General features: G+C 45.1%; 1 protein-coding gene across 1 annotated transcript; it reads left to right on the top strand.

The window, feature by feature from the left end:
• Nucleotides 1-43,084: 43,084 nt before the first annotated feature.
• LOC138373249 (putative ammonium transporter 1) lies at nucleotides 43,085-66,691 on the top strand. The gene is made up of 8 exons (XM_069339290.1): nucleotides 43,085-43,211; nucleotides 49,444-49,533; nucleotides 50,603-50,830; nucleotides 58,572-58,771; nucleotides 59,304-59,540; nucleotides 64,973-65,084; nucleotides 65,338-65,574; nucleotides 66,423-66,691. The coding sequence occupies exons 1-8, from the start codon at nucleotides 43,085-43,087 to the stop codon at nucleotides 66,689-66,691; spliced, it is 1,500 nt and encodes a 499-aa protein (XP_069195391.1).
• The last annotated feature ends 5,398 nt before the right edge of the window (nucleotides 66,692-72,089 follow it).

Raw genomic sequence — 72,089 nt, 5'->3', positions numbered from 1 at the left:
AAGATGTCATAAAGGCCAAACAATAATCCATAAATCAACTGATCCTGACGCGGCCTGTAATTCCCACGGATATTATGTGATCATAAGATGGCAACATCTCCCTTCCTCATCAAGTGTCAAGAACAGCTGATCGCAATGGCCTCTCCGCGCGAACTTTGCTTGTTTTCTAGATTCACGCGCGCTGTTTCTTTAAATTCTCCAATATTACTAGAAACTCGCACACATTCGATATTGGCACAAATAAACCGTATTACTCAGTTACACTGTACTCAGGCTCAAACAGTCTTTTCTACAATCAATGCTATAATGATTCACTGTAATGGCTTTACATTGTTCTTCACTCAGCAATATACTAAGAACTATTAACACTGGAGTTTTCAATACTTTCTCTCGTGGGCGATAACGCAATAATTCACTATACTCACAAATGATTATTCACTGAATGAACATAGACATATATATGGTATGTAAATCAATCATCAATACATGGAAAATAAATAGTTTCTGGGCACATAGCCTTACCTCCAAATACTGGCATAATATTATATATAATTTACCACTATATGTTCATATCAAAATCTATAGAAAGATATACACAACACAGTAAATTTATCACTGGTTCCTGGTGCCTGTACACACCAATAATCAACATGAATATTACAAGTACTCTTGATAGTACTGTCTAACACACTGGTGCTTTACCGTGACATGGGTGAGACTTGCTCACGACATATAAAATCCTCAGGCTAGATAATATAGCCGAATTATATAGCTAACTAAAGGGGAATGGGGAGGGAACTAGAAACACCTACTTCACCCTATCCTCCGATGAGAGTCGAGATGTAGCTCCTGGTCCTCGTGTCGGGAACGCCCCCACACTACACGTCGTCGTGTCCTACCAGAGCCTCTCGTCGTCCCACCGTTTAGCGCGTCGTCTCCGTGCCTCCTCACTGCAGGTCCGTCCTCCTTCTTAACTTCTTGAAGGTTGGAGTCGGTCTCCTGGCCGTCGTCTTCTCCCAGCAACGGCTGTCGCCTACGTCTCAGCTACAATCGTCCGGTTTCCCCAAATAGTCCTCTTTTCCTCAGCTACCCAGTGGCTCTGTCTGCCACTACGCTGTCACGAACTGGTGAATTGGCACAGACGTCACTGCACGGCTTCACTGCTTCTTGCACAGCACCTGACTGGAGCACTTGTTGCTCAAATAACCGTCAATTCCCTCTTCTGGTTCAACACATGAACTAGGGAAGACTTCTCAGAGTACTGGCGGACTTCAGGTGACGCGTAAATCCACGGGAGCGGGAAAACTGTCCAACTGACAGTTTGGTCTGACAGGACCATCCGTCGCACGTCCGACCTCTATGACGTGTCGTGTCTGACTGCTGGCGCCAGCTCGGCGCGCGGGCTGGACCTCCTTCCTTCGTGACGTCACTTTCGCCACGGGAGGTTTTCATTGGCTCCCGGAGCCACATTGCTGTCGGTGACCAATCCGGTGCCACTGACGTCACACGGTTTTCGCGGGAAATCAGAGAGGCAAGCGCCATCTTGGCTCCCTAAAGGGCCTAAACCACAGGCCAAAATATTACTATTTCACAAATTTCTCGACTCTCCGAGAACACTTCACTCTCTCCCATATATCAAATTGCAGCCTGCAACGTAGAGAACGCTTGGGAAAAGTAGACATGACTCTTACTGCAGGCGTGGGAGAATTACAAGGGGGGGAACTCCGTCACATACCCCTCCCCTTAAAATAAGAGTCATGTCTGGTTAGTGGATGCGGGATAGGGCATCCGCTACTACGTTGTCCTTCCCCTTGATGTGTTTGATTTCCAGCCGGTATTCTTGCAGTAACAACGCCCACCTCGTTAGACGTTGGTTGGAATTCTTCATCTTGTATAAAAATGTGAGAGGGTTGTGATCGGTGAATACTAGGACAGGTCTCGCCCCTCCTCCCACGTACACATCAAAGTGCTTCAGGGCCATAACTAGCGCCAATGCCTCCTTCTCAACGGTGCTGTAGGCCCGCTGGTATTTTATGAACTTCTTCGAGTAGAAGGCTACTGGCCTACGTACTTCACTCCGTTCTTGAGCCAACATGGCCCCTATTCCAACGTCGCTGGCGTCCACGTACAGGATAAAACCGGCTGAAAAATCTGGAGATATCAATACTGGGGCCTCCGTCAACAATATCTTGGTTTTTTCAAAAGACTCTTGGCAGGCCTCTCCCCATCTCCATCTTACGTTCTTGGAGAGTAGCTCGGTTAGGGGATGCGCTACCGTGGAGAAATTCCGGCAGAACCCACGATAGTACCCTATCATTCCGAGGTACCTGAGCAACTCCTTGCGTGTCTTGGGCACGGGGTATTCCTTTATGGCTGCTACTTTGTTATCAACTGGAGTGACTTCACCTTGGCCGATGACAAAACCGAGGTACTCTAAGTGAGCTTTCCCGAACTCACTCTTGGCCAAATTTACAGTCAGGTTAGTCTCCTCTAACCTTCTGAATAATTCCCCAAGTCTCTCCAGATGCGTCCCCCAATCGTCGGCGTACACGACGATGTCATCGATGTAAACCGTGCATCCTGCTGCACCCCTTAACAGCTCGTTCATCATCCGCTGGAAGCAGCTGCCGCTATTTTTCATGCCGAAGGGCAACACCTTGTACTGGTACAGCCCATCAGGAGTCGCGAAAGCTGATATCTTCCTGGCCTCAGGAGTCAGGGAGATCTGGTAGTACCCCTTGAGAAGATCGACCTTGGATACATACCGTGCACTGCCCACCTGGTCAATGCAGTCACTCACTCTTGGCATGGGGTGAGAATCTGCCACTGTGATGGAGTTCACCCTCCTGTAATCGGTACAAAAGCGGTATGTTCCGTCGCTTTTCCTCACCAACAGGCATGGGGAACTCCACTCACTTTTACTGGGCTCCGCAAGGTCGTTCTCAAGGAGGTACTCCACCTCCTTTCTCATCAGCTCTCGCTTCTCTGGGCTCACCCTGTATGCGCTCTGTTTGACGGGCCTGGCGTCCCTCACCTCCACCTCGTGCGTCACACTCCTGTGTCGTCGGGGCACGTCGGTGAAGAGGGAGGCATTCTTTCTCAGTAGGTCCGTCAGGTCCGCTCTCTGTTGCCCTTCCAGATGTGACAGCTTGTCCTTGATGTTTGCCAGACTCTCAGTGTTGGTGAGACGGGTGCCATCCGCCCTGGACCACTTTCCTTCCTCCTCCGGGAGTTCTTGGTCCACCTGTACGCACAGAACTGTGTTCTGCTGGAGTTCCCGGGTCATCGTTCCTTCCTGCCTGGCGGTTCCTCCTTCCACAGTGAAGAAGGGCTTCAGGCGATCCACGTGACACACCTGTTTCTTTCGGGATCTGTCCGACTTCCCAATTTCGTACGACACCGGACCCAACCGTCGCAGCACTTGGTATGGTCCCTCGAACCGTGACTCGGTCACCCTACCTTTACCTGGAAGCAAGACCATTACTTGGGACCCGACCTGGAAATCCCTCTGTGTAGCTCTCTTGTCGTACCACTCCGATATCTTACGCTGCGCCTCCTTCAGGTGCTTCCCAGCCAGTTCCTTCGCTAGAGTGAGACGTTCATTAAACTTCTGGACATATTCGTTCACCGTTCCCACGGTCGCTGCCGGTGTCCATTGTTCCCTCAGCATGGACAGGGGACTTCTCACCTCGTGTCCATACACTAGCTGGAATGGTGAGAATCCTAGTGACTCTACCACCGCGTTGCGTATGGCAAATAACGCGGGGTATATAGCCTCATCCCACTCAGCCCCCTGTTCTGCGCAGAACACTCTCAGCACAGTCTTCAATGTGGAGTGGAATCTTTCGATCGCCCCCTGCGACTGCGGTCGGTAGGGCGACGATCGAATCTGAGTCACTCCCCATCCTGCCACCGTCTGTCGGAACCATTTCGACTGAAATATGCTTGCGCAGTCTGTCTGGATCTCTTTGGGCATCCCCACCCACGAGAAAAATCGCTGCAGTTGGCTGGCTACTCCTTGCGACGTTAAACGTCGCATCGGGACGGCTTCCGGAAACCTGGTGGATGTACACATTATTGTCATCAGGTAGGTGTTCCCTTTCTTCGTCCTTGGCAAAGGGCCCACTCCATCAACTAGCAGACGCTCGAAAGCAGGCCCAAACGCTGGAACAGGGATCAATGGGGCCTTCGGTATCGCGGACTGGCTCTTCCCTGCCCTCTGGCATGGTAAGCACGTCTTACAATAGCGCCTCACCTCGGCGTCCATACCTGGCCAGTAAAAGTAATCCCTGATCCTTCGCAGCGTCTTAGTCACTCCCAGGTGGTCTGCAGAGTCCACGGAGTGCGCTAGGTCCAACACGGCCGCTCTGCACTGGGCCGGCAACACTACCTGGTGCCTCGTGCTTAGGGACTCTTCCCCGGCCTCCACCCTCACAGGTCTCCACTGCCTCATCAGCATGCCGTCTCGAAGGTAAAAATGAGTAGCCTTCTCAGGGCCAACACGTCCTCCTTGGGCCTCACTAATCAAATCGGGGAACTCCTCCTGCTGCAACTGTTCAAGACGAGCGCGGTCTACCCCTAGAGAACTGGTGAGGGTCACCTGCAACTCACCACTTGGGCTGTCTCCGCCATCCGCTCGTTCTCCGGGCTCTACGAAGAGGTGATCTATTCCCAGGCTGTCAGTCGTCTCCTCAGCCCCATCAGATCCACAACCTCCTTGTTCTTCGCGTCGTCTTGGTATCACAGCACAAACTGGGAACGCCACCGGTGCGATTCCCTTCTCGCCCCCACAGGCGTTCCACTCTCCGCCTGTCTCCTTGTATTGTTCTAGGCATTCTTCGCCTTTCACAAGATTCGGAAGGACATATCCTCCACACGCGTCATTCCCCAAGATGACCTGCGCCTCCATCTTGGGCATTGATGTACAGACTCCCACCACTAGGGTCTGGCAGCCATAGTCGGAATTTAAAGTTACCTGGTGTAGGGGCATCCTCACTGGGCCTCCCACAGTGGTCACACTTGCCACCCCCACACTGGTACTTTCGTAACCCTCGGGGAACAGGGTTTCACTCACCAGGGTAAAATCGGCCCCGGTGTCTCTTAATATCTTCACGGGGATGGGGTCTGCGTCCCCCATCCTTACGGTTCCTTGACACACGAATGGGTGAACTTTCTCCTCCCCACTCAGCACGGGATCATCCCGCACTCTCTCGGCTCTCTGGTCCTCGAACATCACTAAAGCAATGTGTCCCCGCTGCTTAGGGCGTCTGCATTCCCGCGCGACGTGTCCGGGTATTCCGCAGTTGTAGCAGCGGCCCCTCGGCGGAGACCATCCGCCACTGCTCGCCTTAGCACTGCCTCCAGAGGCCGTCGCACCCTGTGTCTTTCCCGCACCGCTTGTTGACTCCTTGGTCGCAGCAACAGCTCCCGAGCTCTCCGCATGGTTCTTCTTGATCGGTTCTACAGCACCTTTTGATCCTCGGGTGTTCCAACTTGAGAGGTCGGATTTGGGAGAACTCGTTCCTGTCCTCCATCCATCCGTCCTTCTATAATTCCTATCGTTTCCGACGTATGCGGGTGGTCGGTTCTGTCCCTCTCGGCGTGGGCGTAGGGCTTCTTCTAACATGTCGGCCCGGTCGGCTGCGGCCCTCAGGTTCTTTATGTCCGCCTCCTTTACCCTCATCCTGATCTCAGGAGGGAGCACGGACATAAACTTTTCCATGACCATTAGTTCCTTGACCTCTTTGGCCGACCCCGCTTCTTCAGAGTTCAACCACTTAAGGAACTTTCTTTCCATGTCCCTCGCCGTCTCCGCATACGATTTTCCTGGCGACCGGGTACACTCTCTAAACCTCTTTCTGTAACACTCTGGCGTGAGCTTAAAGGAACGGAGCACAGCTCGTTTTACCACATCGTAGTTAGTGCATTCCTGGAAGTCGAGCATCGTGAAGGCTTCACGAGCTTCACCTGTGAGCCTCCCTTGGACCAACTCCGCCCACTCCGCCCTCGGCCACCTCTTCATAGCAGCAACTCTCTCAAAGTGATCGAAGAAACTTTCGGCTTCACTAGGCACAAAGACCGGCAGGTCTCGTTCCCTCACTCGTCGGTCTTCCATTTGCGGCGGGGCAGGGGCACCTAGTCCCAGTTCAGCTCGCTTCAGCTCCACCTCCTTGTTGGCCTCTATCTCCTGTTGTCTCATCCTAGCTTCTCGCTCCTCACGCACCGTCTGTGCTTCTCGCTCCTGTTCTTCTCGGCACAGTTGTGCTTCTCGCTCCTCACGCTTCATCTGTGCTTCTCGCTCTTGTTCTTCTCGGCGCAGTTGTGCTTCTCGCTCCTCACGCTTCATCTGTGCTTCTCGCTCTTGTTCTTCTCGGCGCAGTTGTGCTTCTCGCTCCTCACGCTTCATCTGCGCTTCTGCTTCTCGCTCTTCTTTGCGCTGCTGTGCTTCTTCTCTCCTCAGCTGCGCTTCTAGCTGCAGCTTCATTATTTCCAGCTTTATGCTATGCCTGCTGCCGCTGGATCCCCTGCTGCTTCCACCAATACTCAGGTGTTCACCCTCACTGGCAGGTGTTTGGGGCCGTTCCTCCCCCAAAGCTTCGTCTCGAGCCTTGAGCTGAGCCATTATCTCTAGTCTCCTTTCACCAACTCTGGCAGATTTCAGCTTTATTCCGAAATGATCCGCTATAGCCTGTAACTGTGCCTTGGTGCACTCTTCCAGCACCTGGTCGTCTCTAGAGTCAATAAACTTGGTTACTTTATCATCCTCCATCTTGTGCTATGAGTGATAACCTGCGCCTGATCTCTAACACCACTGCCAAGTACCACAACTGCAACCTTTACTTCGATCGAGATCCTGGCAAGGTCGCCAATGTCGGGGATTCACCTCTCTATTATTCTCTACCCTTACTCTGGGGTGAGCAATAGTTATGCTCAAGGTAACTCACCGTAGCCCTGCGGGTCTTCCCTCGATCCTCACGGTGCCACTGCGCGCCAGGAGAGTCTCCCAGTCAATCTTAACGGCCTCTTATTAAGAAAGAGTGAGAACACGACTCGCTCACATCGACTGTCGTGTGCCCTCCCCAACAATAGGGCTCTACAGTTATCCACAACATCGCCAACTGGTGTTTTAGGTGGCCAGTAACACCATCAGTGGACTGGTGTATTCAGTGGTAGCCTTGGCAAGGTCACACTCAAAAGATCAGGAATCTGGCAGGTACTTATTGTTATCACTCTATGCTTACAGGTATAGTATAGCCACAAGATCAATGGAGGGGATGAGATAAACACAAAGATAGTTTTGTATTTTACTTAAAATGTATGAAAGATGTCATAAAGGCCAAACAATAATCCATAAATCAACTGATCCTGACGCGGCCGGTAATTCCCACGGATATTATGTGATCATAAGATGGCAACATCTCCCTTCCTCATCAAGTGTCAAGAACAGCTGATCGCAATGGCCTCTCCGCGCGAACTTTGCTTGTTTTCTAGATTCACGCGCGCTGTTTCTTTAAATTCTCCAATATTACTAGAAACTCGCACACATTCGATATTGGCACAAATAAACCGTATTACTCAGTTACACTGTACTCAGGCTCAAACAGTCTTTTCTACAATCAATGCTATAATGATTCACTGTAATGGCTTTACATTGTTCTTCACTCAGCAATATACTAAGAACTATTAACACTGGAGTTTTCAATACTTTCTCTCGTGGGCGATAACGCAATAATTCACTATACTCACAAATGATTATTCACTGAATGAACATAGACATATATATGGTATGTAAATCAATCATCAATACATGGAAAATAAATAGTTTTTGGGCACATAGCCAAACCTCCAAATACTGGCATAATATTATATATAATTTACCACTATATGTTCATATCAAAATCTATAGAAAGATATACACAACACAGTAAATTTATCACTGGTTCCTGGTGCCTGTACACACCAATAATCAACATGAATATTACAAGTACTCTTGATAGTACTGTCTAACACACTGGTGCTTTACCGTGACATGGGTGAGACTTGCTCACGACATATAAAATCCTCAGGCTAGATAATATAGCCGAATTATATAGATAACTAAAGGGGAATGGGGAGGGAACTAGAAACACCTACTTCACCCTATCCTCCGATGAGAGTCGAGATGTAGCTCCTGGTCCTCGTGTCGGGAACGCCCCCACACTACACGTCGTCGTGTCCTACCAGAGCCTCTCGTCGTCCCACCGTTTAGCGCGTCGTCTCCGTGACTCCTCACTGCAGGTCCGTCCTCCTTCTTAACTTCTTGAAGGTTGGAGTCGGTCTCCTGGCCGTCGTCTTCTCCCAGCAACGGCTGTCGCCTACGTCTCAGCTACAGTCGTCCGGTTTCCCCAAATAGTCCTCTTTTCCTCAGCTACCCAGTGGCTCTGTCTGCCACTACGCTGTCACGAACTGGTGAATTGCCACAGACATCACTGCACGGCTTCACTGCTTCTTGCACAGCACCTGACTGGAGCACTTGTTGCTCAAATAACCATCAATTCCCTCTTCTGGTTCAACACATGAACTAGGGAAGACTTCTCAGAGTACTGGCGGACTTCAGGTGACGCGTAAATCCACGGGAGCGGGAAAACTGTCCAACTGACTGGACCATCCGTCGCACGTCCGACCTCTATGACGTGTCGTGTCTGACTGCTGGCGCCAGCTCGGCGCGCGGGCTGGACCCCCTTCCTTCGTGACGTCACTTTCGCCACGGGAGGTTTTCATTGGCTCCCGGTGCCACATTGCTGTCGGTGACCAATCCGGTGCCACTGACGTCACACGGTTTTTGCGGGAAATCAGAGAGGCAAGCGCCATCTTGGCTCCCTAAAGGGCCTAAACCACAGGCCAAAATATTACTATTCCACAAATTTCTCGGCTCTCCGAGAACACTTCACTCTCTCCCATATATCAAATTGCAGCCTGCAACGTAGAGATCGCTTGGGAAAAGTAGACATGACCTTACTGCAGGCGTGGGAGAATTACAAGGGGGGGAACTCCGTCACAGTACATGCCTCCGCAGGGATGTGTACATACTTCCCCAGTGGTTGTGTACATTACTCCCCTGGGGGTGTGTACATGCCTCCCCAGGGTGTGTGTTTACATACTTCCCCAGGGGGTGTGAACATACCTCCCCAGGGTGTGTATTCATGCCTCCTAAGGGGGTGTGTCCATACCTCCCCAGGGTTGTGTACATACTTCATCCAGGGGGTGTGTACATTACTCCCCTGGGGGTGTGTACATGCCTCCCCAGGGTGTGTGTTTATATACTTCCCCAGGGGGTGTGAACATACCTCCCCAGGGTGTGTGAACTTGCCTTCCCATGGGGAGTGTGTATATGCCTCCCCAGGGTGTGTATGTACATGCCTCCCCAAGAGGAGGCACAACTGCTGCACAATGTACAATGTACTGCTGCACAATGACAGCCCCTTTCAAAGCTGGAGAAATTGCTGACCTAGAGAGCGTGCAGAGATCCTTTACTGCTAGAATCCACTCAGTAAAACATCTAAATTACTGGGACCGACTAAAGAGCCTAAATCTGTACTCCCTTGAGCGCAGGCGGGAGAGATACATAATAATTTACACGTGGAAAAAAATTGAGAGGCGGGTCCCAAACCTGCACACAGAAATAACACCACATGAGACCAGAAGACATGGCAGGATGTGCAGAATACCCCCGTTGAAAAGCAGAGGTGCAACAGGTACTCTGAGAGAGAACTCTATCAACATCAGAGGCCCAAGACTGTTCAACACGCTTCCACTACACATAAGGGGCATAACTGGCAAACCCCTCACAGTGTTCAAGAGAGAACTGGATAAGCACCTCCAAAGGATACCTGATCAACCAGGCTGTGGCTCATACGTCAGGCTGCGAGCAGCCGCGTCTAACAGCCTGGTTGATCAGTCCAGCAACCAGGAGGCCTGGTCGACGACCGGGCCGCGGGGACACTAAGCCCCGGAAGCACCTCAAGGTAGCCTCAAGGTAGGGGTGTGTACATACCTCCCCAGGTGTGTGTTAATATATTGTGGGTTTGTGGTGTTAGCCTCGTTGTCACGTGCACACACCCACTCGAGCCACTGTGACTCCCCACTCTCTCCTTATGTGATATGATCTAGTCAATCCCCTTTGACTTATTAGTTTTCAGTCCCACCCTGTCCACGGCAGTGGTTCTTGGTTTTTTCTCTCTCTCTCCTTCCTTACTACTTCCTGGGAAGCCTTACTAGGACAAGGGCAAACAGCAGCAAATTTGAATACATTTACTGGACTAAGCACATACACAATACATACGCACATATAATAATAATGAATCCTACACTCTATACTATTTCAGTCAGGTTGCACTCCAACACCATCAGAACTCTATCATCTGCTTATCAAGTGGTATTTTATCTTCTGATTCACCACGTGATACTATCAACCTCCTCAAGTAGATCAAGTCTTATAACACAATGTTGCACTATCAGCAAGAGAATATACATCTGTAAACATGTGCAAGGAAATTGGCGTATGAATGCAATAACATAAATATCATTATAAATGTTCCTCGATATACAACAACGATCCATCGATCACCCTATCAGTCCTAGAACACATACAACTGCAGGTAATCCAGCCTATGACTGTAACTCTATACTTCAGTATAAACACTCCTCGGCACAAGAATGGCAAACAATCACTCACCTTTCACTGCGTCTTGCACGCTAATGAAAACCAAACACTCTATCACCTCCCTACAAGTAATCATTTAGAACTTCCCTTCCACATCTGGAAGTTCACTACCCTGATCTCTTCAGGTTATTCCGGGTTTAACTATCAGGATCCTCTGCAGCTCCTCCAGGCTGCTACACCATGAAGTTTTCCTTGAGCAACTATGGTGCTTCGCCACTTCTACTAGGGTCCTCCACAGCTCTCCTGGCTGCTACACCTTGAAGTTTCCTCGAACAGAACTGGAGTTTCGCTACTGGTATTACAGAAGCACGTGACACTCCCCTTCACTGCTTCTTCTCACAGCTCAAGGTCCTACTCTTCCACTGTGGGAGCTACTCTTCCTCGGAGTACACTACTCCTTCTACAGTCTTGGACTCTCTTCCACTAACTCACTCAACTGGCTCAAAGTTCACAGCAACTTCTTCCCCAAAGACAAACCTGCAACCCATTGACACGCCAATAAAAACGTTTCCTTATAAACACATAAACGAAATGATCCACACAATATGCTTGCATCCAACATCTATCTGCTCTCTACATGCAGTGAGTGTGGACTCCCCCATTTGGGCTGGTCCATGCTCCGCCTTGCACGGCGGGCGGCTCCTCAACTCTGGGAGGGTTCTCCGCCGCCAATCAGTTGGCTTCAGGCGGTCGACGGGAGAGGACGTGCTGCTCGTCCCTCCAGCTGTCTCTCTCATCTCCGTCCTCTTATTTAGGCTTCCTGCATTACCAAAACATGTCTAACTTATCAATAAACATACGCTACTGTCGCTGCGCACACGACCAACTACAAGTAATCACTATAGACAGGCTTAAATCGTGCTTACCACAGATTATCTAGTCGAGGGCGCTATCCCTCTGATGGCATCTGATCAGGGCACTCCCACAGCCCACGATAATGTCTCTGGGCGGCTTAATAAACACTCCTCGCCGTCCAGGACTTGAGACCACAAGACGTTCATAGCTCGATTCCACAGCTGGAACGTCTGCACACTTCCTTTCTCTTGGAGATATATCACTAAGGGTCCCTCTCTGACAGGAGCTCACACGGAGCGCAGCTTCCCCTCGCGATGTCTGGTGCTCAAGTGACTTAAGCTCCTCTCTAAGCGAGCCTCACGCCTCTAGCAAATTATCCACATCTCCTAACCAGTCATTTATCTATTTTCTTATTCACTGCCCATTATCTCAAATTGTTTATCAAATCCAACTAACTATTTTACACCTGTATCTTCACTTCTATATTTCCTAGACCTTCTAGTCAGGTCAGGCTTGATAAAATAATTCTCAAAGGGAAGACTCGTTTTTCGGCTGCCTGGGATCATAACAGTGTGTACATACTTTTCCAGGGGTGTGTGTACATGCCTCCCCAGGGTGTGTGTGTAGATGCTTCCCCAGTGGGTGTGTACATACCTCCCAATGGGTGTGTGTACATACCTCCCCAAAGGGTGTGTTTATACCTCGCCAGGCGGAATGTACATACCTCCCCGGAGAGTGTGTACATGCCTCCCCAGGGGGGGAGGTGCGTGAACATACCTCCCCAGGGGTGTGTGTTCATGCCTCCCCACGGTGTGTGTACATGCCTCCCCAGGGGTGTGTGTAAATGACTCTCCAGGGTGTGTGTATACTTCCCCAGGGGAGTGTGTACATGCCTCCCTATGAGGAGTGTGTACATACTTCGCCAGGGGTGTGTGTGTACATGCCACCCCAGGGAGTATGTGTATATACTTCCCAGGGGTGTGTGTACATGCCTCCCCAGGGTGTGTGTGTGTACATACCTACCCAGGAGGGGGGTGTACACGCCTCCCCAAGGGGTGTGTACATGCCTCCCCAGGAGTGTATTTACATGCCTCCCCAGTTAGTGTGTAGATGCCTCCCAGGGTGTGTGTGTACATGCCTCCCCAGGGGGCGTGTACATGCCTCCCCAAGAGAAGTGTGTAAATGCCTCCCTAGGGGTGGGGTGTGTGTTAATGCCTCCCCAGGGATGTATGTACATGCCTCTTCAGGGGGTGAGTACATACCTCTCCAGGGGGTGTACATGCCTCCCCAGGGATGTATGTACATGCCTCTTCAGGGGGTGAGTACATACCTCTACAGGGGGTGTACATGCCTCCCCAGGGAGTGTGTACATGCCTCCCCTGGAGGGTGTAAATGCCTCCCCAGGGGGTGTATGTACGTGCTTCCCCCGGGGGTGTATACATGCCTCCCCAGGGGTGTGTATAGATGCCTTCCGAGGGGGCGTGTACATGCCTCCCCGTGGTGTGTCTGTACATAACTCCCCAGGGGGTGTGTATATATCTCCCCAGGGGGTGTGTACATGCCTCCGCAGGGGTGTGTGAACATACCTCTCCAGGGGTGTGTGTACCTGCCTTCGCAGAGGGCGTGTACATGTCTCCCCAGGGGGTGTGTACATACCTCCCCAGGGGGTGTGTACATACATCCCCGGGGGGGTGTACATACCACCCAAAGGGGTGTATTCATGCCTCCCCAGGGTGTGTGTACATGCCTCCCAAGGGGGTGTGTACATGCCTCCCCAGGGGGTGTGTACATACCTCCCACGGTGGTGTATTCATGCCTCCCCAGGGGGTGTTTACATACCTCCCAGGGGTGTGTATATGCCTTCCCAAGGATGTGTGTACATGCCTCCCCAGGGGTGAGAACATATATAGAGAACATACTTGACAACCTAGCAAACCCAGCTCCAGATATTATCTTCCTTGGAGATTTCAATTTACCGAGTCTAAGATGGAGAATGGCAAACACAAATATCATAGCAGGGAATGACCCGGGAAATAACCAACCACAGGTCAGAGAACTTTTGAGATTCTGTGACAAATTCTCGCTCAATCAACAGATTACAGAACCAACTAGGAACGAAAACACACTAGACTTGTTATTCACAAACAATGATGAACTAATCAGAGACATCACAATCTCAGATACTTCATACTCAGACCATAAGCTCATTGAAGTGCGAACTAGCATAAATAACGGTAGTAGGTCTAAGAGACCCAACAAGCGAGAAGGAATATTCAATCAATTCAATTTCAACAATAAGAGGATTGACTGGGAAAAAATAAATGTAGACCTTGCAACCATTCAATGGGAGACGGTCTTAAGCGACAAAACTCCCACACAGGGAATAGCTCAACTGACAGCTGAAGCTTACAAGGTCTGCTTGAAGCACGTACCTGTGAGGAGGGGCAGAAAGAGGACCACTCTAGAAAGAGAACGCAGACGACTGTACAGGAGAAGGAAAAAAATAACGGAAATGCTTCGGCAGACACAACTATCACAAGCAAGGAAAACAAGCCTAAGCAGGGAGATTGAGGAAATAGAACAAACGTTGAAGCGATCATATGAGTCTGAGGAAATGGAATTGGAACAGAAAGCTATACAAGATATAAGGAAAAATCCGAAATATTTTTTCACATACGCAAAATCAAAATCCAAAACCTCGACCAGTATTGGACCGTTAATTACAAGTGAAGGTACGTACACAGAGGACAACAAAGAGATTAGTGAAATTCTAAGAAGCCAGCATGAGGCTATATTTAGCACACCAATAAACAACATGAAAGTTGATGACCCAGACAGCTTCTTCATGAATGACATTCAAGCTGCAGATAATATAACGGATATTACCACAAACTCGGATGACTTTGAAAGAGAAATTGACAATATGCCTATGCACTCAGCTCCAGGGCCTGACTCATGGAACTCAATATTCATAAAGAAATGTAAAGTACCAGAAGCGAGAGCACTCAGCGTAATATGGAGAAAGAGCCTGGATACAGGGGAGATACCAGCAGCACTTAAATCTGCAGGTATAGCTCCGTTGCACAAGGGGAGGAGTAAAGCCTTGGCAAAAAATTATAGGCCAGTTGCACTAACATCACACATAATAAAAGTGTTTGAAAGAGTGATTAGGAATCAAATTTCTAGTTTTATGGAAAACAATGAATTGCACAATCCAGGACAACATGGATTTAGAGCGGGAAGATCCTGTCTGTCACAGTTACTCAACCACTATGACAAAATCACAGAAGCCCTAGAAGAAAAGCAAAATGCAGATGTTGTACACACAGACTTTGCAAAGGCATTCGACAAATGTGACCATGGGGTGATAGCTCACAAAATGAGGTCAATGGGAATAACTGGAAAAGTAGGACGCTGGATACTCAATTTCCTGCCGAACAGAACACAAAGAGTAACAGTCAATCAGATAAAATCGAGTCCAAGCGATATTAGAAGCTCTGTACCTCAAGGTACAGTCCTTGCACCCCTACTCTTCCTTATTCTCATATCTGATATAGACAAAAATACACGTCACAGCTTCGTGTCGTCCTTTGCAGATGACACAAAAATCAGCATGAAAATTACCTCTGCTGAAGACATTGAAAAACTACAAGCAGATGTCAACAAAGATTTCGATTGGGCAGCAGAAAATAACATGATGTTTAACAGTGATAAATTTCAGGTACTCAGGTACGGCAAAAATGAGGATCTGAAACATAATACAGGGTACAAAACACAATCGAATCTTCACATAGTAGAAAAACAGCATGTCAAGGATTTGGGCAAAATGATGTCCGACGATCTAACGTTTAGGGAGCATAACCAAGCAAATATCGCGTCAGCCAGAAAAATGATCGGATGGATTACGAGAACTTTCAAATCCAGGGATCCCATCACAATGGTTGTACTCTTCAAGTCACTTGTGTTGTCCCGTCTCGAGTACTGCTCAGTACTCACTTCCCCTTTCAGAGCAGGAGAGATTGCTGAAATAGAGGGAATACAGAGAACATATACGGCACGCATAGACAAGATAAAACACCAAAATTATTGGGATCGTCTCAAAGCTCTCCAAATGTACTCTCTAGAAAGGAGACGAGAGAGATACCAAATAATATACACATGGAAAATACTGGAGGGTCAGGTCCCAAATCTACACAGTAAAATAACAACGTACTGGAGTGAACGATATGGAAGAAAATGCAAGATTGAACCAGTGAAGAGCAGAGGTGCCATAGGCACAATCAGAGAGCACTGTATAAACATCAGAGGTCCGCGGTTGTTCAACGTCCTCCCACCGACTATAAGAAATATTGCCGGAACAACCGTGGACATCTTCAAGAGAAAACTGGACAGTTTTCTAAGAGAAGTTCCGGATCAGCCGGGCTGTGGTGGGTACGTGGTACTGCGGGCCGCTCCAAGCAACAGCCTGGTGGACCAAACTCTCACAAGTCGAGCCTGGCCTCGGGCCGGGCTTAGGGGAGTAGAAGAACTCCCAGAACCCCATCAACCAGGTAACCAGGTATCAACCAGGGTGTGTGTACATGCCTCCCCATGGGGGGGTGTACATACTTCCCCAGGGTGTTTGTACATAACTCCCCAGGGGGTGTGTACCTGCCTCCCCAGGGGGGGGGGGGGTGTTTACATACTTCCCCAGGGGGCGTGTACATACCTCCCCAGGGTGTGTGTACATGCTTCTCCAGGGGGAGTGTGTACATGCCTCTCCAGGGTGTGTGTGTACATATCTCAACCGGGGGTGTGTGTACATGCCTCCCCGGGGTGTGTGTACATGCCTCCCCGGGGTGTGTGTACATACCTCTCCAGGTGTGTGTGTACATACTTTCCCGAGGATGTGTGTACATGTCTTCCCAGGGGGTGTGTGTACATGCCTCCGCAGCGGGTGTGTACATACCTCCCAAGGGGTGTGTGTACATGCCTCCCCAGTTGACGTGTACAAGCCTCCCCAGGGGATGTGTACGTGCCTCCCAAGGGGGTGTGTAAATGCCTCCCCAAGGGTGTGTGTACATACCTCCCCAGGGGTGTGTGTACATGCCTTCCAGGGGGCGTGTACATGCCACCCCAGGTTGTGTGTACATACCTCCTCAGAGGGTGTGCACATACCTTCCCATGGGTGTGTGTACATACCTTCCCAGGGGTGCTTGTACATGTCTTTCCAGAAGGCGTGTACATGTCTCCCAAGGGGGTGTGTACATAATTCCAAAGGGGATGTGTATATACCTCTCCAGGGGGGGGGTGTACGTGCCTCCACAGGGGTGTGTGAACATACCTCCCCAGGGGTGTTTGTACATGCCTTCCCAGAGGGCGTGTACATGTCTCCCCAGGGAGTGTGTACATACCTCCCCAGGGGGTGTGTACACACATCCCCAGGGGGTGTGTACATACCTCCCAACGGGGGTATATTCATGCCTCCCCAGGGTGTGGGTACATACCTTCCCAGGGGTTGTGTACATACCTCTCCAGGGGTGTGTACATGCCTCCCTAGGTAGTTTTTTTACATACTTCCCCAGGGGGCGTGTACATACCTCCCCAGGGTGTGTGAACATGCCTCTCCAGGGGTGTGTGTACATGCCTCCCCAGGGGGAGTGTGTGCATGCCTCACCAGGGTGTGTGTGTACATATCTCAACAGGGGGTGTGTGTACATGCCTCCCCAGGGGATTTGTACATACCTCCCCAGGTGTGTGTGTACATACATTCCCGAGGGTGTGGGTACATGTCTTCCTAGGGGGTGTGTACATGCCTCCCCAGCGGGTGTGTACATACCTCCCAAGGGGTGTGTGTACATACCTCCCCAACTGGTGTGTTCATACCTCCCCAGGAGGAGTGTACATACCTCCCCGGGGGTGTGTACATACCTCCCCAGGGGTGTGTGTACATGCATCCCGGGGTCTGTGTACATGCCTCCCCTTGAGTGTGTGTGTACATGCCTCTCCCAGGGAGGTGTGTGTGAACATACCTCCTCAGGGGTGTGTGTACAGGCCTCCCTAGGGGGTGTGTGTGCATGCCTTCCCAGAGGTGTGTGTGTACATGCCTCCTCACGGGTGTGTGTACATGCCTTCCCAAAGGGTTGTATATGCCTCCCATGAGGGTGTACATGCCTTCCCAGGGGTGTGTGTACATACCTTCCCAGAGGTGTGTGTGTACATGCCTCCTCACGGGTGTGTGTACATGCCTTCCCAGAGGTGTGTGTGTACATGCCTCCTCACGGGTGTGTGTACATGCCTTCCCAAAGGGTTGTATATGCCTCCCATGAGGGTGTACATGCCTTCCCAGGGGTGTGTGTACATGCCTCCCCAGGTGTGTGTGTACATGCCTCCCCAGGGGTGTGTGTACAAGTAGTGGGATTTATGACTACGCGTGACCGTTTTGCTTTTTTCGAGGGTCACGCGTAGTCATACCTGTTTTTCGTTACAGTTTTAAGGGGACACGCGTAGTCATACCGGTTTTCGTTACAGTTTTAAGGGGACACTCGTAGTCATACCTGTTTTTCGTTGCAGTTTTGAAGGGACACTCGTAGTCATACCTGTTTTTCGTTGCAGTTTTGAAGGGACACTCGTAGTCATACCTGTTTTTCGTTACAGTTTCGAGGGACACTCGTAGTCATACCTGTTTTTCGTTGCAGTTTTGAAGGGACACTCGTAGTCATACCTGTTTTTCGTTACAGTTTTGAAGGGACACTCGTAGTCATACCTGTTTTTCGTTACAGTTTTGAAGGGACACTCGTAGTCATACCTGTTTTTGGTTACAGTTTCGAGGGACACAATCCGTCATACCTGTTTCGGGGGACACGAACCGTCATACCTGTTTTTTCGTCACCCGAGCGGGTAAATGCCATATAGTCCATGAAATTACGCTCAAGGGTATTAAAAGGTCCCTTGTAGTCATACATGTTTTTCGTTACCACAGTGTCCCTTGCACAGACATCGCTGATGGTCAATGACGTCACCAGGTAGCCGCTCAATGACCCTGCACAGGCATTGTTAATGGTCAATGACGTCATCAGCTAGCCAGTCACCCTTTCTTCATCTTCCCTGAATAAGTCCATTTTCTGTTATAGTGTGTTTATTCCAATTTTTAATGTTTATAGCAAAGGGGGATTCAAATGCCGCCTTCTGTCGAGCCTAATGTGCAATAGCGTTAATCATTATAAGCTCGTTTTTTCTCAATAAGGTTTTACCGTACCGTTTCCCATTGTCTAAGATCATTTTATAGCTAAGATTACATATTACATAAGAAATGAGTTCAAACCCTGTTACAGAACTAGTATTTACCAAGGTTTTTTCCTAAATGTAAAACTTATCCAATTCATTCCTGTTCTGTTTCATGTTGATATGTTTAATAGGATATTATTATCCCCCTTTATCATGTCCATTCTTTAACACCTCTATCATGTCACCCCTATTTCTTCTTCGTCGTCGTTCTAGAGAATGTAATTTGAGCTTTGACAATCTTTCTTGAAGGATCGTTTGTTATGCATAGGCCAAAAAATAAAATGAAAAAAAACTGCTATCAGTCGTTTATATGAAAAAACAGAGCCCAGGGCGTTGGTGATTTCAATGCATGTTCAGTAGTAAACCAATATTGTCCTTAACCGCATACACATCTCACATTCGCTCAAAACATACCTCCCACACCTTACTGTGGCATATAACAAATAAAAAAACTCATTCAGTAAAAGCAAGCCTCTCATGTTTTAAAATAAGGCCTTCTGCGGTGCGAGGTGTGCTAAATGCGGATCCCAGGAGGTTCGCACATAAGTGTGAACTCTTAATCTGGCTTAATACCTCACCTATACTCTGTGCTTCATCAAAGTTGATATTCAGCTACAATAGCTCGTATTTTCGCTCATTGCTTATATTTTCTGTTATTCATAAACCCGATCAAACCAACCTAACCTAACCTAACCTAACATATTATATATAACAAACAAATACATTCTACAGAACAGTTATTGTTGTTGTTTAGTGACATCGTGAAAAGCGACCTCAGGTATAGGGATAAGGTATTGCTGGCCATTAGTACATAGGTGTGAAGGTATTACTGCACCTTACTGGTCAACTATGTATGACGTCACCAGACAACCAATGCGACCTTTGGCATTCTACTGGCATATGTATTTAATGTTATTATTCAAAAATGACTAGACTAACCAACCCCACCTAACCTAATCAGAGGACTAAGAATATACATTTTAGTCATCCACAACTGTAATCATTATTCAGTGATAAGTTCAAAAGTATAACAGAAGCCCAAATGTCGTACTGCAATTTAAGCAGAATCGTACATCTGGCAGCATAGCAGGTGAGCTGAACATAAGAATAAAGGTAACTGCAGAGGTCCTATTGGCCCATACGAGGCAGCTCCTATATATTTCCACCCAATCTCATTCATGTCCACCCTATGCTTAAAACAACCAAGGGATCCCACTTAAAGTATTAGTTTACAATAATAGTTTTAATAAAGAGCTCTTATTCTAGTTTTATACACAACAGCAATTATGAAACCCTATAGCTAGATATTCTACTATAATCCACAAGTAGTTACCACACATCTGGCAGTACAGCGGATTAGTGGCTGTGTTCATAGGCTAGTCAACTGTCCTCACATCCATCAAATAGATATCCAAATGTCGCACCTCAATTCATCCATCTAGCAACTCAGCTGGATGTTAGCAACTATATTCATAGGCTAATCATTTCTACACCTCAAAAAATCCTAGTCTTGCTACGCAAATCAGCTAACTTGTTTCTAAACCAACACTCGCAAATACAATCATGCATACCTACACATACTTCAAAACCTATGCATTCATAGAGAATAGCCTAGTTTTTTTGCCACCATTTCCCCATTAATCAGATGTAATTTATGCCATACACACAGAAAATACAGCATTTACACACCAAATATGCCATTTATGCACAAAATATATTATTTACACTCAAAATATACCATCACATAAAAAAATATGACATTTTCATACAAAATATGTCAGTTGCACACAAAAATATACCATTTACACAATATTGCATGTACACTCAGAGTATGACATTTACACAAAGTACGGTATTTTGCACAAATATATGAAAACGCTTATGCATTTAGACAATGAAAAATGCGCTTTCACTAAAATTACACAATTTCACAAACATAATTTTCACAAAATACCCACACGTTGTTGTCGGAAAATCCGACAGCATTTAATACATCATACAGATAATAGCTGTATTGTATAAACAAGTTAACCCATAGAGAACGTAACTTGTAGTGGAATTACCGTCTATAGAAAACGGGATATCATCACCACATACTATTATAATTCACCAGCTATTCTGCTGGGAATTATTCTTAAATACATTAGTCTTTGGACTTTACCATCAGAAAAACATCTCATATAAATTAACTTAATTATCAATATTAAAGTAGAGTAAATGTGACCCTTGTTGGGGTTTCACCTCTCTTCTCTCTAGTCTGGGGTGAGCAATAGTTATGCTCAAGTCACTCACCGTAGCCCTGCGGGTCTTCCCTCGATCCTCACGGCGCCACTGCACGCCAGGAGAGTCTCCCAGTCAATCTTAACGGCCTCTTATTAAGAAAGAGTGAGAACACGACTCGTTCACATCGACTGTCGTGTGCCCTCCCCAACAATAGGGCTCTACGGTTAAACACAAGGTCGCCAACTGGTGTTTTTAGGTGGCCAGTAACACCATCAGTGGACTGGTGTATTCAGTGGTAGCCTTGGCAAGGTCACACTCAAAGATCAGGAATCAGGCAGGTACTTATTGTTATCACTCTATGCTTACAGGTATAGTATAGCCACAAGATCAATGGAGGGGATGATATAAACACAAAGAGAATTTTGTATTTTACTTAAAATGTATGAAAGATGTCATAAAGGCCAAACAATAATCCATAAATCAACTGATCCTGACGCGGCCGGTAATTCCCACGGATATTATGTGATCATAAGATGGCAACATCTCCCTTCCTCATCAAGTGTCAAGAACAGCTGATCGCAATGGTCTCTCCGCGCGAACTTTGCTTGTTTCCTAGATTCACGTGCGCTGTTTCTTTAAATTCTCCAATATTACTAGAAACTCGCACACATTCGATATTGGCATAAATAAACCGTATTACTCAGTCACACTGTACTCAGGCTCAAACAGTCTTTTCTACAATCAATACTATAATGATTCACTGTAATGGCTTTACATTGTTCTTCGCTCAACCATATATTAAGAACTATTAACACTGGAGTTTTCAATACTTTCTCTCGTGGGCGATAACGCAATAATTCACTATACTCACAAATGATTATTCACTGAATGAACATAGACATATATATGGTATGTAAATCAATCACCAATACATGGAAAATAAATAGTTTCTGAGCACCTAGCCTAACCTCCAAATACTGGCATAATATTATATATAATTTACCACTATATGTTCATATCAAAATCTATAGAAAGATATACACAACACAGTAAATTTATCACTGGTTCCTGGTGCCTGTACACACCAATAATCAACATGAATATTACAAGTACTCATGATAGTACTGTCTAGCACACTGGTGCTTTACCGTGACATGGGTGAGACTTGCTCACGACATATAAAATCCTCAGGCTAGATAATATAGCCGAATAACATAGCTAACTAAAGGGGAATGGGGAGGGAACTAGAAACACCTACTTCACCCTATCCTCCGATGAGAGTCGAGGTGTAGCTCCTGGTCCTCGTGTCGGGAACGCCCCCACACTACTCGTCGTGTCCTACCAGAGCCTCTCGTCGTCCCACCGTTTAGCGCGTCGTCTCCGTGCCTCCTCACTGCAGGTCCGTCCTCCTTCTTAACTTCTTGAAGGTTGGAGTCGGTCTCCTGGCCGTCGTCTTCTCCCAGCAATGGCTGTCGCCTACGTCTCAGCTACAGTCGTCCGGTTTCCCCAAATAGTCCTCTCTTCCTCAGCTACCCAGTGGCTCTGTCTGCCACTACGCTGTCACGAACTGGTGAATTGCCACAGACGCCACATACGTCACTGCACGGCTTCACTGCTTCTTGCACAGCACCTGACTGGAGCACTTGTTGCTCAAATAACCGTCAATTCCCTCTTCTGGTTCAACACATGAACTAGGGAAGACTTCTCAGAGTACTGGCGGACTTCAGGTGACGCGTAAATCCACGGGAGCGGGAACAACTGTCCAACTGACAGGACCATCCGTCGCACGTCCGACCTCTATGACGTGTCGTGTCTGATTCCTGGCGCCAGAGTGGCGCGCTGGCCGGACCCCCTTCCTTCGTGACGTCACTTTCGCTACGGGAAGTTTTCATTGGCTCCCGGTGCCACATTGCTGCCGGTGACCAATCCGGTGCCACTGACGTCACACGGTTTTGGCGGGAGATCAGGGAGGTAAGCGCCATCTTGGCTCCCTAAAGGGCCTATACCACAGGCCAAAATATTACTATTTCACAAATTTCTCGGCTCTCCGAGAACACTCCACTCTCTCCCATATATCAAATTGTAGCCTGCAACGTAGAGAACGCTTCGGAAAAGCAGACATGACTCTTACTGCAGGCGTGGGAGAATTAAAAGGGGGGAACTCCGTCACATACCCCTCCCCTTAAAATAAGAGTCATGTCTCGTTAGTGTATGCGGGATAGGGCGTCCGCTACTACGTTGTCCTTCCCCTTGACGTGCTTGACCTTGATCCTTGTCAGACTCTCAGTGCGGGTGAGACTGGTGCCGTCCGCCCTGGACCACTTACTTTCCTCCTCCGGGAGTTCTCGGTCCCTCGGTACACACAGACTCGTCTTCCGCTGGGTTTCTCGGGACATCGTTCCGTCCTGCTTGGCGGCTCTACTTTCCACATCGAAGAAAGGTCTCAGGCGGTCTGCGTGACACACCTGTTTCTTTCGGGGTCCATCCGGCTTCCCAATCTCGTACGACACTGGACCCAACCGTCGCAGCACTCGGTACGGTCTCTTGAACCGTGACTTGGTCACTCTACCTCTACCTGGCAGCCCAACCATTACTTTGGATCCGACCTGGACATCCCTTTGCGCAGCTCTCCTGTCGTACCACTCCGACATCTTACGGTGCGCCTTCTTCAGGAGTTTCCTAGCCAGTTCCTTCGCTCTAGTGAGACGTTCTTTGAACTTCTGGACATATTTATTCACCGTTCCCACAGTCGCTCCTGGTGTCCATCGTTCCTTCATCGTAGATAGCATGGCATATATAATATAGATAAATTGAAAGTAAGCCTTCTCAGGACCCACACGTCCTCCTTCGGCCTTACTAACCAATTCGGGGACCTCCTCCTGCTGTAACTCTCCGAGACGAGCGCGGTGTACCCCTGGAGAACTGGTGAGGGTCACCTGCCACTCACCATTCGGGCTACCTTCGCCCTCCGCTCGTTCTCTGGGTCCTACGCAAAGGTGATCTGTTCCCAGGCTGTCAGTCGACTCCTCAGCCTCATCAGATCCACCACCTCCTGGTTCTTCGCGTTGTCTCGGTGTCACAGTACAAACTGGGATCGCCACCGGTGCGATTCCCTTCTCGTCCCCACAGGCGTTCAACTCTCCACCTGTCTCCTCGTGTTGTTCTGGGCACTCTTCGCCTTTCACGAGATGCGGGAGGACATATCCTCCACACGCGTCATTCCCCAAGATGACCTGCGCCTCCATCTTGGGCATTGATGTACAGACTCCCACCACTAGGGTCTGGCAGCCATATTCAGAATCTAAAGTTACCTGGTGCAGGGGCATCCTCACTGGGCCTCCCACAGTGGCCACCCGTGCCACCCCCACACTGGTACTTTCGTAACCCTCGGGGAACAGGGTTTCACTTACCAAAGTAAAGTCAGCCCCAGTGTCTCTTAGCATCTTCACAGGGATGGGGTCTGCGACCCCCATCCTTACGGTTCCTTCACACATGAATGGGTGAACTTTCTTCTCCCCATTCAGCACGGGTTCGTCCCGCACTCCCTCGGCCCTCTGGTCCTCGAACATCACTAAAGCAACGTGTCCCCGCTGCTTAGGGCGTCTGCATTCCCGCGCGACGTGTCCGGGTATTCCGCAGTTATAGCAGCGGCCCCACGGCGGAGACCATCCGCCACCGCTCGCCTTAGCACTGCCTCCAGAGACCGTCGCACCCTGTGTCTTTCCCGCACCGCTTGTTGTTTCCTTCGTTGCAGTAACAACTCCTGAGCTTTCAGCTTGGCTCTCCTCTATCGGCTCTACAACACCTTTTGTTCCTCGGGTGTTCCAACTTGAGAACTGGGACTTGGGAGAACTCGTTCCTGTCCTCCATCCATCCGTCCTTCTATAACTCCGATCGTTTCCGACGTATGCGGGTGGTCGGTTCTGTTCCTCTCGGCGTGGGCGTAGGGCTTCTTCTAACATGTCGGCCCGGTCGGCTGCGGCCCTCAGGTTCTTTATGTCCGCCTCCTTTATCCTCATCCTGATCTCAGGAGAGAGCACGGACATAAACTTTTCCATGACCATTAGTTCCTTGATTTCTTCGGCCGACCCCGCTTCTTCAGAGTCCATCCACTTAAGGAACTTTCTTTCCATGTCCCTCGCCATCTCCGCATACGATTTTCCAGGCGACCGGGTACATTCTCTAAACCTCTTCCGGTAACACTCTGGCGTGAGCTTAAAAGAACAGAGCACAGCTCGTTTTACCGCATCGTAGTTAGTGCATTCTTGGAAGTCGAGCATCGTGAAGGCTTCACGAGCTTCACCTGTGAGCCTCCCTTGGACCAACTCCGCCCACTCCGCCCTCGGCCACCTCTTCATAGCAGCAACTCTCTCAAAGTGATCGAAGAAACTTTCGGCTTCACTAGGTACATAGACCGGCAGGTCTCGTTCCCTCACTCGTCGGTCTTCGTGTGGCGGGGCAGGGGCACCTAGTCCCAGTTCAGCTCGCTTCAGCTCCACCTCCTTGTTGGCATCTACTTCCTGTTGTCTCATCCTAGCTTCTTGCTCTCGTTCTTCCCTGCGTAGCTGTGCTTCTCGCTCGTGTTCTTCCCGTCGTAGCTGTGCTTCTCGTTCCTCACGCTTCAGCTGTGCTTCTGCTTCTCGTTCTCGCTCTTCCCGGCGCAGCTGTGCTTCTCGTTCCTCACGCTGCATCTGTGCTTCTCGCTCCTCACGCTTCAGCTGTGCTTCTCGCTCTTGCTCTTCTTTGCGCTGTTGTGCTTCTCGCTCCTCACGCTTCAGCTGTGCTTCTCGCTCTTGCTCTTCTTTGCGCTGTTGTGCCTCTCGCTCTTCTTTGCGCTGCTGTGCTTCTTCTCTCCTCAGCTGCGCTTCTCGCTCTTCTCTGCGCTGCTGTGCTTCCTCTCTCCGCAGCTGCGCTTCTCGCTCTTCTCTGCGCTGCTGTGCTTCTAGCTGCAGCTTCATTATTTCCAGCTTAATGCTGTGCCTGCTGCCGCTGGATCCCCTGCTGCTTCCACCAATACTCAGGTGTTCACCCTCACTGGCAGGTGTTTGGGGCCGTTCCTCCCCCAAAGCTTCGTCTCGAGCCTTGAGCTGAGCCATTATCTCTAGTCTTCTTTCACCAACTCTGGCAGATTTCAGCTTTATTCCAAAATGATTCGCTATAGCCTGTAACTGTGCCTTGGTGCACTCTTCCAGCACCTGTTCGTCCCTAGAGTCAATAAACCTGGTTACTTTATCATCCTCCATCTTGTGCTATGAGTGGTAACCTGCGCCTGATCTCTAACACCACTGCCAAGTACCACCACTGCAACCTTTACTTCGATCGAAATCCTGGCAAGGTCGCCAATGTTGGGGTTTCACCTCTCTTCTCTCTAGTCTGGGGTGAGCAATAGTTATGCTTAAGTCACTCACCGTAGCCCTGCGGGTCTTCCCTCGATCCTCACGGCGCCACTGCACGCCAGGAGAGTCTCCCAGTCAATCTTAACGGCCTCTTATTAAGAAAGAGTGAGAACACGACTCGTTCACATCGACTGTCGTGTGCCCTCCCCAACAATAGGGCTCTACGGTTAAACAAAAGGTCGCCAACTGGTGTTTTTAGGTGGCCAGTAACACCATCAGTGGACTGGTGTATTCAGTGGTAGCCTTGGCAAGGTCACACTCAAAGATCAGGAATCAGGCAGGTACTTATTGTTATCACTCTATGCTTACAGGTATAGTATAGCCACAAGATCAATGGAGGGGATGATATAAACACAAAGAGAATTTTGTATTTTACTTAAAATGTATGAAAGATGTCATAAAGGCCAAACAATAATCCATAAATCAACTGATCCTGACGCGGCCGGTAATTCCCACGGATATTATGTGATCATAAGATGGCAACATCTCCCTTCCTCATCAAGTGTCAAGAACAGCTGATCGCAATGGTCTCTCCGCGCGAACTTTGCTTGTTTCCTAGATTCACGTGCGCTGTTTCTTTAAATTCTCCAATATTACTAGAAACTCGCACACATTCGATATTAGCATAAATAAACCGTATTACTCAGTTACACTGTACTCAGGCTCAAACAGTCTTTTCTACAATCAATACTATAATGATTCACTGTAATGGCTTTACATTGTTCTTCGCTCAACCATATATTAAGAACTATTAACACTGGAGTTTTCAATACTTTCTCTTGTAGGCGATAACGCAATAATTCACTATACTCACAAATGATTATTCACTGAATGAACATAGACATATATATGGTATGTAAATCAATCACCAATACATGGAAAATAAATAGTTTCTGAGCACCTAGCCTAACCTCCAAATACTGGCATAATATTATATATAATTTACCACTATATGTTCATATCAAAATCTATAGAAAGATATACACAACACAGTAAATTTATCACTGGTTCCTGGTGCCTGTACACACCAATAATCAACATGAATATTACAAGTACTCTTGATAGTACTGTCTAGCACACTGGTGCTTTACCGTGACATGGGTGAGACTTGCTCACGACATATAAAATCCTCAGTCTAGATAATATAGCCGAATAACATAGCTAACTAAAGGGGAATGGGGAGGGAACTAGAAACACCTACTTCACCCTATCCTCCGATGAGAGTCGAGGTGTAGCTCCTGGTCCTCGTGTCGGGAACGCCCCCACACTACACGTCGTCGTGTCCTACCAGAGCCTCTCGTCGTCCCACCGTTTAGCGCGTCGTCTCCGTACCTCCTCACTGCAGGTCCGTCCTCCTTCTTAACTTCTTGAAGGTTGGAGTCGGTCTCCTGGCCGTCGTCTTCTCCCAGCAACGGCTGTCGCCTACGTCTCAGCTACAGTCGTCCGGTTTCCCCAAATAGTCCTCTCTTCCTCAGCTACCCAGTGGCTCTGTCTGCCACTACGCTGTCACGAACTGGTGAATTGCCACAGACGCCACATACGTCACTGCACGGCTTCACTGCTTCTTGCACAGCACCTGATTGGAGCACTTGTTGCTCAAATAACCATCAATTCCCTCTTCTGGTTCAACACATGAACCAGGGAAGACTTCTCAGAGTACTGGCGGACTTCAGGTGACGCGTAAATCCACGGGAGCGGGAACAACTGTCCAACTGACAGGACCATCCGTCGCACGTCCGACCTCTATGACGTGTCATGTCTGACTCCTGGCACCAGAGTGGCGCGCTGGCCGGACCCCCTTCCTTCGTGACGTCACTTTCGCTACGGGAAGTTTTCATTGGCTCCCGGTGCCACATTGCTGTCGGTGACCAATCCGGTGCCACTGACGTCACACGGTTTTGGCGGGAGATCAGGGAGGTAAGCGCCATCTTGGCTCCCTAAAGGGCCTATACCACAGGCCAAAATATTACTATTTCACAAATTTCTCGGCTCTCCGAGAACACTCCACTCTCTCCCATATATCAAATTGTAGCCTGCAACGTAGAGAACGCTTGGGAAAAGCAGACATGACTCTTACTGCAGGCGTGGGAGAATTAAAAGGGGGGAACTCCGTCACACCCTTCTATCACTTTTGACATCTGGACAATGTAAGCTAGGCGTCAGAGGAAGGAGGGGCAGCCATTGTTGTGTCACCTCCGAGACGTGTGTAGCAAATTCGGCTCCTATCATATTTGGACAATGTCGGCCAGTAGCGTCAATAGTATGGAGTGTTAGACATTGCCATTGTTTATACTAGACCAGAGGCACACGGGAGCAAATACGGCTCCTGTTAATTTTACTTGGACGTAGTGTTATGGAAACCAAAGGTGTACCATCTTCAACACGCTGTCAACAAATCAAGTTAAGTGTTCTTTCCGAAACCCATTATCTATCATTAGTGGCCATTAATGTCATTGGGTAGGGTTAGCCGGTTAGAGCACGAGATAGCCTCAAACTAAAGGTAATTAAGCCAGGTCTTTATTGTTCCATGTACAGTGTTTCTCTGATATACCTGTCATATATAGGTTTCTGGCTTCACAGTTAGCGCCCTTTTGACAGGTCAAGACGAGGAAGTATCTTTTGTGCATCAGTTACCAGGGTGATGGAAGCTACCTCAAAGAGGGAAAATGTGGAGTCTACACCCTAGTTATACCTGGTGGACTAACCTGCTGTACTATAAGATAAGGAACCTCTTCAATGTATGTAGTCTAATACTGTAGTTTGATTGGCTGCATATATATAAATTTAATTAATATAAACCCCCCTAATGTGTAGAGGATCGATTTGTGAGATTATGAGATTATTGCAGAAATACAGTCCACTTATCATTATACAAATTGCTATCGAAGTATATAAATTAACGTAAATATAAATTCTATATAAATTCATATAAATTAAATAAATATAAATCTCACAGGTCAGTTCCCACATTATTTGGTCATCTTCGAACCGGATGACGGATTATTTGATCCTTTGAACCCACATTTGGTCATCTTAGTACCGGATGAACCAGTTAACCAGTGGATTCATTAAATAAACTAGTGCAGTGTGATTTAAACAAAGGCTAGCCAGTCAAAGACAGCGGCGTTGCCTCGTGGGAGCTCAGGAGCCCCCCCTCAACTGAGTTCAGCTTCGTCAGCGGTTTCTTGCACACCCACAGATATTTGGTGGCGTGTTATTTCGTGAAATGACAGCGCTAATATAGAAGCCAGCCAAATTAGTGACTGTCGCGAGATTGTTCACGGATTTCGTGGTGTTAAATTTCGCGAGAGATTATCTACGTATTTTGTGGACTTTATTTCGCGAGGTCACTAATAATATTTAATACTTCTTGATAATATTAGAAGTTTTATAGAGGCTAATTAAGAGGCTATTATCAATAATTGTGTATATTATTTCTCCAAATAGAGAATTATTTAATATAAATTGCACTAGTGATCACAGTATAATATTTACTAATTGCCAACCCACAACAGGGTAGGATATTTACCATTGACTAGTTGAACTATTATCGTTCATCCTAGTCCCATTATTACCATAGTCAGTTGTACTATATTCAATAACCTAACACCATTAATGAATGGTCCAGACCCTATTTTGGGTGTAATTTTTATCAACTCGAGTTGAGTTGTATATATAAGAATTTACTTATGGTCATTACACCTTTGAGTGATTAATTAGTGTCTCTACCATCCTAGGGTGATATAGAAGAGCTAACCTAAAGGTACTTCCAGTGACACTGGTTTATCACTCAAATCATTAGTGTGTATGATTGTATATATATAATGTGTATTAATTTTAAGTGCTAACCTCTAGTAGAGGTAGGATTATTGCCTAGTGAATTTACCCTAGGCTACCATTAGAGCTTGTTCAGTATTATGAGCAGCCCAAGTGCAAGCCCCACAAGGCTTCACCAACTAGCCAGTATGGATAATGCAGGGCGAATGCAAAGAACCCTTGCAGGTCTTAAAGGCCACTTAACAAGACAGATCAAGAAATGTGAAGATTTGTCACAACAATCTCAAGTTGATTATGCTGACCTGGAAAGCTATTATCAAGCAGCTGCAGGTAAATTTGAGCAAATCAAATGCCAAATAGCAACATATGTGGCTGAACTTGCCAACACCAATTTATCAGAAACATAAATAGACGACATTATGGTTGATCTTGCGAATTATGAAGATCACACTCAGGCCACGTTACAGCCTTATGTCAAATTAATTGCCCAGAACAAGGCAACAGCAACAACAACAACAGTTGCATCTAATACGAGTCAAGCAGAAGCTCGACTCCCTCCAATTAATTTACCCACTTTCTCAGGAAAAGAGGAAGATTGGGACGAATTTTGGAACAAATTCGTTGACCTTGTAGACTCAAAACAATCTTTACCAAAGAGTAGTAAATTCTCTTATTTGCAAGGCCAATTATCAGGTGAGGCTAAAACAGTAGTATCCCATCTGAGATTAACTAATGACGGCTATGATCTGGCAGTAAAACTCCTCAAGGATAATTATGCTGATCCAGAAGTAAGAACATCACATTTAGTTCATGAGCTGTTGCATTTACGCCCACCGGAGGCTTCAGCTGATTCACTCCAAGTCTTTAAGCTGGAGGTAGAATCATTGATCAATGCCCTCAGCCTGACAGCAGATACAAACGGGGCTGAGTGGGTCTTGAAAATAATTGTCCAGGAGAAAATACCTAGGGACGTATTGAGACAAATGAGTACTCATTACAATAGAAGCATCTTATCCATGAATGAAATATCTGAAGGTTTAAAGTCAGTAGTTCATCAATTACGAACACATGACAAATTAAAACCACCAAGTAAACCCTCAGAAACCAATAATAGTAAACCACAGAGTACCAAAGGTACTCCAAATCAATCTAGACAATATAATTTAACACCAAAGTGGAACAGTAGCAGTGTGGGCGTATATGCAGTGGGACCCTCCAAGCCTATAGTTACTGTGTCATCCAAGAACGTGACACCAAAGGGTACTGGAAGCTATGGAACATGTTTGTTCTGCAATGAGAAACATTCAATGTACCACTGCCCTAATTTTCCTGATAGTGACGCCCGTGTTGAGCGACTCAAAGATTTGCAACATTGCACGAGGTGCCTCAGGAAACATAACATCAACGACTGTGATACCCAATTACACACCTGTAATAGGTGTAACAAAGGTCAGCACCATGCAGCATTGTGCAGAGACACCCAAACAACGTCTCCAAACCCCAAGGTGGAAGATAGCATTCCCACCTCAGTACAGTACTGCAAGGTGCAACAAACAAAGAGTGTCCATTCGGCAAAGTCTAAAGGTAATACGACTTTGCCTACTGCCCAAATTACCATCCTGAATAAGAGGGCCAAGGTCCATACCCGTGGGTTGTTTGACCAAGGATCCCAGAGAACATATATCACTAAAAGGTTGGCAGATGAATTACAATTAAGGCCTGTAGCCCAGATGTCATTCAACATCTCAGGGTTTGTAACAGATGCAGGACCTCAAGTCTACCAGGTGGTACAACCATCAGTACGTTTAGGCAGGTACGTCTGTCGAGTACAAGCCATTGTGGTGGACAAAATACCAGTAGACCTACAAGTTCAAGGTCTGAGAGCAACAGCCAAATTCCTGAGAAATAGAGGAATAAAATTGGCAGATAATATTAAGTCTGATCACCTCACCGACTTCGGTCTCCTTGTAGGGACAGACTATTGCCATCGATAGCCCTACTAAATATCAGGGCATAACCATGTTAAACTCTGCAGGAGGTAAATTACTCTCTGGCCCAGTATCAAGTCTGAGGAGACCTATGCCTGCAGATAAACAATACCAATAGAAATCTAAATTTGTCAGCTGATTATATTTCTCCAGTAGCATTATACTAAGGAGATTACAGCTGACTATACTAACAGAGGTTGATGTTAGTATCATCATTTGAAGCTGAAGATGAGTTCATGAGGCCTCAGTGGCAAATCAGTGAACAGTAGCCTAAAACAGCTACAAGTCACTGCGACCAATGTCACTGAACCCACTGCAGTCTCAAAACCATACTTTACTTTAATGATGAGCTATTCAATCTTCTGAATCAATTAACTAAATTAAACCCCAATAAATCTGATGACTGATTTGATACATTTATTATTTAATCAAGATGTATTCCATGGGCCTCAGTGTTTATATATCAGTGACCAGTTACCTGAAGAAACTTCAAGTTATATCTAATGTCACTGATCTCACTGCAGTCCATGAATCATACTTGACTGTAGTACTTGATCACATCCAGTCTTCTGGGTTAAATAATATGTAATAAGGCTTGAATATTAGCCTTTCAAGAGTTGACAGGGAAATGAAATCGCATTAGACTTCTAACCCCTGTAACTCTAGTATGGGACATCCGTCCTGTACGAACAGACGCACAAATGTGTGATTACTAACTACTAACATCAAATTAATCTAATAATTCGAAGGAAGAGTATCGGTGTTCGTCTGTTCTAAAGAGGACTTCGACCCGTGAGCAGCCCCTGGGGAATTATGTCGGAAAATCCGACAGCATTTAATACATCATACAGATAATAGCTGTATTGTATAAACAACTTAACCCATAGAAAACGTAACTTGTAGTGGAATTACCGTCTATAGAAAACGGGATATCATCACCACATACTATTATAATTCACCAGTTATTCTGCTGGGAATTATTCTTAAATACATTAGTCTTTGGACTTTACCATCAGAAAAACATCTCATATAAATTAACTTAATTATCAGTATTAAAGTAGAGTAAATGTGACCCTTCTATCACTTTTGACATCTGGACAATGTAAGCTAGGCGTCAGAGGAAGGAGGGGCAGCCATTGTTGTGTCACCTCCGAGATGTGTGGAGCAAATTCGGCTCCTATCATATCTGGACAATGTCGGCCAGTAGCGTCAATAGTATGGAGTGTTAGACATTGCCATTGTTTATACTAGACCAGAGGCACACGGGAGCAAATACGGCTCCTGTTAATTTTACTTGGACGTAGTGTTATGGAAACCAAAGGTGTACCATCTTCAACACGCTGTCAACAAATCAAGTTAACACTTTCGCGCTATCTGGACGCGCCGGCGCGTTCGGTTTCGTCTAACGTAAACGCATAGTGGACATAGAGTTATGTCAACTTTTAAAATATTTGTATAAAATTCAATTTTTATCCGATTTACTTTGGGTTTGTTTCAAACTGCGCGCTATGAGGCTCTCTTTCTCACCACTAGGCTGCATGGTACAATAAGTTCATGAAAGGTGTGGATAACTTCGATCAAATGGTATTTTGTCCCAAACGGGTTGCAGGTGGGTGACTTTAGCCGTTTATACTGGTAATTCTTCCCCCATATCATGTATTAGATGCATATGTCTGTTTAGGGAATTTTATTCCGATCAATATACAACCAAAAAGTATATAAATTAACATAAATATAAATTCTATATAAATTCATATAAATTAAATAAATATAAATCTCACAGGTCGGTTCCCACAATTGTCTCATAAACCAAAATACACTTACACCATGAAGATCTATTTTATCAGATTACAGAGCTTACACAAAATACACAATTTTCACACGCAAATACAGTTGCACCAGTTCCACTTCAACAAATTAAAAACACAACTTGCATAAATACACTATTATCACAAAAATTATTATAAAACATGGACAATTATTACACAGTTTGTTCAATTATTTTACATCTTTGCACAATTAATACAAGAAAACTTGCTATATAATTACTCAACTTGCACAATGACAATCAATACGCAAAGGTATGAATAAACAATTTGTCCATATGCAATTACACAACATGCGCAATTAATACACAACTTATACAAATATTACACATCTTTCATAATTATTACACAACTTGTACAAATGCATATCTAGCACAAATACGTACAATACATAACTACCCTAAATATGAAAATACACAACTAGCATAAATACACGATTTACACAAATACAATTGCGACATTTACACAACTTGCTCAAAAATATAATCAATACACAACTTACCAAAATATGAACAATACATAACTAGCACATATTCATTAAATACACAACTATGCAATTTCAGCAAATACACATACAAAAACATATACAATTAATACATACAACTTGCACAAAACAATACACAATTTATAGAAATATAATCAATACATAATTGCAATAATCATACAACTTATGCAAAATACATAATCTGCACAATTAATACACAAGTATATTAATTGTGCTATATATGTACAAACACAACCAACTAGGTCAAACAATACACAATTTGCATGATATTTTTCTGGGTATATTTAGGACATTAATTATAATATGCTGAGTTTAACCAACTCCCCAAAAGTCAGAATTTCACATATAAAAATGGTTCATATGACTTCCGATGAGCTCAATATATAACACATTCTTTTTCCATTAAGATATCAACATTATTAGTGCTAAACTATTCATCTAACATATGTCCACTGTTTTTATGTCTTATTAATACCTTCCTTGTTACATTCTCTCCAATCAGACCACCATATTTATGTATTTATTCAAACCATCTAACAGACTTATTTGTTCTAGCCTTAGTTATGTTAGGGCAGGTGGGGTTAGGTGAAGTCAGTATTTTCTATGATAATTTTAGACAAATTTGCTATATCTTATCAAAATGCATCCTGTTAAAACTTAAATTCATCTAAATCTATCAAAAATATACTTATACTACGCAAATTTGACTAAATTCAACCTAGCTAAACTTACTAAATATGAGCATCCCATATCCTCACATACAAGCCTATGTCGCCTCTGTCCATACATTATATGAGTCTGCCATATAGCACGAACCCCAAATAGGAAAATTTACACTATTTCATAAACATACTAGTTCATTACCCTAAGATATTATATATGTCCTTCCCTACACGACCTCACCTAACCTGACCTAGCATATCCAACCCTGGATTTGGTTAAAGTTGGCGAAATTTATGCTATGCCACCTAAATTTCACCAAATTTAAGGCAATTTCCACCAAATATACCCAAATGTTGCGTAGCATAGCACTGCCAAAGCCCATTTTCTCCTATTCCATACTACCCTACACAACCTCACCTAACCTGACCTAGCATATCCAAACCTGGATTTGGTTAAAGTTGGCGAAATTTATGCTATGCCATCTAAATTACACCTAATTGAAGCCAATTTCCACCAAATATACCCAAATGTTGTGTATCATAGCATCGCCAAAGCCCATTTTCTCCTATTCCATACTACCCTACACAACCTCACCTAACCTGACCTAGCATATCCAAACCTGGATTTGGTTAAAGTTGGCGAAATTTATGCTATGCCATCTAAATTACACCTAATTGAAGGCAATTTCCACCAAATACACCCAAATGTTGTGTATCATAGCATCGCCAAAGCCCATTTTCTCCTATTCCATACTATCCTACACAACCTCACCTAACCTATCCTACCATATCCAAACCTAGATTTGGTTAAAGTCTGCGAAATTTAAGCTATCCCACCTAAATTCGACCTAATTTAAGGCAATTCCCACCAAATATCCCCCAAATGTTGTGTATCACAGCACTGCCTAAGCCCATTTTTACCTACATTTTCTCCTATTCCATCCTACCCTACGCAACCTTACCTAACCTATCCTAGCATATCCAAACCTAGATTTGGTTAAAGTCTGCGAAATTTAAGTTATCCCATATAAATTTGACCTAATTTAAGACAGTTCCCACCAAATATACCCAAAAATGTTTTTGGAACATAGCACGACCAAAGCTCATTTTAGCTGAGTTTTCATCTATTCCAACCTGCCCTAGACAACCCTACCCAGCCTCTCCTGGCATATCCAAAGTCAGATTTGCTTATAGTTGGCAAAAATTTATGCCTTTCCCACCTAAATTTAACCTAATTTAAGCCAATTTCCACCGAATATACCCAAATGTTTTGTATCTTAACATGGCCAAAGTTCATTTCACCCAAGTTTTCACCTATTCCATCTTACCTTACACAGCCATACCTAACCTGACCTAGCATATCCCAAGCTAGATTTGATTAAATCTCCAAGTTCATTTGTGTTATTTGTAATTCCATCTATGTTAGTTACATTGCCTTGAGGCTCGCTTTCGTCTGTTCCTTCTCATATCTCCTCCTTGGTGAGTGTTCTGCTGGTGGGGGAAGCTGTTCCATGGGTGTGGATTTTTGTGAGGTGGATAACAGGGTCTCAGAGGATACTGGGGTGAGGGGTGGGCGGTCAAGTGAAAGGGGGACAGGGAGAGTATGAGATGAAGGAGGAGGGAGGACTGGAAGGAAAAGGGGGGAGGGGGGTACTGGTGGGAGGAGGGGAGGGGTAGCAGGGTGGGCATGGGGTGTGGGGGGAGGGAGATTTGGGTGAGCATTTGAGTGGGGGCAGGGAGGGTTTGGGGCAGGGGGGTTCTCTATGCAGAGGAGGGTGGTGTGGTTGCCCTCCCCTCTGGTGTTACTGGGTAGCTGGTTGTGGGTTCCCTTCCCCCCCCCCCCCTCACCTCTGGGGAAGTTGTGATGGGAGCTGTGATTTCCTGGTTTTTGCCTTTTGCCCTGCGCTTCTTCCTTGCTTCTGCCGCCATGGCTTTCTCCTCCCTCATTATGTCCCTCTGGAGGAATACTTTTTTTAATTCTCCCACATATTGCAGGTGACTCTTCCTTGTTAGAATCTTCTCCATTGTGTTTTGGTTTGCAAACACTATCTTTAACACACGGTCTCGGTCTTTGTTATACCAGCCTAGCCTGAAAACCTTCTCAATGCTATGCTCGGCCCCTTCCATCTCTAGTGCCTTCAGTATTTCATTCACTTGCTGCTTTGTCCTTATCATTCTACTCTGTCCTATTGGAGCCTTCCTGCTCTTTATAAATCCACATCTACCACTGTGTGTGTGTGTGTGTTTAATTATACTTAGGTAATCACACACACACACACACACATACACACACATACACACACACATGTTAAATTATATGTTGTGAAAACGTAATGGGTAAAGAGGGTACACAATAAGGAACCGCCTACCCTTCGAAGGCGCAAATGCCAAAACTGTAAATTTTTTAAATACAACCTGAAAAGATCATCAGGGTAAAGGGAGGGAAAGGGGGGGGGTTGTGAATCTTTGACAACCCGCCGGCTTCCTGTCCTCGTCGAGGCCGCCAAAGTATTAGCGGCCTCACAGGTAAACCATCAACCCAACACCCATCCTGTAAGCGATGTTGGAAAAAATTCCGTAATCCCTTAGTGGGTGCGAACTGGCACTCAATTCCGCACAGATTTCCATGTCAGTTTCTGAATGGTCTCGTCTATTGCATAATCTAGTTCCTTGATCGATGGATATAACTGTAGTTTGTCTGTCAAGTGACTCTCCACTCTAGTGAGTCTTCAGTCAAGTTACTCATCAGTCAAGTGACTCATCAGTCAAGTGACTCATCAGTCAAGTAACTCACCAGTCAAGTAACTCACCAGTCAAGTGACTCATCAGTCTATTGACTCACCAGTCAAGTAACTCATCAGTCTATTGACTCTCCAGTCTAGTGACTCACCAGTCAAGTGACTCATCAGTCAAGTAACTCACCAGTCTAGTGACTCTTCAGTCAAGTGACTCATCAGTCAAGTAACTCATCAGTCAAGTTACTCATCAGTCTATTGACTCACCAGTCAAGTAACTCATCAGTCTATTGATTCTCCAGTCTAGTGACTCACCAGTCAAGTGACTCACCAGTCAAGTGACTCATCAGTCTATTGACTCACCAGTCAAGTAACTCATCAGTCTATTGACTCTCCAGTCTAGTGACTCACCAGTCAAGTGACTCATCAGTCAAATGACTCATCAGTCAAGTGACTCGCCAGTCTAGTGACTCCCCAGTCAAGTGACTCACCAGTCAAGTGACTCATCAGTCTATTGACTCACCAGTCAAGTGACTCATCAGTCAAGTGACTCATCAGTCAAGTGACTCACCAGTCTAGTGACTCCCCAGTCAAGTGACTCATCAGTCAAGTGACTCATCAGTCAAGTGACTCCAGTCTAGTGACTCACTAGTCAAGTGACTCATCAGTCAAGTGACTCACCAGTCAAGTAACTCATCAGTCAAGTTACTCACCAGTCTAGTGACTCTTCAGTCAAGTGACTCACCAGTCAAGTTACTCATCAGTCAAGTAACTCACCAGTCAAGTGACTCTTCAGTCAAGTGACTCATCAGACAAGTAACTCATCAGTCAAGTTACTCATCAGTCAAGTAACTCACCAGTCTAGTGACTCATCAGTCAAGTGACTCATCAGTCAAGTTACTCATCAGTCAAGTGACTCATCAGTCTAGTGACTCATCAGTCAAGTGACTCATCAGTCAAGTGACTCATCAGTCAAGTGACTCATCAGTCAAGTGACTCATCAGTCAAGTGACTCATCAGTCAAGTGACTCATCAGTCAAGTGACTCAGTCAAGTGACTCATCAGTCAAGTGACTCCCCAGTCAAGTGACTCATCAGTCAAGTGACTCACCAGTCAAGTAACTCATCAGTCAAGTTACTCATCAGTCAAGTAACTCACCAGTCTTGTGACTCACCAGTCAAGTAACTCATCAGTCAAGTGATTCATCAGTCAAGTGACTCATCAGTCAAGTTACTCATCAGTCAAGTTACTCATCAGTCAAGTTACTCATCAGTCAAGTTACTCATCCGTCAAGTGACTCATCAGCCTAGTGACTCACCAGTCAAATGACTCACCAGTCTAGTGACTCACCAGTCTAGTGACTCACCAGTCAAATGACTCTCCGGACAATTTACACAGGTAGGTCTCACACCAGTGTTCCCTCACCACCCGTGGCAGGGTCACCAGTGTTGCCTCACATCCCGTTGCAGGGTCACCAGTGTTGCCTCACCCCCCGTGGCAGGGTCACCAGTGTTGCCTCACCACCCGTGGCAGGGTCACCAGTGTTGCCTCACCTCCCGTGGCAGGGTCACCAGTGTTGCCTCACCCCCCCGTGGCAGGGTCACCAGTGTTGCCTCACCACCCGTGGCAGGGTCACCAGTGTTGCCTCACCCTCCGTGGCAGGGTCACCAGTGTTGCCTCACCACCCGTGGCAGGCTCACCAGTGTTGCCTCACCTCCCGTGGCAGGGTCACCAGTGTTGCCTCACCCCCCGTGGCAGGGTCACCAGTGTTGCCTCACCACCCGTGGCAGGGTCACCAGTGTTGCCTCACCACCTGTGGCAGCAACACCAGTGTTGCCTCACCCCCCGTGGCAGGGTCACCAGTGTTGCCTCACCCCCCGTGGCAGGGACACCAGTGTTGCCTCACCCCCGTGGCAGGGTCACCAGTGTTGCCTCACCCCCCGTGGCAGGGTCACCAGTGTTGCCTCACCACCCATGGCAGGGTCACCAGTGTTGCCTCACCCCCCGTGGCAGGGTCACCAGTGTTGCCTCACCACCTGGTTGATACCTGGTTGATGGGGTTCTGGGAGTTCTTCTACTCCCCAAGCCCGGCCCGAGGCCAGGCTCGACTTGTGAGAGTTTGGTCCACCAGGCTGTTGCTTGGAGCGGCCCGCAGGCCCACATACCCACCACAGCCCGGTTGGTCCGGCACTCCTTGGAGGAATAAATCTAGTTTCCTCTTGAAAATGTCCACGGTTGTTCCGGCAATATTTCTTATGCTTGCTGGGAGGATGTTGAACAACCGTTATTAGGTTCACCCGTGGCAGCAACACCAGTGTTGCCTCACCTCCCGTGGCAGGGTCACCCGTGTTGCCTCACCCCCCGTGGCAGGGTCACCAGTGTTGCCTCACCACCCGTGGCAGCAACACCAGTGTTGCCTCACCTCCCGTGGCAGGGTCACCAGTGTTGCCTCACCACCCGTGGCAGCAACACCAGTGTTGCCTCACCTCCCGTGGCAGGGTCACCAGTGTTGCCTCACCACCCGTGGCAGCAACAGTGCCAGCCTCGTCCTTTGTGCTCCGTAAGATACACAATACGTATTGTTAAGACTTGCAACTTGCAATTTGTGATTGAAAATCACTTATGTGTACCGGTGGAAAAAACACTTCAAACAAGAGACTCACATATATCTATCTCTCTCGCTCTGTTTGATTCTCTGTCTGTTTGTCTCTGTATCTCTTATATTCTTATATATATATATATATATATATATATATATATTGGTAGCAGTCTTCCTTGGAAACATATGATGTTGAATATGACCGGAAGGGTAAGATTAATAATTCTAACACGCATCTTCTCATTATCTCTTATTGTTATCTTCACTTTCGAGGGAAGTTGAAAAATTAACTCTCCATAGTTCAATATTTGATAATGTTATATCATTTCCTAATCATAGCAAGAATTCAACTCATTCTCCGGATATAATAATACTTTTTGTAACTTTGTGACTGATCGTTAAAATATCGACGTGATGGACAAATACAAAGTAGAATTTTGTACTATTCATATTATAGCCCGGAAAAAAATAAAGCTCAAATCCAAACTTAAATATTTCTAGGCCTATTATAGCACATATATGTACTATATTATGCCTAATATAGCGTGTATTAGGCCTAGAATGCTTAGATTATGCTAGGCTTCATTAGGAATATAAACAGATAAACTTTTCAGGTTTGCACAAATGGAATAATACAAAAAGTCTACTTTCTATTGGTCCACTACGTCAATCTTTGCACGATCAGCCACATCGTTACTATAAGTACTTTTATTTTAGGAGGCTGAGCTGCGGTTATTAGGTTCAGTAGGGATGCATGGCGTGCGAAGGACAACTCACATAAAAATTACCCGGAAACTCTAACTCAAAATTCCTTGCCTTGTGACTTATAACGTGTACTTATATAACCCCCCCAATTGACAAATCCATTTTTTAGCGTTTCAATCACTGGCTTGTCACGCCCACACCGTGACGTGACTCTGACGTAATCTGCAAAGCCCACCAATCGTCGCATGTGAAGGACTCTGTTGCCTCCAGGAGTCTGGAACCTGAATGGGGGGGTCCAACAGGTAGTCTGTCACAGGGTCTTACTGGAGAAGGTCTTGCCTCTGCATTGCGTCTGAATATTTTCCATGCGATTTATTTGTTTGCGATATTATAAATTTAATTGTTGCGACTCGATATTTATCGAGAGAGGCTGTAGTCAGCTAAAGCCTAATCAAATTGATGAAAAGTCGCACATCGCGACGTTTTGTAGAAATTGCATCACATGGCTGCGTGCGAATAATTGTGTTGTGTGTTAAGTTTATCAGAGGCTTTTATTTCGTTAACTCTTGTGACATACTGCTGCGAACACGACCATGCGACTCGACCAACAGAAACTTTTGGCGTTTTAGTAGCTAAACTTATCACAGTTTAATTACTTGAAACGCGACTGTTACGGCCCTCTCGGGTCGCAACTGGGTTCGTACTCTGATATCGTTAGAGGAAGGGTATCCGGCCCCAAGCCAGTAGTGGCTTTCAAGGGATGTGATCAGTAACGCAAGTAAACTAAAAGGGGAAGGGAAAGAAAGGCAAAAACTTAAGATTATAATTAATACCTTCACCAATAAATAATATATAAAAAGTTACACAGGGGGAGGGGTATTAACACTGCACAGGGGAATTATCTACACGGTCGTCTTCTCCTGAAGACTCTGGATCCTCTCGGTACCAAGCTCTCGGTGCTCTCGTGGCCTCTCGACGAATCCTTCGAAAAGCTGAGTCTACCCCGGCCACAGGCCAGCCAAAACACAGTTCCACTGGGGGCACCACCGTGGAGGCCGTCAACCACAAGTCCAGCAGACTGCTGGCAGGTTCCGGATCAGCAACGCTGGTCAGGCCACTCCACGAGCGATACTAGGGTAGCGCCCTAGTCAGGAGCCTCGTGTGATACCACAGATCACTCTCCTGTCCACAATACCCCAGTGGTCAATCGTCTCCACCAGTCGGTCCCAGGTACGACAATCCTTCAACTGCCACTTCACTGGCAGGGTACCACCACAGTGTTCCTCCGGGAGGCGACTCACAGCTGCGGCAGCAAAGCACTTGGTATGGGGACGGCCGCCTTGGGTAGACTGGCTCAACTTCCCTTACAGCAGTCCCAGGTCGACTCTGTAAGCAGACACGTCATCAAAAACAGGGACACACTAAAGCACCTCACTTACAGGCTCAGACACAAACGCCCGACGTATCCACTCCATAGATGGCGTTGTCGTCTGAGCACCACCTCACCAGAGGTCAGCAGCGGCGGTGTTGTGAGCTGAACAGGACTGGAAACTGGCCCTTGTGGCCGGTACACTTCGTCCTCACCAGGTGTCGTCGTCCATTTGGAGGGGGTTTCGGGAGCTGACCCACAGATGGCGCGGTCGTCACTGCTCCGTGCTCGGACGCTGGATTCGGGTCCGTAACAGCGACACTTTTAGACCAGCTGGAACTTACAATTCTTTAGAGTCAAGTGGAACTTACGACCAACTTGTCAACTTACATCCCTTTAGAACCAGCTGTAACTTTACGACGCTATAAATTAGAACAGAGCGGTGCTGCCTGTTGTAGACACCTGGAACGAGGGAGTCAGAGCTTGTGATGACCTTGTATGAGGCGCCAGGCTTACAGAGCACCCACAATGGTTCGATGCCAACGCCACCGTTGCTCGCTGCCCCGTTGGCATCGCCCGCACCGTTAGAATCCCTGGAAGTGGCTCTACTGAAGAAGAACCTGGACATGCTCTTCCTCATTGTGTTTGGTATCTTCATTTTCCGTAAGTACCAAAGTCTGTCTTTTTCTAGCTGATGTTTATATGGTTTGTTTATACAGTGAGAGATTTAGAATTCAATTTGCAGAAAATTTTCGATCCATCCTTGAATTTGACATTGGTTAAGGCTTCCCATAGACGAATGAACACCGAAGAGTTTTGCCGTTTCCAATCCGCTAGCTCATATCGACGCCAAAGAAATCCATAATCAATAATGGCAAAAACCGTGTAGTCACTCTTGTAAACACATTTTTGGGCGGGAACTATTTCTACCCTCGTTATTTAGCACCCGCCTGGCCAGCTGGTCCACCACGGTCAATATTTTTTGTTTACTGATTATTAAACAACGCCGGAAAGATTTGTGAAGCCTACGGACAACACCAATACTAATATAGAAAAATACTAAGACATTCCTAATACAATTCATCCTCCTGTTTTAATAGAACTTTTTGTAACTATGTGGCGATCATATCAATATGAAGTAATGAAGCTCAGTATGCTACTTTTTGCATTAATTTTTGTAGAATTCGAAAAAGAAAGCTAAAGAACCAAACTTAAATATCCCCTGGCCTAGTATAGCACATATATGTACTGTATGAAGCTTAAGATAGCATGTATTAGGCCTAGGATGATTAAGCTAAGTTAGGTTTTATTAGCAACATAGTTATAACAACTTTAACGACTTCTCCAAATTTAGTCATACAAAAGTCTACTTTCTGGTGATCCATCACGACATTATTGTGCCATCAACCACATAATTACTATAAGTACTTACTCTTAGGAAGATGGGCTGGTCTAATCACACAATTGGCAGGGCAGTATACCTAGGTCATAAAAGTATTTATGTGTACGTCTGATTCCATACTACTTGTGTAAAGGAGGAAATGTATATGTTTATGTCTCAGAATGTTTGGTAATATGTTTATTGCTTATAATGTGCGTCTATGTATGTATTAACACGATGTACTGAACGGGGTGAGAATAGCTTGAGCGACCTCATCCCTTTGTGTGTATTTTACCTCAATAAACTTATTTCAATTTCAATTGGTAGGGCCATTCGTGTCCTCACGTAACCTCCGTAAACGAATAAAACAAACGTGCCATTTATTATCTTTTTTAATTTACTTTTTACTTTGTCACTTGTGAACTTTACTTTGGAATTTACAAGCTGGAGCTGCACATTCTCAGTATAGTTATACGAGGATTACTTTATACTAAATACCCGGTAAATGACACAGGTATTAATTAATTAAAAACCAAGGTCTCGAGTCGACGGAAAGACTATTATATTCAACATCCTGCTTGTCTCTCCTTAACAACCAACACAATAGTAGTTCCCTCGACGCTGTGTATAGGCTATTAACAGACCCTCAGATAACCTCTTCGTTCTAGACCCACCAGTTCTGAAACCAGTTTCTATAAGATCCCTCTAAAATAATGTTTTTTTTTTTAAATATAATATAATATATACATGATTTAGTGCTTAGCTCTTATGAAAATCAGAAATTTATTGTTTAGTCAAAGTTAATTTATTTTTGTATTGAAGCAGGAATTTTCTCCCATGATTCCATGTATGACTAACCATCCTGCGAAATGGGAACATTAGATGAACTTATAGTTAGTTTTTTATTTACAATGTGTAATCTTTCATATAGAATAGGGTAGCAGCACATTGGTGTACTCACCTAGTTGTGCTTGCAGGGATTGAACTCTGGCTCTTTGGTCCCGCCTCTCAACTGTCAATCAACTGATGTACAGGTTCCTGAGCCTACTGGGCTCTATCATATCTACATTTGAAACTGTGTATGGAGTCAGCCTCTACCACATCACTGCCTAATGCATTCCATCCGTTAACTACTCTGACACTGACCTTATTATTTAATGCAATAATATATATATATATATATATATATATATATATATATATATATATATATATATATATATATATATATATATATATATATATATATATATATATATATATATATATATATATATATATATATATATATATATATATATATATATATATATATATATGTCGTACCTAGTAGCCAGAACTCACTTCTCAGCCTAATATGCAAGGCCTGATTTGCCTAATAAGCCTAGTTTTCATGAATTAATGTTTTTTCGACAACCTAACCTACCTAACCTAACCTAACCTAACGTTTTCGGCTACCTAACCTAACCTAACCTATAAAGATAGGTTAGGTTAGGTTAGGTAGGGTTGGTTAGGTTCGGTCATATATCTACGTTAATTTTAACTCCAATAAAAAAAAATTGATCTCATACATAATGAAATGGGTAGCTTTATCATTTCATAAGAAAAAAATTAGAGAAAATATATTAATTCAGTAAAACTAGGCTTATTAGGCAAATCGGGCCTCGCATAGTAGGCTGAGAAGTGAGTTCTGGCTACTAGGTACGACATATATATATATATATATATATATATATATATATATATATATATATATATATATATATATATATATATATATATATATATATATATATATATATATATATATATCACTTCTGGGGTGTGTTTTCAGTTGCATATAGTCCTGGGGACCATTCAGGTTTGTTCGCATATGTATATATATATATATATATATATATATATATATATATATATATATATATATATATATATATATATATATATATATATATATATATATATATATATATATAAAGTTTTGTGTTCGTGTACATACAGTTCTCAATTCTTAACCGATCATAACTCATAGTTAATATTAGTGCTTTCTTCCCTTTGAAGTACTGTTTCCTTAACAATAGAGAATAGGAGTCCATTGTCTAGTTCAGTTACAGGTTTGTTATATACTGTACAGCTTTACCTGTTTTGTTCGTGTCGAATCTCCGTGGTGTAGTGGTAAGACACTCGCCTGGCGTCTTGCGAGCCCTTTGTCATGGGTTCGTATCCTGCTGGCCGGGGAGGATTTACTGGGCGCAAATCCTTAACTGTAGCCTCTGTTTAACTCAACAGTAAAATGTGTACTTGGTTGTAACAATGGTTCTTCGCGGCGCGGTGTAACAGGGACCTGCCCGAAACGCTACGCGTACTAGTGGCTGTACAAGAATGTAACAACTCTTGTATATATCTCAAAAAAAAAAGTAAATAAACAAATAAAAAAAATGGATATTATCTATGCTGTTGCTATCTGAGACTGTATCAATTCAAAATAGTTGTGTTATGTAATATGTAATTTACGTTATGATATTCCTACTATCTATTTTGCAAGAAATTGAGCTTTCAGTTGCTTGCAGCGGGATTCGTTTCCGACTCACAATCGGGAATTCTGGGTTCGAATCCCGGGCGGGACAGAAATGGTTTGGCACGTTTTTTTCACCTAATGCCTCTGTTCACCTAGCAAGTAAATAGGTTTCCGGGAGTTGTGTGGGTTGCGTGAGAGCGGTTAGGTTAGTTTAGTTTGTTTTTGCAATATAATTTTTTTTCCGGTTTGTCTAAATTCAATATGTCCGCTACAGATACTGGTACATTCTGACGTTCCTTCTGTAAGGCTCAAAATACATAAAACTTGTTTGCAAATAAAGGGGCCAATATGTGTACATGTATATACAACATTAATAATTTTGTAACTAGCGTCAAAAGATTGTTATTTGTCTAGCTAAACGAACTAGAGGGTTCAGTTCCTGAACCGATTATGTACCTCTGTAAAACTTTACACCACCGTCCACGGGATGGGTATGGGGTGCATAATAAAGAAATTGAAATTAATTTTCATTAACTTTACCAGAAACAACAAGTTTGATTATTATTTAGTCAATTCAAGTGAACTCCGGAACTTGGCTGCCAAAACTGCCATATATTTCCCGATTTTTATTCTATATATTCAGGGCATTGTCTATGTAAATGACACAATTGTAATTCATTCGTATTATGCTAATTAAAATGTGATATAAAGCATGGCATCCTCTCGTTAAGGTATTGTTATGATTACTTATTTAATTACACATCGCGAAGGATAAGGAATTAGACTACACGAGCGATTCTCTGTTTGCTTAAGTTCCCAATGAAATATCTTAATTATTATAACTCAGGGGTCTTGCCACCTAATAATCTATAACTTACTAACAAATCTAAATTTATATATCTGAAAATTTACACAAAATTTGCGTCTCCATATGTTGTGTACCAACCATTTTTTTTTTTTTTAATGTTTTACGGGATCATTTAGAAAACTTGTATATACTGTCTTAAAATCTCTGTCTAGATAAATGCTGCATAATATCATCCCCTTTTCTGGGAGGTTTGAGTATTTAATAAAACTCAAATTTAATTTAAATAAATGCTGTTTGTGTTTCAGAATATGAAAACTTTATGTAAATATTGTGAGAGGTTTCTGTTGCATGAATCTGGTACATGATAGCGATGTAAATTGCATTCAGATTGTTATTAAAATTTAAGTTAAAAAACAAAACAAAAATTGTCACATCTGAGAAAAAGACTGAAAATTTTTATAAAGCAATATTAATTTTTTTTCACGTAGTCAGAATTACTTCAGAGTTGACCCATTTGTTAATCAATCATTTTGACGCCTGACGATGACGGATTACAGTGTGTTCATGTGCGTGTGTACTCACCTAGTTGTGCTTGCGGGGGTTGAGCTTTGGCTCTTTCGGCCCGCCTCTCAACTGTCAATCAATCAACTGTTACTAACTACTACTAACTATTTTTTTGTTCAAACTCACCCCCAGGAAGCAGCCCGTAACAGCTGTCTAACTCTCAAGTACCTATTTACTGCTAGGTAACAGGGGGGCATCACGGTGAAAGAAACTAGCCATTTTTGTTTCAGCCGGCGCCGGGAATCGAACCCCGGAACACATGACTACGTATCCAGCGTGCTGTCCACTCAGTCACCAGCGCCCTGGTGTGTGTGTGTGTGTGTACTCACCTAGTTGTGTTTGCGGGGGTTGAGCTCTGGCTCTTTGGTCCCGCCTCTCAACCGTCAATCAACTGGTGTACAGATTCCTGAGCCTATTGGGCTCTATCATATCTACACTTGAAACTGTGTATGGAGTCAGCCTCCACCACATCACTTCCTAATGCATTCCATTTGTCAACCAAATGGAATGCATTTGAATGTGTGTGTGTGTGTGTGTGTGTGTGTGTGTGTGTGTGTGTGTCTGTGTATATATAATGCTAGTGTTGCGTGTGCGTGTGGGTGAGTGCCATGATGCGTACATGAGTGGGTCAATAACTCAGGAAGATCAGCAACACTCAGCTGGACTGATGAAGCAGTGTTGATCACTGGGTACACCCCCCCCCCACACAGGAAGGTCCTCGGCAACAGTGCCTACCCTTGGGTGTCCGACCTGCACCATACAATACACTTAGTGTACACTCCTTGAAGCCGTAAATATCCCGTACATCCCTGTACTCTGCTCCACATCGATGACTTCCAGGTGTGTCCTGTGTACTGAGCCTGTCATCTGTCATGGACAGTGAAGTGTCACTGGACAGTGAAGTGACACTAGACAGTGAAAGATGTCCCTCTCTTGATACGAGAGGCATGATAGGTCCTCATACCTTTTGAATGATGGAGGAGGATTTAGCTTGTATCTCTCACGTCGGTGTTTAGAGTCACCCAGCTGTAAAAGCCAGTCACCCAGCTGTAAAAGCCAGTCACCCAGCTGTAAAAGCCAGTCACCCAGCTGTAAAAGCCGGTCACCCAGCTGTAAAAGCCAGTCACCCAGCTGTAAAAGCCAGTCACCCAGCTGTAAAAGCCAGTCACCCGGCTGTAAAAGCCGGTCACCCGGCTGTAAAAGCCGGTCACCCAGCTGTAAAAGCCAGTCACCCAGCTGTAAAAACCAGTCACCCAGCTGTAAAAACCGGTCACCCAGCTTGACAAACCCGCCGCTAAGTTGTACAAATGTATAATTTCCGTGGAATATAACAGTGTTGCACTTGCCGAGTGATATCTACAGCGCTCAGGAAAGTAGCACTTAAGGGCATATATATACTGGACCTAACCCACCAAGGAGAGTTTATATTACAAGTGGTATTGATAGTTCCTTAGGGAGCAGGGAGGGAAGAGTGAGGGAGCAGGGGAAGGGAGGAAGGGTCAGGGGGAAGGGAAGGTCAAGGGGGGGCAAAGGTCAGGGGCAGACGACGGTGGGAAAGCTAGAGAATAAGGGAGGTCAGGACGTGTTTATTTTATTGTTATATTTCTATTTTTGCTTCTTCCAGTTCTGCAGGCCGGGTTCGCGTTCCTTGAAGCAGGCGCGGTAAGGTCCAAGAACACCACCAACATTCTTATTAAGAACATGCTCGATGTCTGTAAGTTACCAGTTACACACCTTCGTATCTCTCTCTCAGTTATCAACGTATATAATTCCAAACCTTTTCTCTGGTGAGAAAAATATCGAGGCTGTAATATGGGATCGAACCCGTGTTAATTAAGACTCCATTATACGGTTTCACTATTTTCTCTGAGATACATCACGTTCTTGTGATTTCATTGTTTATCTTCTCTGATATCAGCAATGTACTAGCTCTAGCTATAAATCCAACATTATTTGTAAATCATCTATGTATGTACATTTCCTGAATAAAAATTTGAATATGAAGGGCTAACCATAGCCTGGGCCGTACGGGAAGTTTTACTCCAGAGTGTCTATGTATAAAACAACATCAACAGCCTGATATCCTATCTGAGCCTTCCTTCACAAAACTGCATCTCTCTCACTCTCTGTCTCTCTGTGTCTCTGTCTGTCTGTCTGTCTGTCTGTCTGTCTTTCCTCTGCCACTTCTCCTAAAGTTCCTGCTCTTGGGCCTTGTGGGTTATGTCGCCCTCTTGAAGCCTGATGTTATGTTATGCGTCATAAACGTTGACAGTGGCTGCGTGTCTATTGGTGCTGCAAGAGTATAGCATGTTACGCTGTGTAACAACCTGACCATCTCTCTGTCATGTTGTCTGATATACCACCTTCCGCCTCCTCTCACAACTCTGGCATTCAATCATTCAGAAACATTATGTCGAGTTGTTGAAAACTTAATGATACTGGATTTGTTTTTCAGAGTAATGCATTGACCTAATAATGAATTAAGTCTTTACAATAACCAGCCAAATGTGATCACTAATTGTTTTGTACCTGACCTTCTGCTAGTACTGGGATAACCCTACCGGTAATGATCCAATTACTAGTCGCATTAACCCCTTGATGCGACTAGTACCAGTATGCGCATCAAACCATCCCCTCTACTCCCAGTGTGAGCACTACTACTGGTACTGCCTCATCCACACCCTCCCAGTATCTGCCCCACTGTCCAGTACCACCCTTGTCAACTTTACCGATATCAACCCTCATTCCGTCATGGCGCTAACCCGTTAATTGCATCAACTCAGTCATTGGTGGCATATCGTACTGGCTGGTGGGGTTCCCGCTGGCATTCGGCGAAGGGAACAGCTTCTGTGGCACGGCTTATTGGGCGTCGTACGGGCTGTCGGACGAGCACCTGGCCTTTTGGTTCTTCCAGTTCGTGTTCGCTGCCACAGCCGCCACCATAGTCTCCGGTTCGATGGCTGAGCGGTGCGCCTTCAACGCTTACCTCATCTACTCGCTTGTGCTGTCAGGTGGGTGGATGGCCGCGCTCTCTCTCTCTTAATCAACTCTATCTAACGAGTCTGTAGGTGTTGTGAATAATCAACAGGTCAATGTAGATGTCATCTGTCGTCATCTCGTGAGTGTGGATACCATCAACCATCTGTGGACCTGCAGGGACAAGGTCATCTCTAAGACACGGTCGAGCTAAGCACCACTTCGATCTGGGTGAACTGAATCAGGAATACCTAGATATTATAACAATTACGAGGGACAGTTTGTATAATGCGTCGGTTACCTGAGTTAAATCACCATCAGATCGCGACAGAGACCGAAGGTTATAATAATTTATATTTTTCTAGGAATTTTCATGCAAGGGCCTTCAGTTGATGGCAGGCCTAGTCTGTCATTCAGACTGTTTCCCTCCGGCGAGCGTCACTTAGGCCATGTATTCATGACCTACATAATAGCAACAATGATTCTGTGTCACAGTCAGGTTACCGACGGTGTTACTCTTCTCTGTCCAGCTGTGACGTCACGTATGCTCTCTACCCGTCTGACGAGCCTCTCTACCTTGGCTACTTCTGTATGACTCCCATTGTCGGGGACTGGTAGTTGTGTTGGGCATATCTACACCTCCCTCTGGGGTCCTGGACCAGCGTTCCTTAACCATTTCCGACCTCAGCCTCCCTCCCATCCCTGCAGGTGTCACTGACCACCTGGGATGACCTGACCATCCCAGCACTGACCATAGTGCTGGGATGTCGTATCTTGAGGTTATCTTGAGATGATTTCGGGGCTTTAGTGTCCCCGCAGCCCGGTCCTCGACCAGGCCTCCACCCACAGGAAGCAGCCCGTGACAGCTGACTAACACCCAGGTGCCTATTTACTGCTAGGTAACAGGGGCATTCAGGGTGAAAGAAACTTTGCCCATCTGTTTCTGCCTCGTGCGGGAATCGAACCCGCGCCACAGAATTACGAGTCCTGCGCGCTATCCACCAGGCTACGAGACCCCGGGTCTCGGGGTATATTATGCTGCACTAATATAAGGAGTAAACTTAAAAGAAAGACTCCTTAACAATTTATTTTGCTAAGTCTCCAGAAATGTTGCATTAAAGATGATAACACTAAACAATATCGATATAAAAAACGAATATTGATAAAGTTGAGCATGAATAAATTGCATCAAACATAGAAAACGGAGGTATTTTAACGGGCACTCATCACTGCAACTTGCTGTTGCTTTTGTGCTACACGTTTCTCGAATGAAGGCTTAGAGGTGGCGAGAGCCATCCTTATGGCATGGACTGCTCATCTTGAAGGCAGTTGCAGGGTGTTGTTTTGATCTCCAGCATAGTGAAGAATACCTTCTCACACAAATAGGTCATTGAACAGGTAATAATAACTTCCAGCACTGGTTTCACAGTTCCAGGGTGCGCTACCAACCTCTTACAACAGAAGTCAGACAGCGGTAGGGCACGTGTACGTCTGACAACCTAGGTTCATCTGCAGATCGAGGAGGTCCTCCTTCGAGTTGTCATCATCACTCACCTGCCAGGAAGGGCTGGTAAATCCATTAAGGATATATGATCGTAGGGAAGGTACTGTGATAGTGGTCTCAAGGTGCGAGAGTTGTTGTTGTTAAAGATTCGCTACCTGGAACAAAGTTCCAAGTAGCACGGGCTATGGTGAGCCCGTAGGTGCGAGAGGTGAGTAACAATATTTTATCCAATCAAGAGACTAATACCCCCCACGGGAGACATCTCCCGTCACGCAGGGTGCAGTCGCACCTCCACAGATCTCCAGTATCATCCCTCGATACTGGTAATGGCTCAAAAGGGCCACCACTTACGGGCTATTCATGCCCGTGCCACCTTTTGGATGGCTTAATCTTCATCAATCAATCATCAATCTAATACCCCCCTCACCTTCCCACCCAAGACTGGAACCCTTGCTACCGTCCGTCCTGGGACTCCAGGCTTCCAGAGGGAGATCTTACTGAGGGCTTCTACCCTCTCTGTACACATTAGATTATTAGCTTTTGAACCTTGCATGGACAAATTGGGGTCATTCAAGTGATTGAAAATGTCTTCCAGGTATGGAAAAGACAGCAGGAACAATTCGTCTTAAAAATGTTCAGCATAGTTATTATGATACTGCGAGGAGCATTATAACTTCAGCATGGAGCTCCTAAAGTGCCCTAATTTAACCAACCAGAGGACCTATGAACAGAAAACTGAACATTAATTAGTGAATAATTAGCATTTTTATTATTTCCATGTTGTGGGAACCGACCTGTGAGATTTATATTTATTTAATTTATATGAATTTATATTTACGTTAATTTATATACTTTGATAGCAATTTGTATAATGATAAGTGGACTGTATTTCTGCAATAATCTCTTAATCTCACAAATCGATCCTCTACACATAAGGGGGGGTTTATATTAAATGAATATATATGCAGCCAATCAAACTACAGTAATAGACTACATACTATTAAACATTGAAGAGGTTCCTTATCTTATAGTACAGCAGGCCTTATCCACCAGGTATAACTAGGTTGTAGACACCAAATTATCCTCTTTGAGGTAGCTTCCATCACCCAGTAACTGGTGCACAAACTCTTCCTCGTCTTGACCTGTCAAACGTGCGCTAGCTGTGAAGCCAGAATCCTATATATGACAAGCTATATCAGAGAAAACACTATACAGTACATGGAACAATAAAGACCTGGCTTAATTACCTTTAGTTTGAGGCTTCCACGTGCTCTAACCGGGTCACCCTATATAATGACATTAATGGCCGTAAATGAAGATACATGGGTTTCGGAAAGAACACTTAACTTGAATTTGTTGACAGCGTGTTGAAAATGGTACACCTTTAGTTTCCATAACACTACGTCCAAGTAAAATTAACAGGAGCCGTATTTGCTCCTGTGAGCCTCTGGTCTAGTATAAACAATGGCAATGTCTAACACTCCATACTACTGACGCCTGGCCGACATTGTCCAGATATGATAGGAGCCAAATTTGCTCCACACGTCTCGGAGGTGACACAACAATGGCTGCCCCTCCTTCCTCTCTCTGACGCCTGGCTTACATTGCCCAGATTTCAGAAAGTTATAGAAGGGTCACATTTACTCTACTTTAATATTGATAATTAAGTTAATTTATATAAGATGTTTTTATGATGGTAAAGTCCAAAGACTAATGTATTTAAGAATAATTCCCACCATAATAGGTGGAGAATATAATAGTATGTGGTGATGATATCCCGTTTTCTATAGACGGTAATTCCACTACAAGTTACGTTTTCTATGGGTAACTTGTTGGTAATACAGCTATTATCTGTATGATTTTTAAATGGTGTCGGATTTTCCGACTCATGTGTATGTTCTATTTATGTGAACTTGTCCTGGTCACGTGGTCCACACGAGGCAGAGTTGGATTGGGCGCCGATTCTAACACCAAATCGGAAGTCATCATTCCCGTTTAATTAATTCCACATTTAAGATCTTTAAGGGTATCAGTTATAGTGGGGATCAAGCCCCAAGGTTGATCAATTAGCATGATCGATCCAGACCTCGATCATTGCTCAGTGTTACTGGTCTGGTGGTGGCGGCGGAGGCGACTCTAGGGTTTTGCTCAAAGCCTAGGTCACGTCATACGGGTTGTAGAATCCTAAGTCGGTCAATCGTCTTAGGACCACGTGGCGTGGAGTTGGCTTTAGTAAAAGTTTTGGAGTCCCTTGGAGTGGGGACACTAAAGCCCCGAAATCATCTCAGGATAAGATAGTTTTTGACCTTAAGTAAAGTATACATCAAAATGCGACGTGTTACAACGAGAACAGGTTGTGGTCACAGACCGTACCAAATGTAACCGAAGTCAGAGATGTTCACAAACAGGCCCAAACGTCACTCTTTGCACGAGATTCGAATTAGAGTCCAATAGGTTATGAGCCCACAGCACTTAACTACCACAATATTTAAATGCATTCAAGCAGATGCACAAGCTACCGGGCTGGGCCTGGCCAACAAAGCCACCGGCTCCATAAATATAGATGAGTGAGGCTTTGATGCCTAACAGGCCGTGATGTGAGCGGTGATCTGTCAGACGAGGCAGGGCCGTGTCCGGGATGTCGTCTGAGTGCTGAGAGCCGGAGCCCCGGTGACGTGGACGACCACTCCAGTTTGATACAATCACTGTATCATACAATTTGATACAATCACTGAGAGACACTTCGAGGGTGAACTTGCTTCCTCGGAGGGCAAGAGATGTAGATTAAGTGATTATAATCTCTTACACAGTAGGATTTAGTTGGAGGTTTAGGGTGTGTAGGTGGAGGTACAGGGGGATGGGGTGCCAGGTGCGAGTACGGAGGGGTGTAGGGTGGAGGTGCGGAGGGTGGAGGGGAGTTTGGAGTTGGGGGATGAAGGTGGAGGAGGGGAGAATATATCATCATATCCCAGCCTCAATTTCGTAGATAAAAGTAATTTATTCCCCGTGACAGCGGCGGCGAACCCGAGTTAATGACAGTGTTTGGTCACGGAGGTGAGGCCAGCCCTCCACACTTCAAGGTCCACCTCGGAGGTGAGGCCAGCCCTCCACACTTCAAGGCCCACCTCGGAGGTGAGGCCAGCCCTCCACACTTCAAGGCCCACCTCGGAGGTGAGGCCAGCCCTCCACACTTCAAGGCCCACCTCGGAGGTGAGGCCAGCCCTCCACACTTCAAGGCCCACCTCGGAGGTGAGGCCAGCCCTCCACACTTCAAGGTCCTCCTCGGAGGTGAGGCCAGCCCTCCACACTTCAAGGCCCACCTCGGAGGTGAGGCCAGCCCTCCACGCTTCAAGGTCCACCTCGGAGGTGAGGCCAGCCCTCCACACTTCAAGGCCCACCTCCTCCCGTGCCTCGGGCCCACTCTACACCAGCTTATCTTCTTGAGTTTATCTTGAGATGATGTCGGAGCTTAGCATCCCCGCGGCCCGGTCCTCGACCAGGCCTCCTTTTTTTTACACACTATCCTAGGAAGCAGCGCCCAGATACCTATTTTGCTGCTAGTTGAACAGGGGTATGAGGGTGAAAGAATCTCTGCCATTTGTTTCCGCCTCTACCGGGGATCGAACCCGGAACCTTAGGACTAGGAATACCGAGCGCTGTCCACTCAGCTGTCAGGCCCCTAACGTTGTGGGTACCCCCGTCGGGTACCCACAAAAGTAGTGCAGAATTTAGTATAAAGTATACTAAATAAGGTCCAGGCGAGGCAGGTACTGTGTAGTCAACCATTGGTCCAGGCGAGGCAGGTACTGTGTAGTCAACCATTGGTCCAGGCGAGGCAGGTACTGTGTAGTCAACCATTGGTCCAGGCGAGGCAGGGACTGTGTAGTCAACCATTGGTACAGGCGAGGCAGGGACTGTGTAGTCAACCATTGGTCCAGGCGAGGCAGGGACTGTGTAGTCAACCATTGGTCCAGGCGAGGCAATGACTGTGTAGCCAACCATTGGTCCAGGCGAGGCAGGGACTGTGTAGTCAACCATTGGTCCAGGCGAGGCAGGGACTGTGTAGTCAACCATTGGTCCAGGCGAGGCAGGGACTGTGTAGTCAACCAACCATTGGTCCAGGCGAGGCAATGACTGTGTAGCCAACCATTGGTGCAGGCGAGGCAGGGACTGTGTAGTCAACCATTGGTCCAGGCGAGGCAGGTACTGTGTAGTCAACCATTGGTCCAGGCGAGGCAGGTACTGTGTAGTCAACCATTGGTCCAGGCGAGGCAGGGACTGTGTAGTCAACCATTGGTCCAGGCGAGGCAGGGACTGTGTAGTCAACCATTGGTCCAGGCGAGGCAATGACTGTGTAGCCAACCATTGGTCCAGGCGAGGCAGGGACTGTGTAGTCAACCATTGGTCCAGGCGAGGCAGGGACTGTGTAGTCAACCATTGGTCCAGGCGAGGCAGGGACTGTGTAGTCAACCAACCATTGGTCCACGCGAGGCAATGACTGTGTAGCCAACCATTGGTCCAGGCGAGGCAGGGACTGTGTAGTCAACCATTGGTCCAGGCGAGGCAATGACTGTGTAGCCAACCATTGGGCCAGGCGAGGCAGGTACTGTGTAGTCAACCATTGGTCCAGGCGAGGCAGGTACTGTGTAGTCAACCATTGGTCCAGGCGAGGCAATGACTGTGTAGTCAACCATTGGTGCAGGCGAGGCAGGTACTGTGTAGTCAACCATTGGTCCAGGCGAGGCAGGGACTGTGTAGTCAACCATTGGTCCAGGCGAGGCAATGACTGTGTAGCCAACCATTGGGCCAGGCGAGGCAGGTACTGTGTAGTCAACCATTGGTCCAGGCGAGGCAGGTACTGTGTAGTCAACCATTGGTCCAGGCGAGGCAGGTACTGTGTAGTCAACCATTGGTCCAGGCGAGGCAGTGACTGTGTAGTCAACCATTGGTGCAGGCGAGGCAGGTACTGTGTAGTCAACCATTGGTCCAGGCGAGGCAGGGACTGTGTAGTCAACCATTGGTCCAGGCGAGGCAGGTACTGTGTAGTCAACCATTGGTCCAGGCGAGGCAGTGACTGTGTAGTCAACCATTGGTCCAGGCGAGGCAGGTAATGTGTAGTCAACCATTGGTCCAGGCGAGGCAGGGACTGTGTGTAGTCAACCATTGGTCCAGGCGAGGCAGGTACTGTGTAGTCAACCATTGGTCCAGGCGAGGCAGGTACTGTGTAGTCAACCATTGGTCCAGGCGAGGCAGGGACTGTGAAGTCAACCATTGGTCCAGGCGAGGCAGGGACTGTGTGTAGTCAACCACTGGTCCAGGCGAGGCAGGGACTGTGAGTAGTCAACCATTGGTCCAGGCGAGGCAGGGACTGTGTGTAGTCAACCACTGGTCCAGGCGAGGCAGGGAGTGTGTGTAGTCAACCACTGGTCCAGGCGAGGCAGGGACTGTGAGTAGTCAACCATTGGTCCAGGCGAGGCAGGGACTGTGTAGTCAACCATTCTTCCAGGCGAGGCAGGTACTGTGTAGTCAACCATTGGTCCAGGCGAGGCAGGGACTGTATGTAGCCAACCATTGGTCCAGGCGAGGGGGAGGGGGGGGTAGTTGATATCACACGGGTTACACACAGAAATCACAATAGCGCGATACATAAAATGAACAAATCCACAAGGTTCGAACCCTCATCACGGCCCTTGTGGATTTGTCCATCACACGGAGAGCTTGGGGAGTAAAAGCACTCCCAGAACCCCATCAACCAGGTTTGATATGATATGGAGGTTTTGTAGCCTCACCAGTCACACTGCAACATTTAATGAGGCTAGCCAATACGTTGGACAGAGGCAGACATCCTATATTATAGATATAGATTTCTGTGCACGCAAATTAAATTTGTTTAGGATAATCTGTGTGTATCCTGTGCAGCTGTTTGTATTGAGTAATAATAATGTTTGTTAATGTTTTGCCCGAAACGCTGTGCGTATTAATGCCTTTAGGGATAGCATTTACTAACTCTATCTAGAAATCCAACATTCTGTTTCTAACTCATTTTGGATGTATGTACTTTTATCTGAATAAACATTATTATTATTATTATTATTATTATTATTATTATTATTATTATTATTATTATTATTATTATTATTATTATTATTATTAATAATAATATTATTATTATTATTATTATTATCATTATCATTATCATTATCATTATTATTATTATTATTATTATTATTATTATTATTATTATTATTATTATTATGAGTGTGTGTTGACAGCTGTGGTGTACCCAGTGGTGTCACACTGGGCCTGGTCAGACGCTGGCTGGCTCAAAGCTGAAGCCTATCAGGATTTTGCTGGCTCGGGCGTCGTCCACCTCACAGGGGGCGTGGCAGCTCTCGTCGGGGCTGTAATTCTTGGGCCCAGAATTGGTCGCTTCGGCCCCAACAGCAAGGGGATATGCGGCCACTCCGTCCTGGTTGGTTCCTATCATACAGGTTTAGAATATTAGATCATCAAGAAATTCTGGTACTATTTGACAGGAACTTTCACGATCAAAGATCACATTCACTCCAAAAAAATATGCCACTTACGGGCTACTCATGCCCATGCCACCTCTTATGTGCCTTAATCTTCATCAATCAATGGTCGGGAACTTATTGTACACACTAGCGAAGCCTAGTGGTCTTCGTCTATTATTGTTTAATTCTGGAAAAATATATTCTTTTCTTGCAAAACGTGTTCCATATTAGTGGGAAATCTAAAAAAGTAAATGATAATTTATAATATTATAATTTTTGTGTGTATTAGCATCAAAAGTGAGTAGATATCAATTCATTAACAAATACATATTTAAATCTCCACATTATTTGAATAATAAATTATTTAAATGGTTTGGTGCTGAGCCTAAGGCCTATCATCCTCTGGAGGATTACTAAGGCCACCACAATAACTTATCCCCTTCAAACATAAGTACAAAATCTGGATGTAAAGCCAGGGCTTACTTTCAGCTGGCAGCTTTGGGAGGCTTCATCCTGCTCTTCGGGTTCCTGGCCTTCAACGGAGGGTCCCAAGCGTCCATCAGCCACGAGGGTGATGCCTTAGCTGTTGCCAAGTCCGTGGTGAACACCGTGATCTCTGGGTGTTCAGGAGGCATCACTGTGCTCTTGGTCTACCGCTCCGGGATGTGTTGTCGGCCCTCAACCTGGTCCTTCCTCATGGCCCTTAATGGTTCTCTCACTGGGATGGTGAGCACCGCTCTGGCCGTTGTCACTTGTTTACAACCCAAGCGCTGATAGTGACGTCTAAAGTCTTTATCACACTTACTCAGCTCTAAGAGAATTTCGACCGAAATGTTAAAAGCATTTTGAATAATTGGAATGAATACATAGTTATTATAGGAATTATTATTATGTAATTAGTATTGGTCGCTTATAATTTATACTCATTCTTAATGCATATTTTGTATGAGGGAAGTCAAACTATGCTACACTACATGTATGTAGTGTTGCTACATACAACAGTCAGTGAGTCAAAACACTCATTTCACCAATGGTAAAAGGAGAAATGCTTGGAGTGACTGTACACATGCGGCTCAGGCTTATCTTGAGATGATTTCGGGACTTAGCATCCCCGCGGCCCAGTTCTCGACCAGGCCTCCTTTTTGTTACACACCCTCAGTAAGCAGTCCGTAGCAGCTGTCAAACTCCCAGGTACCTATTTACTGCTAGGTAACAGGGGCATCAGGGTGAAAGAAACTTTTTGCCCATTTGTCTCCGCCTCCACCGGGGATCGAACCCGGAACCTCAGGACTACGAATCTGAAGCACTGTCCACTCAGCTGTCAGGCGCTTTCAGGTGCTCGGCTTGGGTACAAAAAAATATTACCTGGGAATATGGAATAGGTATTAATGATGATGAAATTAAGTGTAAACTATGTGGTACCTGGTTGATACCTGGTTGATGGGGTTCTGGGAGTTCTTCTACTCCCCTAAGCCCGGCCCGAGGCCAGGCTTGACTTGTGAGAGTTTGGTCCACCAGGCTGTTGCTTGGAGCGGCCCGCAGGCCCACATACCCACCACAGCCCGGTTGGTCCGGCACTCCTTGGAGGAATGTTAAGGTCTCACACCCTCACCCATTATGCTCTTGATTGTCCGTTGATCAATGCATATATAAATAATGAGAGATAAGGACCGTTCCTGAACAAGTAGTCTGGATGTGTCACAACGACAAGATTGATGATATTCTGTAGAGATATAAGACTTTTGCACCAAGAGTTTGCGAACATTCAAGCTTGTTCGCATTTTGTGTTGCTCACGTGGCACCACAATGTGAGGTGATTCCATGAAATATCTATATATATAGATATATATAATATCTATATATATAGATATATATGCCCAAGATTACTATCCGAGTGCCGGCGATGGGGTGGTTCAAATAGCCTCGGCTATCACCTCATTAGTCCGGTCGTGATGGTCAAGTGGATTAAGGCGTCTTGTACATACCAATTGCGTTGCTCCTGGGAGTATGGGTTCGAGTCACTTCTGGGGTGTGAGTTTTCAGTTGCATATTGTCCTGGGGACCATTCAGGCTTGTTCGCATTTGTGTTCCTCACGTGTGCCCCAAAGAATGAGGTGATTTGGTAAAATGCTATGCCCAAGATTACTATCCGAGTGCCGGCAGTGGGGTGGTTCAAATAGCCTCGGCTATCACCTCATTAGTCCGGTCGTGATGGTCAAGTGGATTAAGGCGTCTTGTACATACCAGTTGCGTTGCTCCTGGGAGTATGGGTTCGAGTCACTTCTGGGGTGTGAGTTTTCAGTTGCATATTGTCCTGGGGATCATTCAGGCTTGTTCGCATTTGTGTTCCTCACGTGTGCCCCAAAGAATGAGGTGATTTGGTAAAATGCTATGCCCGAGATTACTATCCGAGTGCCGGCGGTGGGGTGGTTCAAATAGCCTCGGCTATCACCTCATTAGTCCGGTCGTGATGGTCAATTAAGTGGATTAAGGCGTCTTGTACATACCAATTGCGTTGCTCCTGGGAGTATGGGTTCGAGTCACTTCTGGGGTGTGAGTTTTCAGTTGCATATTGTCCTGGGGACCATTCAGGCTTGTTCGCATTTGTGTTCCTCACGTGTGCCCCAAAGAATGAGGTGATTTGGTAAAATGCTATGCCCAAGATTACTATCCGAGTGCCTGCAGTGGGGTGGTTCAAATAGCCTCGGCTATCACCTCATTAGTCCGGTCGTGATGGTCAAGTGGATTAAGGCGTCTTGTACATACCAGTTGCGTTGCTCCTGGGAGTATGGGTTCGAGTCACTTCTGGGGTGTGAGTTTTCAGTTGCATATTGTCCTGGGGATCATTCAGGCTTGTTTGCATTTGTGTTCCTCACGTGTGCCCCAAAGAATGAGGTGATTTGGTAAAATGCTATGCCCGAGATTACTATCCGAGTGCCGGCGGTGGGGTGGTTCAAATAGCCTCGGCTATCACCTCATTAGTCCGGTCGTGATGGTCAAGTGGATTAAGGCGTCTTGTACATACCAATTGCGTTGCTCCTGGGAGTATGGGTTCGAGTCACTTCTGGGGTGTGAGTTTTCAATTGCATATTGTCCTGGGGACCATTCAGGCTTGTTCGCATTTGTGTTCCTCACGTGTGCCCCAAAGAATGAGGTGATTTGGTAAAATGCTATGCCCAAGATTACTATCCGAGTGCCGGCAGTGGGGTGGTTCAAATAGCCTCGGCTATCACCTCATTAGTCCGGTCGTGATGGTCAAGTGGATTAAGGCGTCTTGTACATACCAATTGCGTTGCTCCTGGGAGTATGGGTTCGAGTCACTTCTGGGGTGTGAGTTTTCAGTTGCATATTGTCCTGGGAACCAATCAGGCTTGTTCGCATTTGTGTTCCTCACGTGTGCCCCAAAGAATGAGGTAATTTGGTAAAATGCTATGCCCAAGATTACTATCCGAGTGCCGGCAGTGGGGTGGTTCAAATAGCCTCGGCTATCACCTCATTAGTCCGGTCGTGATGGTCAAGTGGATTAAGGCGTCTTGTACATACCAATTGCGTTGCTCCTGGGAGTATGGGTTCGAGTCACTTCTGGGGTGTGAGTTTTCAGTTGCATATTGTCCTGGGGACCATTCAGGTTTGTTCGCATTTGTGTTCCTCACGTGTGCCCCAAAGAATGAGGTGATTTGGTAAAATGCTATGCCCAAGATTACTATCCGAGTGCCGGCAGTGGGGTGGTTCAAATAGCCTCGGCTATCACCTCATTAGTCCGGTCGTGATGGTCAAGTGGATTAAGGCGTCTTGTACATACCAGTTGCGTTGCTCCTGGGAGTATGGGTTCGAGTCACTTCTGGGGTGTGAGTTTTCAGTTGCATATTGTCCTGGGGATCATTCAGGCTTGTTTGCATTTGTGTTCCTCACGTGTGCCCCAAAGAATGAGGTGATTTGGTAAAATGCTATGCCCGAGATTACTATCCGAGTGCCGGCGGTGGGGTGGTTCAAATAGCCTCGGCTATCACCTCATTAGTCCGGTCGTGATGGTCAAGTGGATTAAGGCGTCTTGTACATACCAGTTGCGTTGCTCCTGGGAGTATGGGTTCAAGTCACTTCTGGGGTGTGAGTTTTCAATTGCATATTGTCCTGGGGACCATTCAGGCTTGTTCGCATTTGTGTTCCTCACGTGTGCCCCAAAGAATGAGGTGATTTGGTAAAATGCTATGCCCAAGATTACTATCCGAATGCCGGCAGTGGGGTGGTTCAAATAGCCTCGGCTATCACCTCATTAGTCCGGTCGTGATGGTCAAGTGGATTAAGGCGTCTTGTACATACCAGTTGCGTTGCTCCTGGGAGTATGGGTTCGAGTCACTTCTGGGATGTGAGTTTTCAGTTGCATATTGTCCTGGGGATCATTCAGGCTTGTTCGCATTTGTGTTCCTCACGTGTGCCCCAAAGAATGAGGTGATTTGGTAAAATGCTATGCCCGAGATTACTATCCGAGTGCCGGCGGTGGGGTGGTTCAAATAGCCTCGGCTATCACCTCATTAGTCCGGTCGTGATGGTCAAGTGGATTAAGGCGTCTTGTACATACCAATTGCGTTGCTCCTGGGAGTATGGGTTCGAGTCACTTCTGGGGTGTGAGTTTTCAGTTGCATATTGTCCTGGGGACCATTCAGGCTTGTTCGCATTTGTGTTCCTCACGTGTGCCCCAAAGAATGAGGTGATTTGGTAAAATGCTATGCCCAAGATTACTATCCGAGTGCCGGCAGTGGGGTGGTTCAAATAGCCTCGGCTATCACCTCATTAGTCCGGTCGTGATGGTCAAGTGGATTAAGGCGTCTTGTACATACCAGTTGCGTTGCTCCTGGGAGTATGGGTTCGAGTCACTTCTGGGGTGTGAGTTTTCAGTTGCATATTGTCCTGGGGATCATTCAGGCTTGTTTGCATTTGTGTTCCTCACGTGTGCCCCAAAGAATGAGGTGATTTGGTAAAATGCTATGCCCGAGATTACTATCCGAGTGCCGGCGGTGGGGTGGTTCAAATAGCCTCGGCTATCACCTCATTAGTCCGGTCGTGATGGTCAAGTGGATTAAGGCGTCTTGTACATACCAGTTGCGTTGCTCCTGGGAGTATGGGTTCAAGTCACTTCTGGGGTGTGAGTTTTCAATTGCATATTGTCCTGGGGACCATTCAGGCTTGTTCGCATATATATATATATATATATATATATATATATATATATATATATATATATATATATATATATATATATATAATCCAGGAGGAAAAAGTTCTCAGAAACAAAAGAGGGGGACGTCTGACAAACCTCAAACCTCCGGCTTTCTGTGCCCGTCGAGGGCACTAAATGGATGATGACCCATATATATATATATAACTTTAGAACACTTTCCCACCAGGAGACTCGAACCCTAGCCAGCACAGAAGCCTTCCAGCAACTGGCATAACAGGTACGCCTTAACCCGCTCCACCACCTGCTCAGACAGGTGTCTGAGCAGGTGGTGGAGCGGGTTAAGGCGTACCTGTTATGCCAGTTGCTGGAAGGCTTCTGTGCTGGCTAGGGTTCGAGTCTCCTGGTGGGAAAGTGTTCTAAAGTTGTATACTTCACTCTCGTGTTTAGGAGAGTTGTGCCTATATATATATATATATATATATATATATATATATATATATATATGCGAACAGGCTTGAATGGTCCCCAAGCGTATATGCGTCTGAAAACTCCACACCCCAGAAGTGACTGGAACCCGGACCGCCAGGAGCACATTGCAACTGGTGTTACGGTGCCTTAAACCAGTTTGTATGGTCACTTATGGTCGAGTGGTTGTTGGGACTATTGGAACTATTGTGGGTTGCATCTTGGGGAAAGTCAGTCATTGAACGGGGCTCTAGTGTGCCCCCGATAATCCTAATAGGTTTCCTGTCCCAGACGTTGGGAAACATTAATTTCATCAGTGTGTCCAAATAATATTGTCAAAATGATGAAATCAATTGAGTAAAGACAATTCAAAGTAAGGGATATGTATATCCGCCATGCTTGCTAATATGTTCTCCCCACACAGATTACATCCACTACGGGCTCACCATAGCTCGTGCTACTTGGAACTTTTGGTTCCCAGTAGCGAATCTTAAACATCATCATCTCCCCCCAGGTATCCATCTGTGCCGGGTGCAACGTGGTGCGGCCGTGGGGAGCCTGTGTCACGGGCATAGTGGGTGGAGCAGTGTTCCTCGCTATCCACTCTCTGCTGCCCAAACTGAAGGGTACGTCCGCTCCGTCTTTACTAGTGTGATATATTATTGTTTAAATTGGGTTTCTCGGCTTTTTATTGTTGTCAAGTTGGCACTACATTTCCAGCTTTACTTTAATTAAGATTTTAGTATTGCAACTTCAAGAAATCAAGGTTAGATTCTGTGGAATATTTTGAAGGACAAGATATTCCTTTGTTATCTTTTAACTGTTGCTATCGTTATACTTAATTTTTCCGAATAAGATGCAGCTGTGTTTCTTCCACAGTTGACGACCCACTTGATGCTGTGGCTGTACACATGGGAGGTGGGTTGTGGGGGCTGGTTGCTGTGGCCCTCTTCCAGGATGGTGGCATTGTGTACGGGGGCAGCGCGGAGGTCCTCGCCTGGAACATAGTGGGGGCGCTGGCCATAGTGGCCTGGTCTGGTGGTCTTTGTTTGCTTATGTTTGGTTCCCTCAGGCTGCTCGGCGTCTTGAGGGTGCCTCCAGAAATGGAAATTGCAGGCAAGTGAATTTATCTTAATAGATATAACTTTTTTTTTACTGTATATTTTGTAGATCTTCATGTTCCTATATTCTTAGTGTTTTGAGTATTTCCTGTAATTGTCATATAACAATCTTAAGAGCTATCTTAAGATCACTTTCACTTATCACTTTCTTTTGATAATTATTTCCCAACAATATTCAGATTTATTATATTCTCTCACGTAATCTTTCTAAATGTAGATTATAAAATACTGGTTCAATAGATTTGAAATATCGCTTATCGTCGTATATTCACTAACAGTCTGCTATAGTTCTGATCTACAATATTCTTGCTGGTTGGTCAAGCTATTGCTATGGCCTTAATAACCCTTTAGACTAATGAACAAATCCACAAGGGCCGTGACGAGGATTCGAACCTGCGTCCGAGAGCATCCCAGACGCTGCCTTAATTGACTGAGCTACGACATGGTAAAAGAGTTGAAATCTTTAGACTAGAAGCTGATTAGCCTGAAACCCAACAAAACAGTCATAAAACTCACACTAGCAATCACTTATCTCTTACTGATGTTCAGTACTTGAGATCACAACATTATTAATTTGTTGTCATCAGTCACTAAATACTTCACTTGTATTTACCCACTAAGTCACTTGTGGGTAAATACTGGTTCAGTAACAGGGTTGTTGATTTGTGGAACTAATTGCCGCGTAACATGGTGGAGGTGGGGTCCCTCTTTTGTTTCAAGCATGGGTTGGACATGTATATGAGTGGGATTAGGTGATTATAAATAGGAGCTGCCTCGTATGGGCCAATAGGCCTTCTGCAGTTGCCTTTGTTCTTATGTTCTAAGCAATTCACAATGTTACAGATCTGCCACCCAACATGTCTGCCCCATGGAAATCCGGCTGGAGACTCCCGGCGCCGTACCCAACACACCTGGTACAGTGGAAGGTGTCCGAGGCGCGAGCACCTCACGGTAACGCTTCCCATCTCACATACAACCTCACTCAACCCATACACAACGCAAGTGAATTCCATCCCAGTTATGACAGGTCGAGCTATGATCTAGCGGGACGGCTGCGACACCATAATTATGAAGAAACGAGAGGTTACCAAGGACCTACGACGGTGGCATGATGGTTGACACGCGTTAGGGGGGGGGGGTAGAAATAGCCTAAGCTACTCTACCCCTTTGAGATGTATTTCTTTCTTGTCTCAATAAACATACTTGAACTTGGTTGACACGCGCCTATCGCCCCTGTTCATCCAGCAGTAAACGGGGATTTGGCTGTACATCGATTGGAGGATCTTGTTCTGGGGAAAATATGCTGGTCAAGCTTTAACAAGGTCCATGATGAGGAACAGTTCTTAGCTTGCAGAAATGGTTAAAAACTTGGGTTCCTTCTCCTTTACACTCTAGAGGTAATGATGTAGGCTAACAGGCAGTAGGATAACTCCAAGCAGAAATTGTATGCAAAGACATTAACCGGTTTGGTCTTATTGTGTTTGATTTTAGTTAAGAAAGTTATGGGCTCCGAGCTTGAAATACAGTACAGTAGTCTAGACGTAGGTACATAAACAATATCTAAAGTTGAGCACTTCATTTTAAAGCCCTTGTGTTCAAGTTGGTTCTACAAGTCCTAAAATATGTTTGGTTATTCGCGCACGTTGCTTTATTTAAAAAATTCGTGAACTATTATGATGAATGCATTTTGTTCCAGAGCGAGAGGACAGTATTTCAACATAATAAATGAGATGTGAATTGTTATAAATGGATTAATACATTAACTGTTGTGTAAATAACTTTGCATTGAACAAGTTGTCATAATTCTATTAACTGTCTGTTGTATGCTTCGCGAGGTTTTAAATATTTTCGTCCATGTCTAATGAAGGTAACTGAGAGGACAGATTGATTGATGAAGATTAAGCCACCCAAAAGGTGGCACGGGCATGAATAGCCTTTAAGTGGTGGCCCTTTTAAGCCATTACCAGTATCAAGAGCTAATACTGAGGATCTGTGGAGGTGCGACTGCACCCAGCGTGACGGGAGATGTCTCCCGGACCAAATGGTGACCAGATGGTGTGAGAGGACAGGCTCCAGATGGAGTTGAGTATGTCAACCATACTCAGGAACACTCCAGTCCGATTCACATCCAGTAAAAATGTCCATTGCCTCATCCACCGCCCAGTGTTTATCCACTTGAATAGTTTTCTAGGATTTCATGTGTTGGAATCCTTAGGATTAAGCTTTTAAGTGCCTTGGAGAAGTCTAATGACAGCACATCATCTGCCAAAATTGTATTCACGAAACTGGAAAGCATTTCCAGTTATGGGCTTTTTTTTATTAACACATTTTAGTACATCACAATCGACTTGAGAATGATCCAGGACGGACCGAAATGTCGTCATCCCTTCATCTTGTGGTCTGGTCAACATACTTCAGCCACGTTATTTTGACTCCTCGCCTGCATAACAAAATCTAAATTTGTGCAGCTACCCTAGACTATATGAAGGGGAGTACAATGTCAAAAACGCTTACGGGCTCTATGTAGCTCACCATAGCCGGTGCTACATGGACACTTCGTTCTGAGTAGCTAAATATGAAACAACAACAACAACATCAAAAACTAGCTGTGAGATGCTAAAAATCCCCATCACACAGGATGGTTAGTCATACAGAGGCGGTTTGTTAGGGATGTTTTGTTTTTTTCAGCGAATCTGAAATATTATAATTATTTTTAGACGCTTCTTATTAAGGCATCAAAGAAGGTATAAAATGAAGCCATGAGAATAATCTTAGGATGACCAAGAAATGTTATGATTGAGATAATGAGGATGGAGTTGAATCTGAAGAGTATTGGGGATAGAATTTCAGAGATAAATGTAGCCTCTGCCATTGGATTAATGAGAGGTGGGGGAGCTAATGAATTAATCCTCTCAGTTCAAAAGGTGGGAAGTAATGCACAATGTATGATAAAGTATAATAAGAGAGCATATATGAGTACCTTATGTTCTAATGTTATAAAGTATGATGCTATTCCAAAATGGTTGCTTTGCCTAAGAGACAATTCACATCATCATGGGAAGATTGTAACGTAGATGTAGTAATTATTCCTATGCAAAAGAAAAAAGTATGTATGAGATAGGAGAGCTGATGGCAACATATGATTGTAGCTACTCGGAACACAAAAGTTCCAAATATCAAGGGCTATGGTGAGCCCGCAGGAGCTACAAGCGCTTTGCCCCAAGAGTGTAACACATATATGCTGTGTTTACTATATTACCTGCAATGTAAAATGTGATTCTTTTACTGTGATTTGTGGATTTGTACTCATTGGATTTGTGCGCCCCTTGAGGGACTTGAAGTAGAGGAGGGTAGGAATAGCTTAAGATACTTTATCCCTTTGAGATGTATTTTTAGTCTCAATAAACGTACTTGAACTTGATTAAGGCATCGCTCGTCCATGAGGCTGTGTACTTTTAAGTGGTTCATAACGTGTGATTCAGGTTCTTTATTTAGATTTAACAAATGTATACAATGGTAATGTTATACCGCTTATATTTATATTATAGTGATTGTATTTCTAATAAAGGATCAGTATGTAAGTAAGCGTATCGTACTCAATCATTAATAGTCTCGGGAAGAATTTACAGCTATGGAAGATTAATTTGATTAGATGGGAGTTGGCTGTTACAGTTATTACTATGATATCCAGTCAAGAAATTACTATGATATCCAGTCAATAAATAACAAGTCAAGAATAATGTCTCTAGTTATAAGCAGACTAAATACTGAGAAGGGGAAGGAGATTAGTATAACTAAATATGTCGGTTTGCATGAGGAGTCCAGGAAAAATGAAGCTAAAACCAAACTTAAATATTCCTAGACTTAAATAAATATTTAATATATATATATGAAATATTCCTATAATATAACTATTATAATATAAATCATATATTTGACCGTGCACATCGATATGTACTATATTAGGTCTCAGATATCGTGTATTAGGCCTATGATGGTTAGGTTATAAAATAAATAAATAAATGTTTATTTAGGTAAGGTACTTACATACAAGAGATTTTACAAAGATTGATGGATTTATATGGATGGATGGATTGTTAGGTTTTATTAGCAACATAAATACAAAAGTGGGATTAAGGCAACATAAATATGAGTGGGATTGGGTGGTTATGTTGACCAGACCACACACTAGAAGGTGAAGGGACGACAATATACTATATACTAGTCGTCCCTTCACCTTCTAGTGTGTGGTCTGGTCAACATACTTTAGCCACGTTATTGTGAGTCATCGCCTGTATTGGGTGGTTATAAATAGGAGCTGCCTCGTATGGGCCAATATAGGCCTTCTGCAGTTACCTTGTTCTTATGTTCTTAAAAACTTTTCCGGTTTGTCTAAACTCTATAATACTAAAGTCTAGTTTCTAATTGTGTATTACGTCAACATATGTACGATAGTGAACATCGTTACTATAAACGCTATATAAACAAGAGGATGGGCTAACTAACATATATTGTAGCCCATTTTCATGTTTAGGTAGTAACGATGAAGACCGTTGTACATATATTGACGTAAAAGGCAATTAGAAAGTAGAAATCGGTACTATTGAATTTGGACAAACCGTTAAAGTTTTTGTACTGATGTTGCAAAGAAAACTTATCCTAACCTAACCTTCCTAGGGCTAATACACACTATCTGAGGCATAATATAGTACATATATGAGCAGGCGAAGAGTCACAATAACGTGGCTAAAGTATGTTGACCAGACCACACACTAGAAGGTGAAGGGACGACAACGTTTCGGTCCGTCCTGGACCATTCTCAAGTCGATTGAGAATGTGTATATCACATACATATATGTGTTATACTAAGTCAAGGAATATTTAAGTTGGTTTTTAGCTTTATTTGTTTCGGACAATAAAATGAATAGTACCAAATTCTACTATCTAATTGTCTATTACGTCTATGCATATACGATGGTCTACAGAAAGTAGATTACAGTTACAGAAAGTACTATCTTAACAGGAGTGTGGGTTGTGCATTATAATAAAACATTCAAAAGATCTCAGGCTCCACCCGCACCACTGCCGGCTTGGCTCAACTCTCACTTAAAAACATCCAATAGCCACCATTCACACAAGTATTAATGTAACCTGTGGTTAAGAGTGTAAAGTTTTATACATTTAACCACATATCCTTATAGCATAGCTAAATTAGCTAGAAGAGTATTATCCTCGTACGTTTGAGAGTGCATTAATATAACCACCACTCTATATAATATAAATTATATATTATACTCACAAGATCACTGCTCGTACTTTGCAGGATCGAGGGTCGTAACAGCCAATCCATGTTTTACAAATAACCACCATGCACTCTGGTGTAGTTAATGGAGTTCTCCACCAAACGCGACGACCTTCAAATGCACGTTAGTGTGATTTCGACGTTTCGGTCCGTCCTGGACCATTCTCAAGTCGATCACAATCGACTTGAGAATGGTCCAGGACGGACCGAAACGTCGTCGTCTCTTCAATTTCTAGTGTGTGGTCTGGTCAACATACTTCAGCCACGTTATTGTGACTCATTGCCTGCAGTGTGATTTCCTTGGGTATACATCAATGAACTTTTGCTTAGTTGCAGAGGGTCCTTTCACAAATTCAGGAAGAATTTGTTGATTCTTTTGTTGGAAAACTTGTATCACTGTGTGAGAAGTCGACACGGTCCCAGTTTGAGTAAATTGTTTCTCAAAAATTTGTTTTTGTTTACACTCTTGTCAGCTTCAGTTTGTTTGTTAATAATACCATGCCAAGTGCTTATGTTTAGAGTTCCATATAGATGTAGAAAGGAAACATTATTTAAAATTCCAAAATTACAACAAAAAGCTTACATTGTGATTGTTTAACATTCATTTATAAGTAATAAATGTTTCATGTTATCAACAGTTCTAAATACACTTTTCTGGACTAGATAATTTCACCCTGTCATCTAAGAAGTGATAGTTTATAACTATTATGAATTGAATGTACAAAACATGGACTATTGTAGCCTCAACAAAGTTCCATTTTGGATAATTTAGGATGATGGGGCGACGCGTTATCTAAGTTAAAAATGTTTTGTGAAAATTAAAGTAAATTATATTTTATTGTAATATAGGGTTTCCAGCAAGCCTCTATTGCTAGTAATAATAAATATGCAATTGAAAATAAATGTAATATCAAGTGATTCCACCCATTATTTGTGACTATTAAAATTGCTGTAATACAATAGGCCTACATATATTTTTCCATTGGCTGTATTCACCAAGTAAGTTTAAATTCCAATTATTATTTCCAATTATCGTATTAATATTGTTTATATTTGTTTGACACATCACTTGCGAGTGTAATTTTTACTTGTTGCAAATTAAAACTGGATTTTTTTTCTGTAGCACTGAGTGCCTACGTGACATCGATTGGTTTAATTTGGTTTTACGGTTAATAGCTATTAATAGCCATATTATAGAATGGATATAA

The sequence above is a fragment of the Procambarus clarkii genome, chromosome 41, assembly GCF_040958095.1.
Source record: "Procambarus clarkii isolate CNS0578487 chromosome 41, FALCON_Pclarkii_2.0, whole genome shotgun sequence".
NCBI lineage: Eukaryota > Metazoa > Arthropoda > Malacostraca > Decapoda > Cambaridae > Procambarus > Procambarus clarkii.
The sequence above is the reverse complement of the archived record's forward strand: the minus strand, read 5'-3'. Positions and strand labels throughout refer to the sequence as shown.

Coding starts and splice junctions, on each gene's coding strand:
- LOC138373249 (XM_069339290.1), top strand. CDS start 43,085: ATGCCAACGCCACCGTTGCTCGCTGCCCCGTTGGCATCGCCCGCACCG. Junction 49,534..50,602: donor TAAGAACATGCTCGATGTCT/GTAAGTTACCAG, acceptor GCATCAACTCAG/TCATTGGTGGCATATCGTAC. Junction 58,772..59,303: donor TATGCGGCCACTCCGTCCTG/GTTGGTTCCTAT, acceptor GCTTACTTTCAG/CTGGCAGCTTTGGGAGGCTT.